This window comes from Carya illinoinensis, chromosome 6 (genome assembly GCF_018687715.1).
Source record: "Carya illinoinensis cultivar Pawnee chromosome 6, C.illinoinensisPawnee_v1, whole genome shotgun sequence".
Taxonomy (NCBI): domain Eukaryota; kingdom Viridiplantae; phylum Streptophyta; class Magnoliopsida; order Fagales; family Juglandaceae; genus Carya; species Carya illinoinensis.
Window position 1 is genome coordinate 5,689,586 of NC_056757.1, and position 70,548 is coordinate 5,760,133.

The following is a 70,548-nucleotide window of genomic DNA, read 5'->3' on the forward strand; positions in this document are numbered from 1 at the left end:
GTTGAACTAACCAAAATTTGAAATTGAAAATCAGCCTTGCTCAGTTTCTATCCCGGCGGCTTTGTTAGAAGATTTTACGAAATTTGAACTTCAGATAAAGACTAATAAAATAAATTTTATAAGTACATGCATTACTTTTGTTACATCATTCACATCCGGTTTGAGGTGACTATTTCTTATAATTATTTTATAATTTTATTGAATAATTAATTAATTAGTATAATTTTTTAGATTTTTAATTTATAAAACTACAATCCTTTTATATAAAATTGTAAAAAATTTATAAGTCAGTAGTAATCTTCCATTTAAACTATCGTGGCTATGTGCTTAGGTAATTACATCCCTAAATTTCTATCGTATCTAATTTACAATTAATCAATGCAATTATGAAACTCTAGGATTGGTTTTTTCAACAAAATTTAATTCATAAAATAAATTTAAAATTTATTTTTTAAATTAAATTAAATGAAGACGTATTATAGTAGAATAGCCGTACTATTTTTACCCTGCATACCAGACGTGGAGAACAAAGATGCCGTAATTGTGTCGCTCTTTACTACTTAGCAGCGGCATTCCTGGACTCTCAGGAGGCAGGAGGCTGAATGCTAATTTGTCTGTTGGGAGCGGCTACTTTGCCGCTGCATGGTACCGCTGGACGTACCGTCCAGTTATTTTTTTTAATTATTAAATAAAAAATAAATAAATTTTACCTAAACGATACACTTGGTCGATACGGGTAAGGCGGCACGGTAACATTTCCATTTGTTCTGTATTATTTATCTCTCCCACTTTCTCGCATTTATGGGGCTCCATGCATCGGGGGCCCATTTGTTTGAAATCTAAACCCAAAACTTTTGACGATAATGGATGGAAGAAATAATATTATGTTGTGGGCTTTTATATCTCTCTATCAAGCCATGCGGTTTGAATTTATTAGATGAACAATGCCATGTTGGATCACGATTTTTGGGCCAAACTTCACAACAAAGGACTCAAAAGGTTTCTTTCAAATATCCATGTGTTTTTATCGAGCACATGACAAGTACACCAGACTTACAGTCCATATCTTAATGGGCTCACGAGTGATTTTATTTCAACAAATCCATTGTCGGCCCAAATCATATTTGGACTCAGGATCCACGGGGCTCACAAGTCACATTTAGCCATTGGGCTTAACCCGAATAATTAAACGGGTCAAATACCATAAACCCAACATGGTTAGGGCACTAATAGTGAAACAGCTATAGTTGAATTTTGGCCTAAATTGCATAAATGATATCTACACTAAACTTGACAAATGAACAACATTTTTAACAAACACCAAACTCACTAGTCAAATTTGGCCAGCCCAAATTGCTGCCAAAATCATATTTTGACCATAAAATATTCATTCTTTTGTATTCATCTTGCACCAAAAATTTGTTTGGAGAGCAGACATTTATTTGACCTACCTCGGTGGTGTGGGCTTCAAACTAATTAGCTCTTTCTTCATCTTTTTCTTTTTTAAATACATAAAATGATTATGTATTTTCTCCAACCCTTTTGCACCCTTTTCTCCCATTCCCTCTATTCACAAGTAAAGACTTCTTTCGCGGTGATGGCAGTGTTCTTCTTTGCACTGAAGCTCTTGTGCTTCTATCTTACCCCCTTGGCTTTGGGATCCACACTCAAGTGGTGTTGCATGGTCCCTGGGTTGATTCTTGGCATGTCCTCATGGCTCTAGGCGAAGATGTCTCGGTGTTCCACAAGGTGCTGCTGCATAGTGGTCCTTATCTCGAGGGTCATCCTAGTGCCGATCTTGGTGGTGGCCTCTTGGCGGTTTAAGTTCAGCAAGACCAATTCTAGCGACTCGTTTGGTTCCACCTTCAGAGCGTGTGCTCGTCTCGCACTTCACCGTTTGTTAGGGCACATTCTGGTGGGGGTGGGAGGATGTCCTATACGTTCTCCCTTTCTTTCTTAGTGTTGCCTCCTGATCCAGTCACAAGAGCTTGTGCACTTGTTTTGCGCTATGTCTTCTTTCTGCTCGTTGGTGGCGCTATTGAACGTCTCCTTCTACTCCTCCCTTCATTGCTCCATTGCCTCCATGTTCACCGATGTTGCCTCCTCGTGTTCCTGGGCTATCTGAAAACGTGTCCTTGTTGGCATGCGAAGGACACGTGTAGTTTATGTAGATCCCATAGACAAAACCATTGTTAACATCGTGTTTCGCACATCTTTGGGCTGGACTCTCAGTAGCTCCAGTTCTTGATCTTGGGCCTATAAACAAAAAGAAAATATCTTGAGATGGGGGCCATGGTGGTTGTCAGGGAGTGTCTGATACCTAAGCTAGTATTGCCTTAAAGTGGAGTGTTAGTAGAAATTTCAGAGAGACTTCATAGTACCTGTAGATTGTCTTATATACCTAATTTTTAGGGGTTAGCTACCATTCCCCATGTCTGATGTATATGTCACCTCAACTGTGTTCTCAGTTAGATGACATAAATATAGCATGACCTTCTGTCCCATATGCCTAGTGGTTGGTGTGATACGTTAGATCCCTACTCTTTTCTTACATGAGTTGAGGGGTTGCTTGGTTGGCTAGAGCCCCTTGAGGAAAAAAATCCCTTCACACATACATTTGGATAACAAGATACAAGCTATACAAGAAGATTTTAAGAAAATATTTTAAAATCAGTGTTATATTTTTTAATTTTAAGTTTAATTTCTTATTAAAATTTATGACATAGCCCATACTTAAGCAATCAAAATAATAGTTTTTTTGTTACTCAGGACAACTGAAAAATGGTGGGACCTCTGAACCAAATGGTGGGACCTGATACAATCTGATTATTAACTGGATTAAATTTAAATCGAACCGAATTGATTAATTATTCTATGTTATAAACTATCTTGAATTGTATGACCATATTTATCTAGTCGTCAAATGCATAGTGCATAGTGCTAGCATAGTGAACTAGCATAGTCCCCTTTGTACGCCTATATATATCGTTGAATTCTTTAAGAAATATATAAGTTTGATATACAGATCAATAAGAGAATCTCTTCTATTTCTTCTCTATCTCTCTGCAAAAGCCATCTCTGATTCTAGCGAAACGACAGTCTAAATTTCATGGCCGACTCTGAGTCTGAGTTTCTATGCAGCGATGCATATGAACCCATATCTCTCTTTCTTTCTCTTTTTCGTATCTCTCTCATCTCTTTATTTTGTTGATTTACAACACGTTATCAGCACGATTCTCGTTGCAATCCATGATCACCGATCTGAAATCGGTCGCTACCAATCATACGCTCGTTTCTGCCTTTCCTCCGAAATTCATCACTCGCTTGCACGAACTCAATCTGTCTCTGAAGGAGACATCAACTGGTGTGAGCTTGTCCGGAGTATTGAACTTCATGGACAGGTCCGTGGGAGAGCAATATTCGGTGATGGGAAGTTGGATCTAAAAAAGCCAAGGCGCAGCTTACGTGTTTGAGACCCTGCTTCCGGTCCTGTGTTATGTTCGTCCTCGACTTGAGCTCAAAGTTTTTTCTGATCTAGTCAATCCAGTACGAGGGTTTATTTGCTTGTTTGTCCGAAATGTCCACCGCCTCCTTCTCTCTCCTCTTATGCGTCTCTTTCTTCACACGCTCCGTCGCACGCGTCATTAGACGCTTCAAGGAAACGATACCGCACTGGAACCGTATGCTCGGTGCCGACCATTTTTACCTCTCTGTGGATGGGAAACCGAGACCAGCAACGATCTTATGAGGAAGCATACACATGCCGTACATCGGAAATTGACGCCGACAAATTGAATGATTTGATCGTGACTGAACAATGCATCAAAGCCTGTGGGCTTGACTGGAAAACACTTGGCATCTCATCCAATTCTATCTTAGAGTCTCGCTTCACTGAAAAGCTTGGCTCACCTCAGTGTTACGAGAAGCTGCCCTAACGTTGTTGATCTATACTTCAATCTTGCTGTCGGTAAAGTGCCAGAACCAGAGTTGGAGAGAGAGAAAGGAAAGATTTATGGAATGGCACGGCATAGATAAGGGATCAAAGGAGAAAAGTCATAAAGAAGGACCAAGTGGTGAAATAAAATAAAATAAAAGGGTTTTGGAGCGGGATCAAAGGAGAAAAGTCATAAACAAGGACCAAGTGGTGAAATAAAATAAAATAAAAGGGTTTTGGAGCCTTTTCCAAAGTCTTATCATCTCCATGTGATTTGTCTCGTTCCTGGAGGTCAAAAATAGCTGAAAGCATTTTTGGAATCGATGTCACTGTTTCTAGCCTCAAAAACTACAGTAGCTATGGACATTTTTTTCTTGCCAAATCATATTATCACTTCCATAAAGGCCTCAAAACGGCTACCTACTTTATTTTATTTTTGTCTCTTATATTATTACATTTTGAAAAGTGCAGGTGTAAAAGAGAAGACGTACGTTGAAGGCATACTAAAGCAATATATTTCTACGCTCAAACAATTACACCTAAAAAGACGTAAAAGGTATCACCTCAGCATTTGGTTACGTCGGAGCATTTGAAGATCGAGATCACAGGTATCACGATGATAAGGTTAAATGATCTTCTACTTCAAATTTTTGAAGTTAGTAATCTTCAATTTCAAATAAGTTTTTAATATATTATTTATAATTGTTAAGGTGAATATTTATGATTATATTCATTATTATTATTTGATAAATTCTATGTTTATTTACATAGTTTAGATACAAGTTTTATTTATTCTTTTATACTTGTTATAAATTATTAATCTGAGAATGGAAATGGAGTATCCATGAAGGATCGCCCTAAATCAATAATAGCTTTTGAGTATCTCATAGTTTAAATGATTGATACTTGTACCAAAAGCTCATTATGATTTATGCACATGAAGTTGCATAATTGAAATTGTGGAAAGAATATATATTTGAATGATCGTCTCGAATGTGCTCTTGAAGTAGCAATATCGAGTATGCTCCTGAAGTAGCAATATGAAATGCAAACGTTCACAATATATTCTAAATTTATATCTGGTCTTTCAATGACTGGGCAAACTAATGTGCTTTTGATAAGAATCATTAATCACGTCTTACTAGATCTACATCATTCTCTGAAGTGAATGATAATGAATTTATATCATTCTATTCCCTGAAGTGAAAAGAATTATGCGTTTCATTCAAAAGAAACTAAGAGATTGAACGTGATAATGAATATCTTTTCGAGCCAGAAGCTCGTATTAGAAAAGCTATAAACTTTATCTTTGAGATGATATTATACAATTATTGAATCAAATATTATGATGCATCAAAAGGTGATATGATTCAAAATATTTGTATCTTTTCATGGTTATCTTGATCATCCAAAATTAATTAAGATAAGTCGAATGATTTTCATATGGACGTCCATAAAAGAACCAGAAGATTCTTTTACTATAAAGTCTTACCACCAGAAGTGGAAAGAAAAATTTGCTTGAAGCAAATAAGATGAAATTATTCAACATTATCTTGATTATCATATGTGAACCAGAAGTTCATATGATAATTAAATTATGGATGCAATAAGATAAAAATGTCTCATATTCGAGCTGTTAAAATCCCAGCGAGAATTGAAGTCCCTGAAGGATAATTAAGAAATTCAGCAGTCTAATGAATATAAGACATGTCTAAAGGCATGTGAGACTTATTGATACAAAAGATAGAGCATCTCAAAAAGAGAAAGACACAAATAATTGGTGCTCCTGAAGAGGCCATACCCACGAAACAAGCAATAAAGTCCATCCAGATTTTCTGTATAAAATTCTCCTATATAAACTCTTGAAGAGTACAAATCTCCTGAAGAGTGCCTCCTGAAGAGGTTTATCATGAAAATGTCTTCCCTTGAAGAGGGACAGGTACCTGAAAATAACGAGATCTCGTTACATTTCATGAATAATGGAGAAATTATGAATAGAAATAAAATCGTTGTCAACAACGTATTTTCATATGAGATGGCAATTGACATTACCAGAAGTAATGATGAAAGTGAATCAAGAATCGTCGAAAAATACGACGTAAAATATTGGCCAAATTTGAAAGAAACAATTCCTGCAGAATTGATTCACTAGTAAAATATGATGCATCGGGACTTATAGTCCAAACACCTAAAGAGGTGATGCTTGTTGAATGTCAGTGGGTATTTATAGAAAGGAAATAAAAATGTGATATATAAATCACGAGTCAGTTTCTCAATTCCTGCAGAATTGATATGCAGAATTGATATCACTAAGTAAAATGTGATAAATATTGACTTGAAGTCCAAATACCTAAAGAGGTGATTTTTGTTAAATATCAGTGGATATTTATATACATGATATAAAAAGCCTGAAACTTTTAATATGAAAATGTGATATAGAGATCACAAGTTAGTTTCTCGAAGAAACAATATTGATATGATTTTAAAGTGGTTGAGATTGAGATTTTTAGCTTGAAAGTTACCGAGAGTTTGGATATGCATGATTAACTGCATATTTATATGGATCATTGGATCATGATATATATATGAAAATCCCTGAAGGATAGAAAATGTCTGAAACTTCTAATATGAATACATCTGTAAATATGTATTCTATCAAGTTTCAAAGATCCTTATATGATCTAAAGCAATCCAAACGCAAATGAAAATAAGCTATTATTACAGTTTATATATATGATTTAAAAGTCATTGAGGCTCCAGAAGAGCTCATGAAAACTGCACATATTTGAAATATAAATCTGAAACCCTTGCGGCTTCAAGGGGAAGATGGATGATGTTATTAGTCATAAAATACCATCTTTTAATACAATTAGTATTTCAGATTCATATTATGGGTTTGATATGAAGTGTGCATTATTAAAGAAGAAATAAAAGGGAGCACACAGAATATCTACCAAAAGATAGAAACACAAATATGAATATTTGTGAAATATTATTTTATTATCTTGAAACAAGAATTACAGAAATTTAAGGCACTTTGCCTCATTCTTCAAATGCTCTTGTTCTTCAAGAATCTGCATGGCATTCCTATCTAAAGCAGTGGGCAATCGAAAAGAAGATTTAAGCAAGGATTTTAAATTCCTATTCTCTTGCTTTATTGATTCTATCTTCATGTTGGACTCCAGAAGAAGTCGCTGAAGTATAGCAATATTCTCGTGGAGATTGTCAACTCCACAAGTCCTGGATTGCAGTCGCTGAGAAAATGCGACAATGGATGATGAGTATCGGGTACCGAGACTCACAAGCTCATAGATAGCTTCATTATCTGACCTATGAGTCAGATCATTACATTGCATGATAGCACCTGTGGTAGAAGCAGGAACAGCTGATGAACGAGGTGCAGAGTACCTCATATATTGGCCATGAGAAGATCGCTGAGCCATTGCAGAGTAAAAATGCAGAAAGAGATTGCAGAGTAAAAATGCAGTATGATTACAGAAAAGTGAAGAAGATGAGATGTGAATGAAGATGAGCTGAATATCTCTTTTATAGAGAAAATTATGATACAACATCTCTCGTGAAGCAAGAGAAAAGAGACGAAATATAGCTTCATAGCTCTGCGGCGCCAGACAGCACGCCTGACAGCTGAGGCGCCTGACAGCACGCCTGACAGCTGCAGCACCTAATAGCACGCCTGACACCTACAGAGGAGTTGAAAATCTGCGGTGCTTGTCTGATCTCAAAAGGCTAGCCACCGTTTTTATTAAAAATGAGGTTAGCGGTTTAATGTTGATGAATTCTCCACTAACTGTGTTATTTACAAGAACTCCAGAAGAGTACAACTCCAGAAGAGTAGTGATCAGCAGAAAGATCCAGTTGTGATTATTTTATCAACATAGATCAAGTCCACAGTTAGTTGGATGTACAAATGCGAGTTATCTTTCAGATACACACAAGAAGATCATTGCAATTCATGAGAAGAAAGTTGAAATTGATATCAAGAAGGTACGGTCAAGTAAAAAAAAAAAAAAATCTGGCAGATTTATTCACTAAAGCATTACCAACTGCAACATTTAAGAAGATTATGTAGAACATTGGAATGCGGAGGTTTGAAGACCTGTTATCATGCACTTTTCAGGGGAAGTAATGTCTTGAAGACTTGTGCTGATTGTACTCTTTTTCCTTCGCTAAGGTTTTATCCCACTGGGTTTTCCTTTGCAAGGTTTTAATGAGGCAATCCTAAAGCACTCGGCGATACATATGAATAATGTACTCTTTTTCCTTCGCCATTGGTTTTTTCCCATAGGGTTTTTCCTTGGCAAGGTTTTAACGAGGCATATTCTTTAAATATGGTCATCCAAAGGGGAAGTGTTATAAACTATCTTGAATTGTATGACCATATTTATCTAGTCGTCAAATGCATAGTGCATAGTGCTAGCATAGTGAGCTAGCATAGTCCCCTTTGTACGCCTATATATATCGTTGAATTTTTTAAGAAATATATAAGTTTGATATACAGATCAATAAGAGAATCTCTTCTATTTCTTCTCTATCTCTCTGCAAAAGCCATCTCTGATTCTAGCGAAACGACAGTCTAAATTTCATGGCCGACTCTGAGTCTGAGTTTCTATGCAGCGATGCATATGAACCCATATCTCTCTTTCTTTCTCTTTTTCGTATCTCTCTCATCTCTTTATTTTGTTGATTTACAACATTCTAACTATATTTTTATTATTTGTCACGTTGGTCTCGTATTAAAAAATTGACACTCCTTACCTATCATCAACATCATACACCGTCGCTTCGAATGTTAAATCCTTCCGTTTTCCCATTTGCATTATTGGTTGAAGCTTTGGCTTCATTATTATTACTATTGAGTATGATTGCTGAATTATTTTTCCACTATTCTCATGCTTTATTATTGTCCTTACTATTTAACTTACCATGTGGATGCAAGCAGATTTCAACTCAAGCCTCAAGGTCTCCTTTTCCCCTTCAAATATATGTTTTTTCCAACTCCTATAATTGGTCTTCCATTCCATCAAAGTCCGTCTCTGTCTGCCACGACAAGCGATGAGTTCTATCGTGGGTTTGGTTTTCTTGGGAGAGAGATGCTTTTCAAAGGAAGGCCAGTTTTTCTTCCTTCTTTCTAATTTATTTTTATTTTTTTAAGGTGGATTCCGTAAAAGAGAAACGAAATTTATAATTATAAAATGTATAATTACATGTAATTTTTAAAAAATAAAAAAAATTAATTTTTTTAATAATAAATCATATTTTTTAAAAAAATGATTAGACTATATTTACATAATTCATGTAGCATTATTTTATATAAATATCTGTTTTTTATCTTTTTTATTTTTATTTTTATTCTTACATATGCCACGTCCCCCTAATTAGATGCCGCTCGAGCAGTGCCGCTTGTCTGAAGATTTGAATTTCATAATATCTATTCTATAAATAAAGAATAATATATTATAAAATCGTAGAGTGTATCATTTTTTAAAAAAATAGAAGATTTATTATTAAAATATTAATATTTTTAATATATCTTTTATTTTTATTTATCTTTTTAAAAATAATTACACGAGATTACTCACTTGCAACTATTATTTGATATAAAAGAGGTTATCTAAGGGCATCTACATTGGCTTGATCAAATAAGGTATTTGGCTAAATTTTACATAATTTAGGTCAAACATCCTTCACATTGGATTGAGCAAATTTAAAATAATTTAGATTTTTGTTACAATGGTTGGTTAAAGATAGAAGACCACTATTCATTCATCAAACATTAAAATATTAATTTTTTATTCCAATCAAATAAATTAAATTAATTAGAATATAATTAACATTTAACATTTAGAATATAATTATTATTAACATTTAATAATATTTTTTAATATTAATTGAATATAATATAATTATTATTAACATTTAACAATACTTTTTTAATATTAATTTAATTAGAATATAATTACTATTAGCATTTAATAATACTTTTTTGTAATATTAATATAATATAGTATAATAATAATAATTATTAATATTTAATAATACTTTTTTAATATTAATTTAATTAGAATATACTTATTATTAACATTTAATAATACTTTTTTAAATATTAATTTAATTAGAATATAATTACTATTAACATTTAATAATACTTTTTTAATATTAATTTAATTAGAATATAATTACTATTAAAATTTAATAATACTTTTTGTAATATTAATTTGATAGAATATAATTATTATTAACATTTACTAATACTTTTTCTAATATTAATTTAATTATAATATAATAATATTAATGTAATATAATATAATTATTATTACTGACATTTAATAATACTTTTTTTAATATTAATCTAATTAGAATATAATTATTATTAATATTTAATTAGTAGAATTACAAAATATGAGAAAATAAATTAAATAAAAAAATTTATTAATTTAATAATATTTTATTATTATATAGAAAATAAATGACTAATCTAATATAGAGATTAAATTTTAATAGAATAGGCAAATGTAAAAAAATATTAATATTAATCAAATTTAAATATAAATTTGACCAAATTAATATTAATATTTTAATATAGTGAATTTGACATTTTTTATTTTTAAATTCGCTGAGAGTAGGAGTGTCAAATCGTGTTAACGGGTCGTGTTCGTGTCGTGTCAAATCGTGTTAACGGGTCATATAGGTTAACCTTAATCCGACCCGTTAAGCTTATCGTGTCAAAATCTCAAATCCTAACACGACCCATTAATATAACGGGTCGTGTCGTGTCAACCCGTTTTGACCCATTAATAAGTATTACGAAATATTTTTTTTTTATAAGTAAACAAATAAATTAAGAAAATATTACGAAATAGATTAATACGACACAATACAACTCATTTTAAACTATTTATATAAATGGGTTGAATAGGTTTGAAATTAACATTTTTAATCTGATTAAATTTAGCATAATTTTATATAAATGTTAAAATTACAATATCTATAAAAATTATAAAACTAATTATAAGTCCAAAACTATAATCCAAATAATAAAAATATCGAAATTGAAATTCTAACAAATTTATTTTTAGATATAAGGGTATAATTGTAATTTTAACTTTCATTACGTGTCATAACGGGTTAACCCGTTATCAACCCGTTAAGTAATCGTATCTTAACGGATCAACCCATTTTGACCCGAACTCATTAAGACTAAACTCTAACCCGCTATTATTATATCGTATTCGTGTTGAGTTAACGGATTGTGTGATATATTAACACCCCTAGCTGAGAGTAGTGATTTGAGACACTGTTTTTGGTTTCCCGTTTGCCCCTGTTTGACTGAGTCAACTGATTTGAGTTTTTGTCTCTTTTGTTTATTTTTGATAAGAGTCTCTTTTGTTGATAGTACTTCGTTTCAGCTTTGTTAAAATTGTTTATTAATTTATATATTAATATTGATTATTTTATATTTAAAATTTAAATTAATATTATTTTTAATAAAATTTATTTTTTAATTAATAAAATTTAATTAGATAAATGATAATTATAATAATTTTTAGCTATAATAATGTTAAAATTAAAATTAAATTTGATAGTTACTGTATACATATCAAATACTCATTTTATTATTATTTTTATAACTCTCTATAGTAAAATATGATAAAATAAAATAAAATAATAATTAATAATTAAAAAATGATAAAATAAAATTAAATAAAAATTAAAAATTTAATAAATTTTAAATTATTAATTATACATTACTATATAATAAATAAATAAATAATCTAATGTGAAGATATGATATAAATAATTAAATTTAAATTTATTTTATTATTATATAATGAAAAAATAATTATTTTAATATACAAGTTTATATAAATAGAATAGTTAAAATTTAAATTTATTTAATATTCATAAAAAAGTGCGTATTCATAATCTAGAGAAATACTTTTTGCAGTCGGCAGATGCAGTCAGAGTATAGTCGGTTGTAAAAAAGTAAATTAATACGGGACTTACATGAAAAAAAAATTATTTTTATAACTTTTTTTATTCATATAAATCTCTCTGAATATAAAAATAAAATTTTATAATTTTTTTTATTTATTCCGTATAACCGACTGTACGTCAACTGCATTTACCGACTGTATATAGCAAAGCCCCATAATCTAATAGTGCTCGAGTGGGTGTAGTGATTTTTCCTATCGACTTCTATTTCGTTCCTGACCGAGTATTTGGTGGGGATAGATTATTTGGTTGTTTGAGGATCGGATCGGCTTCTCCTCTCCTCTGTTGGTTCTTTACATTCAGTGATTCTACATGAATAATACTAGATCCCCGCTCTTTTGGCCTCAGCTTTTTATTTTTTTATTTTTTTTTTCTTTTTCTTAGTGATTAAGAAAAATTTATTTAATATTATTGTAAATTTTTTTTTTTTAAATATTTAAAAGTATTATAAAAATGATATGAAAAAAAAAAAACAAAAAAAAAAAAATTTCTTTTAACCTAGCGGGAACTCAGCGGTGGCCGTAACAGCGTTCATTCTATATTGCAGTGATTTGACGTCTTATCTGTGGACGTAGAAACGTCCTTTTTATACAAGTGGGGTCGTTGATGGGAACATTGGAGGCGGAAGTTCTGTCATCTTTGGTCTTCAGTATCCACCAGAGGGGTTTTGGAGACGCCGCAGAAAAGCTTCCTGTCGCAGAGGTATATCTCTGGGTTGGTCTTCTCCGTTCTTGGTGCGGCTGCGGCCTGGGTATGGTTTTTTATTATTTTGTTTCTTTTCTCTTAGTTGGATGTGAACCTGAGGGAAGATTTGGGTTCTTTTTTACGTATCATTGTTTCTGGATTGAAAAACTGTGTGGATTTTTTTAAAATTTTATTTCGTTTTTTTCTTGTCTGTTTTTGTTCTGTATTTTTTTTTTTTTTTTGTTTGATGTGAATTTCGAATAAAATGATTGTTTTAAGTGGTATATTATCTCTCGTTTATCGTCTTGTTAAAGTGAGTCTTTGGTTGCCTAAAAACAAAAAATACAAAAAAGTATTTGGTTGCCGACCAAACAAGTCCTACACGACTATACTTTCTCTCCAGCGTCGCCCGCATCGCCCTATACAGAAAAATTTTTCCTTCACCGGGGGGAGGGGCATTGGTGCTTCGGCGCCATCCACCTCCCCTCCTTGCCGGCCACAACCTTTATTTTCATTTACTTTTGTATTTTTTTTTTTTTTAACTTTTTCCGGTAACATTGTTCAACTTTGCTGATCTACTTCTTTCCAGCGACCTAAGGCAAACACACACCCCTTTTTCAGCTTCTCCAGGTGCCGATCGTCAAGTTGGCAGAAGAAATCTGCCAATCTCTGCAGCGCGTTCATCTCACGCACGTCTTACGCTACGCGTGATCCTCACACTCCGCCGCGCCTCAGAAGGCTCTCTGCCACCATGCACGGCAGTTTCAGGCTCTACGGCATTGGATCTTCCAGATCCGAGTGGTCTCCTCCCTCCAGTTGTGGCGGGTGGCTCGCATGTGCCACCACCGCCAATAACTCCCCATCGTCGGCGATTTGTAACAATTTTCGGTTGTTATACTGTGTTTTCGCTTTTTCTAATTAGGATTGAGTGAAAGTGGATGTGATAGACTGCAGTCAATCCAAACTAACATGTTATGGCACAACCCATTTACTGTGGTGTCTAGTTATAGTTTAATAGTCTGTTCCTATTTTAAAATCGTCGCCAAGCGGTCTTACCTTGTGGGAATTGGATAATTGGATAAGAGCCAAATCCCACCAATCTTTTGGCTCCGAGCACCTTCTTTTTTTGTTTTTTTGTTTTTTTTTTTTTTTTCACTTTTGTGTTGTAATGGTTCGCTTTGGGAATGGACTTCCACCCTGTCTCTTGTAATTGATAATTTATCTATACATATCTTATTTGCTGAGGATAAAAAAAAAAAAAAGTACACCGAAGACTTAAAATAGAAAGCGAAAAAAGAAATGGAGATGATTTTTTTTTAAGGAAAAAGAAATGGTGATAATACTCATAACAATAACAAATAAATGAAAAGGTACCTTTAGGTTGATTTTTCCTCAAATGTTCTTATTTCCAACTTCTTCCAGTTTCTTCAGTATCTCCCCTGGAGTTCTATCTAATTCATCTGCCATTTTTCTCTGCAAATCCAGATGCAGTAGTGAGAACTGCTCACGTAGATCCCCGTCAATCACATCCTGGAAAGTAATAATTCAGCACTTCTCGCATTTTTTCGTAGTAAAAATAAGTCAAGGCTATAATTAATGGAACCAAAAAATCAAGTAAGCGAGCAAGATAGATCAGGAAAAAAAACACAATTCTCCAATTCATCACAGGACGTCTTTTAATAATGCATTGATAAGCGTCCATATCCATGAAAGGAACAAAAATATAGAAGACCACCACTTTGTGCTATGTACTTTTTTTGTAAGTGTCATTCGACTCATTCGAAAAGCCACTTTTCAGGTGAAATATTTTGATAAGTATCAACCTTCTATCGAACTATGATATGTTTGAACCTATTGGTCTTTTGCTTGTTACTTTGCAAATAGAACCTATTGGTATTACAGATTGAGTAATGCGTTTGTGGATCCATTAAAAACTATCACAATCTTGTAGGTATATATTGTTACTTTAAGATAAAACCTGTTCTGGGAGATTGTAAAAAAATGAAATGGAATGAGTTTCATGGAATAGGTATATAAGCCGTGTAAAATTCTGAATACCAATTTAAGAGGACGTAGATCTATGATACAGAATTTTTATGTAATGGAATGAGTTTCAATATTACTCAATCTGTAATAATAGAGCTTTGTTTCAGTTTCTATCTTAATATATACATATACATATATATACATAGATAATTACCCACAGATAGTCTCCCTTTTTGTCAAATCCGGGTGAAATGAGTACGTGAAGAATGACTCAAATCTATTTTGACTAACAAAATTTAGAACCAAAATTTCAAATCCTTAAACACCGAAAATCCATTTTATGCGTATGGACACAGATTTATTTATTTATTTCTTTTTTCCCTTGTCGCAAGAAACCCTTTTTCGTTATTTCCGTCTTTTTCATTTGTAACTTGAAAAAACTATCACAATCTTATAAGTATATATTGTAACTTAAAATCTGTTCCAGGATATTGTAAGAAGCGATGTGTGCCAGTTAGTTTAGTTGGCTTCTGCTATGTATCATCATCGTTCAAGACTGTCACTTCTCTAACTGTCTTTTTTTTTTAAATAAATATTAATCTTGAAACGTGAATACTTTTAACGTTGTTGGGATAAAAGTATATAATGCTGCCTAATATAATACCTGATCGATGTTGGTTGTGTATAGTATGTTGTTTGTTTCTATTATGCATATAAAGATTGTTGCATTGAGTGATATTTTCTTGATTTATTTTTTTTGGCTCTGTTATATGTGTGACAATGCAAGCATCAATTCTACATGTATCGTCAAAAATGCTATTTCCTTGGATCTGTTTTGATTTTTTAAACAACTTATGTCTGGGTTTAAAGATCAGCAATGGATTTTTCTGCCTCTTAGTTTGTGTATATCTGTTTTTCTTTTTTCTTTTTTTCCTGCTTTTGAACGCTGGAGATTGATAAAAGTTATCAAAGTAATTTAATGGATTCATTGAAGTGAGGATGAGAAGATGTTAATTAATTTATATTGTTATCATCCTTTCTTTGTATGTATATATTAATTTTCTAAATGTTTGTGTAAGATCATATCTATTAGTCCAAATTTTGTTTGGTGTATGTGTGGATGTTAGTGTGTAGAACTAAGTGGTTTTGTTGTTTTTTTATGAGTGTTCTGTAGATGCAAATGTGTAAAGGTAGATGTTTTTGTTAGATTATTTACTTGTAAATTGTCAATTGAAGAGGCTGTTTGAAATTCACAGGAACTATGTGGGGTTTGGATCTGAAAGTTGCTCTTGCATCCATAAAAAATTTTTCACGGATTTTTATTCCTTTTGTTGCAGTTCTTGTAAAATGAATTCCTTTCTTATTGTTTAGAGGTTGGTTGTATTTAAGTTTTTTTTTTTAATAAGTAATAAGAGATTTTATTCTTAAGAATAGGCATACGCCGAAGTACGCTGGACGTATACAAGTTGAATATCTCATTTGCTTCCTCCATAATCTAATATCGGTTGGTTTAATAATTTTGTTTTGGTATTTTCCTCATTTCAAGTGCTAATTTGAATCATTAATGTGCACCTGAAGCAAATTATCTAGGTTCAAATTTAACAGTGAATTATATATATATATATATATCTCCTAACTAATTCAAACAGATATGTTAATGATATGTTAATTTGTTTTTATTCTGGACTGTTTGTGTGATTTCATATACGCTGAGTTTTTGCCGTTTGGTGCATATATGGATAGAAATTTACAGAGCAACACGCTGATAATAAAAAATTGTATCTACATTTGTCTTAAGAATATCTTATTCCTGACTGAAGTTTGGAATCTATTATTGTTATCGAGCTCTTTCCCCTTTGAATATTTGCAGTTATACAGTTACTAAACAGTTCAATGTTAAGTTGCATCATCCTGTACTTAATAACTTCCATGCCTCAACTTTCTTTTAGAGTCCAATATTTTATTGGTATTTTCTTTATTCTGAAAAAGGGATCCATTTATTCCCAGTAACTCTCTTGGCTGGTTGGGAATTTCATTAAACTGTTGATACAATAAGTTGTTTATCGATTGTTGTTAAACACCTAATGACATTTGTGAATTTTTTAAAGAATTTTCTTTTGGACTAAATCTGTGTACATACTTTTCCAAGCTTTGCATTTGAAATGGTGTGAATTGAAGCCATGGTTTAGTTGTATGGATTTCGTAAATGCTTAAGTTAGATGTTTTTGTCTGATTTTTTGCAGAATAATTAAAGAGAAGTAAAATATGAACAAAATATGAGCACCGTCTTTTCATCAAAATCTACGGTATAACCTTCTAGGTGTTTACCAATATTGATATTCTTGTTACTGATGAAGTTTGACTTCATCTAAATAATTCTGTTTGTTTGTTTTTTATTTTTTTATTTTTCCCGTTTGTTATTATACGAGAAGTTGCAGCCTTAGAAAATTACAAATAGGGAATGAGAAAGAAAAAAAAAAAAGAAAAAGAAACAGAAAAACAGTTGAATCTTACGGGTAAGGCTGTTGTGTCTAAATTCAACAAGGTGACTTACTGCTGGGAGAAACTAAAAGACATGAATGGAAGTAAAATCTGGTGCTAGCCTCCAACTTGAGGTGAAATTGGTCGCGGTAGTTGCCATGACTATAAACAGATAAGAGTTTAGTTTGAGTTGTTTAGCAGTTCATGTCTTTGATACAGACGATTCTTGGTTGCTGTCATGGTGGACAAAAACAACTTCGTAGTGGCTTATTGTAAGATTTGGACGGGGTAGCTTCTATCTGAAGGCAACAAACGCAAAAGTATTCTACATTTAGAATTTCTTTTGTTTTGTGTCGATATAATGTTTTATATTCAATTAGATCATCGTCTACTTATTTTTGTGTATATTTTGCTGTGGCTGTAATTATCTTATTATCCAAAACTGTTCACTGATTGGAGGTTCCATTTTGTAAATTATCAGAGTTCATGAGAATATAAATTATTGGTTGAATTAATTCCAGGTTTGTCTCTGGCCCTCAATTTCTTTGCATTCATGTTTATTATATCCAGGAGCAGCAATCATGAATATATTCCCCACTTAGGATGTGATAATTGTAGATGTGTTGTTTTATATTTCCACAGACGTGTGATGGTTCTTGTTGGGAAATCAAAATTCGTTTTTTGCTAAAATTTATTATTATGTCTTTCTGGATAGTCATGTTTCTTTGACATTTTGTGAAGTATCATTTCCTTGACTATCAGATTGACTCTCTATGGATGATTTTTTGAATCTTCTGGATCATTAAATTAAGTATATGTAAAGACACAGAATTGGAAGTATTGATTTGGATATTACCTGGAGAAATTCAGTAGGCATTAGAATGGAATGTTGGAACTAAATGTTTAACTTCTGATGCAATTACTTTTTGAGTTTTAAGTTTCAATGTTTCTATAAGTGACATTGAATACATTTCACAAACTGAAAGAATTCTCTGATTTTTGCTTTGACGAATTATTGTGTCAATAAAATCAGTTCAATGATTACAAGTTTTATTTCATAGGTTATCGATCTAAAGTCAAGTAAACTTTTACTTTAGAAGTTTTATGCTTAAGAATCATGAACATTGACATGTAGTACTTCTTCCTACAAAATGAAAATTTATCTTCTCCTCAACTAGGCCGAAAACATGCCTTGCACGTTGCACTACTACTAGTCTTCTAACAAAGCGGCCAGGGATAGAAACAGAGCAAGGCTACTTTTCAAATTTTAATTACCTATGATAACAAGACCTCCATCGACGACGAAGATGGAGGAGTCGAATATGCATGCGCATTGGCCAGCTCTTTCATCTTCCCAGTGGTGTTTAATGCATGCATAGAGCTCAACGTGCTTGAGATCATTAACAAAGCAGGCCCAGGCGCCCAACTCTCGCCCCATGCCATCGTTGCTCAGCTTCCAATTTGCAATAATAATCCAGATCATGTGCCGGCTGTTTTGCTGGACCGCATGCTGTATTTGCTCGCTAGCTACAATATTCTCAGTTGCTCTGTGGAGACCCTCGAAGATGGAGTTAAGAGATGTTATGGTCTCACTTCTGCTGGGAGGTGCTTTGTGAGAAGCGAGGAGAGTGGATCCATGGCACCTTTGGTTCTCCACGCTTGTCACCAGACAATTATGGACATGCGGTATGTACGTACAGTAGTTATCATCTTTCTTTTTGAATTCTTTATTCACCTATGTTAAAACAGAAAATAGAAAACATAAAATCTGAGATGAACAAGTGGTGTGGAGAAACTCTTTTCTCCTTCTCATTTATGTTACATAGAACTGATATATATATACACTGTTACAAGAACTAAAATGCAAAAAGAAAACTTCCAAAATACATCTTTCGATTCTGCTACTGCATTGCAAATTGTAAATCTCAGCATGGTGTATGCAGTGCCTTGTGCATCGAGATCCTGACTTCTTTTTCTGTGCAGTCATGTGTTCCTTCAATTGATGTTTTGTGTTTCTGTGTCAACACTTTCTGCTTTTTGTTGCTTTCTTCTTTTTGTGCTTTGCAGCACACTTTATTTACTTTTTCAGCTACATGCTTTCCTTGAGTGTTGCAGGCTCTTGCAGGTCTGCTTTGGCTGCTGCATGTACTGCTCTGTGAGTTGCAGCCTTGATGTTTAGTGTCCTCATGTCCCACTTGCTTGTTCTTGATTTCTTTGTTTTTTGTTTCGTGATACTCCCCCTCAAGATGGGCATAGATATTTAAGATTCTCATCTTGGACAATAGGAACTGAAGAGTAGAAGATGTGAGAGCCTTAGTGAAAATGTCAGCTAATTGGAATTTTGAGGCTATGTGGACTGGAGTGATGATTCCAGCTAGGACCTTCTCTCGAACAAAGTGACAATCTAGCTCTATGTGCTTAGTTCTCTCATGGAAAATAGGATTCCTTGTAATGTGAATGGCTGCTTGATTGTCACAGAACAAGAGGGCAGATTGCTCATGCTTGATGTTGAAATCTCTTAGCAAACCAATGAGCCATATGATTTCACAACTTGTGGAGGCTAAAGCCCTATACTCTGCCTCAGCTGAGGACCTAGAAACAGTTGCTTGTTTCTTTGATTTCCAGCTTATCAATGAGTCTCCAATGAACACACAAAAACCTGTGACAGATCTCCTAGTTTCGGGACAAGCAGCCCAATCAGAGTCACTATATGCTTTTAAGTGCAAGGATGATTTTGAGGACAAGAAAATTCCCTGGCCAATGGAGCCTTTAAGATATCTGAGAACCCTATAGGCTGAGTGCATGTGAGTCTGTGAGGGCTTATCCATGAATTGGCTCAGAACATTCACTGCATAAGTGATGTCTGGCCTAGTGATTGTCAAATAAATGAGCCTTCCGATAAGCCTTCTATAGGCTGTAGGGTCTTGTAGAAGCTCACTCGAGTTGTGACTTAGCTTGTGATTCAATTCAATGGGTGTAGAGACTGCTTTTGTGCCAAGTAACCCTGCATCTTCCAAGACTTCAAGGGTGTATTTTCTTTGACAGATGTTGATTCCAGAGGATGATCTGGCAACTTCTAGGCCTAGGAAATATTTAAGAGGTCCAAGGTCTTTGATTCTGAATTTGCTGTGAAGGTGAGCTTTGATTGAGTCGATTTCATCTTGAGAGTTGCTTCCAACTATGATGTCATCAACATATACTAAGAGAGCAATAAATCCTTTTTGACTAACCTTAGTAAACAAAGAATAGTCAGACTTGGATTGATGAAAACCAATAGAGGTGAGGGAGTTAGAAAATTTGGAAAACCATTGTCTTGAAGCTTGTTTAAGTCCATAAAGAGACTTGTTCAGTTTGCATACAAGTTTCTCCCCCTCAATCTGCTCTCTTGGAGTGTGATAACCTGGTGGCATTTCCATATAAATTTCCTCATCAAGATCCCCATGTAAAAAGGCATTATGGACATCCATTTGAGATAAGGACCAGTTATGAATAGATGCCAATGCAAGGAAGACACGGACTGTAGTGAGTTTAGCCACTGGACTGAATGTTTCTTGGAAGTCAAACCCTTCTCTTTGTGTATATCCCTTGGCAACAAGCCTGGCTTTGTGTCTCTCGAGAGAGCCATCTGATTTAAGCTTGACTTTATAAACATACTTACAACCAATGGCAGTTTTATTGGGAGGAAGTGAAGTAACAGTCCAAGTGTTATTTTCCTCTAAGGCACTGAGTTCATCATGCATGGCATCTTGCCAATGTTTGAATTTTACAGCTTCACTGTAGGAATTAGGCTCAGAAGAGAGTGAGAGGGAAACTGAAAAAGATTGATGAGATGAAGAGAGATTTTTGTAGGTGAGATGATGACTAAGTGGGTGAAATGTGGAATGTGAGTAGGCTGCTTGTAGAGGCATAGTTTCTGCAACCTGACAGTGGTATTGATGGAGATAGGCAGGTTGGTGCCTATCTCTGGTGGATCTTCGAAGAGGCAAGGTGGTATGCATTTCATTAGGATGAGGTGAAGCAGGAGGTGTATCAGGGGAGGTGGCAGCTAAGGGTGATTCAAGATCAGGTGGCTCGGATGGTAGTTCAGGTGGAAGGGATATGTCAAACTGCAGAATAGGAGAATGTGAAAAAGAATCATCTGGTGGTGGTGGAGGTAAAACCAAATTCTGAGGGAAGGAAGCATGAAGGTCTGAAGAAGTTTGAGAAGAAGGAGTGGAAGTGGAGGAATGAAAAGGAAAGGTGGATTCATGGAACACTACATTTCTAGAAATGAAAGTGGTGTGATTTTCCATATCATAGAGTTTGTAGCCTTTGATGTGTGCAGGGTATCCTAAAAAAATGCATGGCTTAGCTCGAGGTTCAAACTTGGTTCTTTGGTGCTTAGAAGTGCTAGCATAGCTTAGGCAGCCAAAGACCCGAAGGTGGTCATAGGAAGGAGGTGATCCAAAGAGCTTTTCATAGGGAGTTTTATTTGAAAGGAGAGGAGTGGGGAGCCTATTGATGATATAGGCTGCAGTCAAGATGGCATCTCCCCAAAATGAAGTAGGAAGTCCAGCTTGAAAAAGGAGTGACCTGGCAACATTCAAGAGGTGTTGGTGTTTTCTCTCAACTACACCATTCTGTTGAGGGGTATACACGCATGACTTTTGGTGTATGATGCCATTTTCTTTATAAAAATCCCTCATGTCGAATTCAAGGCCATTATCAGTTCTGATTTTCTTGACCTTGCTATTGAACTGAGTTTGAATTAATTGGAAGAAGGATTGTAGAATAGGCCTTGTATCTGATTTTAGTTTCATTAAGAAAACCCATGTGATTCTTGAATAATCATCCACAATAGTTAAAAAATAATGAAAACCCTGAATCGATGCTTGGGAATATGGGCCCCATATATCACAATGGATTAAGTCAAAAGGGAAAGTACTAGTGGATACACTTGAAGGAAAAGGAAGGTGTTTCTGCTTAGCCAAAGGGCAGATCTTACAACAAGGCAAGTCTTTGGATTTTACATTAGGAACAAGAGAATGAATTAAATTCATTCTTTGTGAGGACAAGTGTCCTAATCTAAAATGCCATAAATCAAAATCCTGTTGCACAGCCTGAAGGGTTGTTATTGGCACAGCTGCTTGGTTGACTCGAGCTTGATTAAGGAAAGCTAAAGAAAGGTTGTTGTTGCTGTTATGGGAAGGAGGCAGCAGATGATAGAGGCCATTATGGACCTTAGCAAGTCCAATCATCATCCATGTAGAGAGGACCTGAATGAAGCAAAGGTTTTTTGAGAAAAACAGAGAAATATCTGGTTTTTGAGTGAGTTTACTGACTGAGATGAGATTGAATGTGAATGAAGGCACACAGAGGACACCAGTCAGAATCAAGAAGTCTGATAGCTTGACAGTCCCAATGTGTGTGACTTGGGCCTTTGTGCCATTTGGAAGTTGGACAAAGGTTTGTGTGCAAGGGGCAAGTTCATCAAGGTATGAAGTGGAGCACACCATGTGATCAGTGGCTCCTGTGTCCATGATCCATGGTGTCTCATAGTTGCCAATGTGTTCAGGAGGTGAGTTGTGTTTTAGAGTAAAAGGAGACGAGAGGCAGTGGTGGTTACCTGCAGGGTTTGAAAAAGAAATGGTCGATGAGCTTGGTTCAGAGGTTGCAGCAGGAGTAGGCAGTACAGGTTTGTCTTGTCCCAAGTTTAGTTGTGGAAATTGAGTATTGACAAGATGCATGAGATGTCGTGCCTGTTCCTGAGAGAGTTTCAACTGAGAAACACTTGGAGTAGATGCTTCATGAGGTGAACCAGCAGGCTGAGCAGTGACTTGATTTGCAGAATAAGGTGCAGTAGAAGTTCCTTTTGTTTTGGTAAATTTGAAGTTTGGTGGAAATCCCACCAATCTGTAGCATTTATCTTTCGTGTGCCCAACCTTACCACAGTGGTGACAAACCAGTTCTGACCTATCCTTTTTCTTTGGGAAGTTCTGGTAGGCAAGTAAGGCAGAAGGTTCTGAGGTAGGCAAGGCTGTGTTTCTTGCTTGCCTTTGCCTTTCCTCTTGCAAAATGAGTGAAAAAGTTTTATCTAATGAAGGCAAGGGACTTAGGAGAATGATTTGTCCCCTTACAGCATCATAGCTGTCATTCAATCCCATTAAAAATTTAAACACATAGTCTCCTTGTTGGACTTCACCAACATTTTTTAAGGCATCACAGGTGCATTTACCACAAGAACAGCATGGAAGAGGCCTATAGCTATGTAATTCTTCCCAAATGGCATTAAGCTGAGTGAAATAATCACTTACAGAGAGGTGTCCCTGCACAATGCCACTGAGCTTGTGTTGGAGGTGATAGATCCGAGCTTCATCAGGTTGTGCAAAGCGTTCCTTGAGCTTGTCCCAAACTTGCTTAGCTGAAGTCATGAAAAACACATTAGATGCAATGTCCTTTGAAACAGAATTTAGAATCCATGCAAGTAGTATGTTATTGCATCTTAGCCATGAAACATAGGAAGAATCTGTCAATTCAGGAGTAGTAATGGAGCCATCCAGAAATCCTGATTTGTTTTTTATGAAAATGGAGAGCATGAATGATCTGCTCCAAGAAATATAGTTTGAACCAGTTAATGGTGGTGAAACAATGACAGTATTGGCATTGTCACTGTGATGCAGGAAGAAGGGACTATTTGGGTCCTCGAGGGAAGGAGGAGAAGAAGAAGAAGAGGATGTCATGACTTATGAGTTGATGTTCTGTTTGCAAGCTTTAAGGAAACAAAACAGGATTGAAGTCCTGCTCTGATACCATGTTAAAACAGAAAATAGAAAACATAAAATCTGAGATGAACAAGTGGTGTGGAGAAACTCTTTTCTCCTTCTCATTTATGTTACATAGAACTGATATATATATACACTGTTACAAGAACTAAAATGCAAAAAGAAAACTTCCAAAATACATCTTTCTATTCTGCTACTGCATTGCAGATTGTAAATCTCAGCATGGTGTATGCAGTGCCTTGTGCATCGAGATCCTGACTTCTTTTTCTGTGCAGTCATGTGTTCCTTCAATTGATGTTTTGTGTTTCTGTGTCAACACTTTCTGCTTTTTGTTGCTTTCTTCTTTTTGTGCTTTGCAGCACACTTTATTTACTTTTTCAGCTACATGCTTTCCTTGAGTGTTGCAGGCTCTTGCAGGTCTGCTTTGGCTGCTGCATGTACTGCTCTGTGAGTTGCAGCCTTGATGTTTAGTGTCCTCATGTCCCACTTGCTTGTTCTTGATTTCTTTGCTTTTTGTTTCGTGATAACCTACTTGCACTAGTGATATTCATAGTATACAAGAAGGAAACACTGAGAACTGCACCGTCACTGAGTAATACCATATACTTTGATTAGGTTTCACTTGAAGGATGTAGTGCTTGAAGGTGGGTTCGCATTTGAGAAAGCTCATGGAATGTCGATCTACAAGTACAACGAAAAAGATCCTATATTTGGAGAGGCTTTCAATTTTGCCATGAGTCGATGCTCCATTCTTGTGGTCAAACAAATTCTCAAGAAATTCATGGGCTTTGAGGGCTTGTCAACGTTTGTAGATGTTGGTGGTGGAATAGGAGGGACCCTAAACTTGATCATTTCCAAGTACCCTTCCATTAAAGGCATTAACTTTGATATGCCTGAAGTATTACGCAATGCCCCATCTCTTAATGGTACGTATCATATTAAGACATAGAAACTTCTGTCTAATGAATAAACTTTGTTTAAAAACTGCACAAAAAGAAATTCACAAATTAACATTGTTTGATATAGTATGGCAGACTTTAAAGTTATTTTTTTACCATAAAAATATTTGACCCATCGTATCAAGTTTTATCAATTTGTAAATTTACTATTGTGGAATAACTTTACAGATCTAAGCAATTCTCTTATTTATATTTAGTCTAATAATTGAGTGGCGGTTTCACACAGGCATAGAACATGTGGGGGGAGATATGTTCAAAGAAGTACCAAAGGGGGATGCCATGTTGTTGAAGGTAAGCTTTTAAATCTAAACCATGCACCTTTGGATGAACTTGTGACTTTTCATAATTTTGTAACGTGTGTACATGCATTAATGATGACAGCTTGTTCTTCACAATTGGAACGATGAGCAATGCTTGAAAATACTGAAAAATTGCTACAAAGCCCTGCCGAAAACCGGAAAGGTAATTATCATCGAAGCAGTGTTGCCTGTAGCCCCAGAGTCAACCAACTTCTGCAAGGTGGCAACACAACTTGACAATCTAATCAGCTTGGAACTGGAAAGGAGAGAACAGAGCCTGAGTTCAGGGCCTTGGCAATTGCAGCTGGATTTTCAGACTTCGGAGTTGCATGCCGTGTTTGTGCCCATTCGGTCATGGAGCTCCACAAATAATAATAATAAAGTTCCTCTTACTTGCCGCCGCTTGAGTTGGTCCACCTGATTTAGTTTATGGTTTTTGGTCATCAATGTGTGTGAAATAATACATCTCGGAGAGGGAAATTACGAAAGTAAGTTAATTTGATTTGTGTTGTTGTGTAGGCTCCTACTTTTCTACGAATCTCAACTCTTTTTACTGAGAGGGAAATGCTATTTTGCCGCCCGGGCGGTACCGCTCAAGTGTACCGCTCGGGAAAAAAATATTTTTTTATTATTTTTTTATTTAGTGATTAAAAAAGTGATTTTAAGTTAATTGGTGTAATTTTTTTTTTTTTACTTAATGATTAAGAAAGTGATTAAAATTTGTGAAAAGAAAATTGAAAATTTTTTTTTTTTTACACTGGGCGGTAAGCCCAGCGGTAAAGGTGGGGCGGCAGAGTAGCCCCACCCTTATAATCTCTTTTATAATTAATTAACATAATTGTCATTTTATTGAAAACAAATTTAAGAGAAATATTTTAGTGATAATAAAAATATTTTATAAAAATAAATTTATAAATTGACGTGATTTGATGTGATGTGTTATATTGTAAAGTTACTTTTATGTAAAATAAATATATCATGTCATAAGAAGTCATTAATTCGTCACTTTATTTTTATAAAATCACTTTGTGACTATAGTATATCTCTAATTTTAGTTTTATACAACTACCTTCCATTTGATATGCAATCATAGTAAAATCAGGAGGTATTAAATCACTTTTGATAGACCAAAGATGTACCGAGTTTTTAGCGTTTGGATGTTAAGTTGAGTTGAGTTGAGATGAAAGTTAAAAATTAAATAAAATATTGTTAGAATATTATTTTTTAATATTATTGTTATTTTGAGATTTAAAAAAGTTGAACTGTTTATTATATTGTGTTGGAATTTGAAAAAGTTGCAATGATTAGATGAGATGAGTTGAGATGAGTTGGGATGAGTTTGGGATCCAAACTGGTATGGAAGTTAGACTCAACTGAGATCAATTCAGTCTAATTTTAAGCTAAATCTAACATCTAAATACTCAACTTTGAAATCACTAAACTCATCTCAACTCAAAACTTCTTTACACGTGGGACATACAACATTTTTTAAATCAACACCTCTTTATACGTAGGACTCACAACATTTTTTAACTTTTCATAAATATATCTAAACTTATCTTAACATCTAAATACATCTAAACTCATCTTATGTGGGTCTCACAAAACTCACTCTACTATTCCAGCTCATATCTATTCATAAAGAACTCAATTCATTTCAACTCAACTCAACATCCAAACGGGGCCGGGTCGTTTAAATCGACAGCGCTTCCAAAATTCTCATTGAAATTATTTCTTAATAAAGGAACCTTATGTCATACTTTGTATCGTGTTCATGGATCAAATAATGAACTTTTAGTTCACTGGCCAAGTGATGACACATTAATATCATAAAATGCCTCAAGATAATATTACGTTCAGCTTTCACCTATCAAATTGTGGTGGTTTTCCTGTGATGACTATGCACATTCTTTTGGCTAGCCACGACAAATGTGAAACTTAGATTAGTAGATAGGGTATTTATCTCTTTTCCTAATTTTTTAACAAAAATTTTAAAAGCAGTTATTTTTACGTATTTTTTATATATTTCGCTAACATAATTAATTGCATCACTTTTTTATTATAAAATAATTACTTTAGCCAATCATATAAGCAGAGTGTACGATAAATAAATAAAAGTAATTATATATAACAGAATTTTTTTTTAAATATTATAATTCTTTTACCATCTAGATGGTTTTCTTAGTACAATGTCAATTATTCATTAGATGTTCCATCCTACCTAACCTAAATCTGTATGCTAAGACCTAAAACAGAGTCACAGACAATACCTGGTATTAACTATGTCAACTTAAATGGTCATTTCCCTAAATATTGTTGCCATTATATGTTTGAAAGAACGCAATTTCTGATTAGTCATAGCAACTGCTGTGGAAGTCCAATGGACATTTAAAAATCAACAAAAAATTCATTGTGCCATCTTTAGGATACACCCGTCCTAGCTAGCTCCGAAGATCAGTAGCTTCGGATTGTACTTTTCCCCAAGCTGTTATTGAGAGAATTAATTATTGAAGGGTGTATTATTTTTATTTTTTTGCTAAGTTGGTTGTCATGAAACTCCCAATTAAGTGTCACCATTCATTGAGTAGGTGATTTGTCAGATATGCATGCATGTCTAGGCCGATTGATTTGTAATTGATAAAGCAAATCTCAAAGCCTTCGCCAGCTCCTCCTTCCTAAAGATTTTAGTTTTTGTGATTGATGTTTGTTTATCAGATAGTTGTATCATTTTAGATTTTGTAACCAAAACTCGTATATTAATTTGAAATTGTGTTGGAAAAATTGGCATTGGTACGTTGTAATATTTTGGTGATGATGTGTTATTTTGAACATGTAAACTTCTTGCTTGATTCAATTTGTACTTTGTCGAATCTTTGCAATTAAGTGTGGGAGTCGTGGGGTCTTTTGGCCTCCACGCCCTTTTGGCTGCACCACGAGTTTTTAACTCAGTTTTGATAGCTAAATATGGAAGTCGTGGGGTCCCTTTTAGATGCACTGTGAGTCTTTGATTCGACTTTGGTGGCTAAGTATGAGAGTCATGAAGTCTTTTGACCTCCACGCCCTTTTGACTACATCACGAGTCTTTGACTCGACTTTGGTGACTAAGTATGAGAGTCGTTGGGTCTTTTAACCTCTACGTCCTTTTGGTTGCACGACAAATCTTTGACTCGACTTTGATGGTTATGTATGAGAGTCGTGAGGTTTATTGCCTTCCACGCCCTTTTGGCTAGACCGTGAGTCTTTGATTCCACTTTGGTGGCTAAATATAGGAGTCGTGGGTAAACATATTAGACAACCACTTGCCTTTATTGATATGTATTTATTGAATATATAGGAAAAGAAACAAATAGAAATTAAGGGTAGAATTTCTTCAAGTGCTCATCATTCCAAGGGTGTAGCAACTCTTTTCCAGGGCTGTCTTTGAGGCGGTATGACCCCGGTAGGTGCTTGCCTATCACTATGTACAACCCTTCCCAATGCGGCCCAAACTTTCCTTCATCTTGCGTTGTTACTCCTTCATCTTGAGGACCAAGTCGCTAACTTTGAAGGATCTGGACTTGACCCACTTATTGAAATAGTGTCATGTTCGCCTTTTGTAGAGGACATTTTGGATCTTGAATTCTTCTGTTTTTTCTTCCAAAAGGTCAAGGTGCTCCTCTAGTGCTTCGTCGTTTTCTGTTTGATTAAAGAGGTTCGTTCAGTGTGTAGGATACCTATTTTCATAAGCGTGATTGCCTCGCTTCCAAAAGCCAACATGAATGGTGTCTCACTTGTTGGGTTCTTTATTGTTGTCTTGTATGCCCATAGTATTTCCGAGAGCTCTGCTATCTACTATTCTTTCTTTTCTGTTAACTTCTCCTTTAAGATCTCAACTAAAGACTTGTTTGTTGATGTTGAACCCAAGGTTTCAAGTTTCATGTGATTATAAATCTACACATGGATTTTGATGATAACAAATGAATTCAAAGAATAAAGGAGTTTCAAGCTCAAATTGTTCACACAATGGAATCAAGTACATCAAAGAACCAAATATGAGCAAGAAGGAAACAAGTTCACATTAAAGTCATAGAGTAAAGTTGTAAATCTCTTAAAATTCGAAATTAGGATTAATGCTCAAAATTAATATTTTATCATAAAGCATTAAAATACATTTTCCACATGTGCATGAATATTTTTGAAAATTAAATTTGAAAATTTTGAAAGATAATTGATTGTCATCTTTTGCATGTGCATGCCTTGATTAAAGGGTTAAACTTTGAAAATATTAAAGATGATTGATTGTCATCTTTCACATGTGCATGTTTTATTTGAATATTTTCAAAAGTAATTGATGTTTTTTTAGACTTATACAAAAGGTAGATGATTTTGTTTGAAAAATTTGAAAAGTAAAGTGTGCTCATTTTGTCATATACAAAAAGTAAAAGATTAGGTTTGAATTTTTTGAAAAGGAAAGTGTGCTCATTTTGTCATATGCCAAAAGTAAAAGATTAGATTTGATTTTTTTTAAAAAGTGAATGATGTTGTCTTTGACAATTGAAAAAAAAGAACCTTTTATTTGAATTTTTTGAAAAAGTGAATGATGTTATCTTTGACATGTGAATCTTTTTAAATTTGGATATGAAGTCTCATATGCATGTAAATAGATCATTTGAGAGCTTCACATTCATAACATCCAGAGCATACAACATTTATTCAAAGCTTTCATTCTCTCTTCTCTAAGCATTGAGCCTTAATCCTTATTCATTTTGAGAGATATAGTTTACGCTGTATTATTCTTATTTCACTCATTGAGGAGTGTTTTCTGATAACCTACCTACTATCAGCTTTTGTATCAGAAAAAGGGTGTGTATAACTCTTGTGCGTGTAGAAAGTATTCTATACGGGGAATAGTTGAATCACCACTTGTAAGGTGATTGCAAGTGTAGAGGGTGTTCTACACGGATCCTTTGTAGCGGTGTTGTTCAAAGGTGTAATAGGTTTCTATCTCCACCTGAAGGAGGTTGAATAGTGAATTTGGGAATCCTCAAGGGGTAACTTGAGGCGAGGACGTAGGCAGTGGGGCCGAACCTCGTTAACATACTGAGTTTGCTTCTCTCTTACCCTTACTCTTTATATTTATTGTTATTTCATATTTTGTTTATATTTTATATTATATATTTGATTTATAATTGTTATTTTTTTAATACAACTCAATTCACCCCTCCTCTTGTGTTAGTCATCTGGACAACAGTTGACTCCGCCTGCTATTGGCTTGTGGGTGTCCAAGTGATGAATACTTGGCTTGGATTCCTAGCTCCTTGCGCCATTCCTTATAATGCTTTGAGTCAAATTGTTTCATGTTGTCTGATATTATGTTGTGAGGGATCCCAAATTGACAAATTATGTTCTTCCACAAGAACTTGGTGAAGATATTCGCTGTTATGGTTGCAAGAGGTTTTGCCTCCGCCTCCACCTAATTTATGAAATAGTCCATAGTTACTATGATATGCTTCACTCCCCCCTTTCCTGGAGGGAAGGGGTTGACTAAATCAACTCCCTACTGGACAAATGGCCAAGGGTCCGTAATTGAGAATAGCTTCACAAGTGGGCCATGAGGGATAGAAGCGTAGATCTGGAACTTGATACACTTCTTTGCAAATTGCTTGGCATCCCTATGGGCATTGGGCTAGTAATAGCATGCCTGGAGTACTTTTCTTGCCAAAGCTTTTTCACTTGAATAGCTCCTGCAAACGCCATTGTGTATCTCCATTAGGATGTATTGCGCCTCTTCTAGCAAGATACACCTTAGCAGAGGGGCATTTTATAAAGGATTTCATCTACTTTGACAAATCAAACTGCACTTCTTTTGGTCTTCCTTGCTGCCTCTTTCTCTTCAAGAAGTTTGCCTGAGTCTAAATATTTAGAGATTATCTTCCATTCTGGCTCAACTAGAGCTAGTTGGTTCACCTTTATTTTGATTGCTAGAATTTTTATTACCCTTCTATATACCTCCCATGGGAGATTCACTTCTTCCATTGCGAAGGCAGCTTTAGCCATCCTATCTGTTATGGCATTATTTTCTTTGGGGATCTATTCCAGGTTGAAATAAGTTAGTTGATCTCAGATCTCCTATACTCAGTTCAAATCTTGTTTTAATTTCTCCCATTTCGTGGGGTAGGCTCCGATGGTTTACCATGATTTGGGAATCTGCCTTCACCTCGATCTTCACTGCATCCAGTGCTTTGGCAATTGAGAGTCCCACTATCAAGGCTTCATACTCAGTTTCATTATTAGTGGTTTTGAATGTGAGTATCGCCATATAATAGTGCTCATTGCCGCTTTTTTCAACAATGTAACTCGCTAATGTTGCTAGTGTGGTGTGGCTTGAATTTCAACTGGGAACTCAGTGAATTTGACAAAAAAGTTCGCCAAAACTTGTCTCTTAACTGCACTCCTGGGCATGTATTTAATATCTAACTCACTAGTTCCACTGACCATTCAACCAACCTGCCTATGGAGTCAGGCTTCTGCAATATTCTCCAAAGCGGGTGTTGAGTCAATACCTTCATGGGATGTGCTTGAAAGTACAGGTGTAATCTTCTGGCGGTCATTACTAAGGCGATGCTAACATATCCATTTTTGGGTATTTGGCTTTGGCTTCTCTCAGTACACGACTTACATGGTAAACTAGTGCTTGGGTGGTGCCCTCCTCTTTAACTAGTACTGCAGAAACAATGTGTGGAGATACCGCCAAGTATACGTACTGAGTATATCCATGATTAGGCTAATTTAATAACAGTGGTTTAGAGAGGTATTGCTTCAATTCTTAAAAAACCATATCACATTCTTTGTTTTATGGATGAATCTTCCTTCAAAAAACTATTGGATAACAAGATACATGATGCTATACAAGAAGATTTTAAGAAAATATTTTAAAATAAGTGTTATATTTTTTAATTTTAAGTTTAATTTCTTATTAAAATTTATGACATGGCCAATACTTGAGTAATCCAAATAATAGTTTTTTGGTTACTAGGACAACCTGTGAACCAACCGGTGCAACCTGATATAGTCCGATTATTAATCGAGTCAAATTTAAATCGAATTGAATTTATACTAACTGAATTATTTTAACTATATTATTATTATTATTTGTCACGTTGGTGTCATATCCAAAAATTGATATTCCTTAGTTGCTCCATCGTTTTCCCATTTGATGTGGAAAGTTATAATTATTGCATTAGAAGATAGGGTCATTTGCATTATCGGTTGAAGCTTTTGCTGCATTGTCATTACTATTGAATTATTGCTGCTGAATTATTTTTCCACTATTCTCATGCTTTATTATTGTCCTTAAATTGGTATTTCGACAAACCCCACCCCCCCCCCCCCCCCGGCGGGCGCGTGAGCGCGTGAACCTCTGACTCCCAGGAAACCACCCATTCAATGGCTGCCACTCAGACAACAGTAAATCAAAGAGGACCTTCTAGATAAAGATCTTTTTGTAAATATTTAATATTGAGGGGTTACATACTTGTGCAACTTTTTCATAATATTTTGCAATTTAACTAACCATTTGGAGGCAAGCAAGATTTCAACCCAACATCTCATTTTCCCTTTGAAAATCCTAAACGTGATTTTTTATTTTCTAACACCTGTTGTTGGTCTTCCATCCTATCCAAGTCGTCCTCTTTCTGCCACGACAAGCGATGGGTTCTATCGTGGGTGTCGTTTTCTTGGGAGAGATGCTTTTCAGAGCAAGGCCACTTTTTTTTTTTTTTTTCTACATATAAACACTCACGTACTAATTTATATATTAATATTAATTTATTTATATTTAAAATTTAAATTAATATTATTTTTAATTAAATTTACTTTTTAACCAATCACATTATATTAATATATAGATTAATGTACAATTATAATTATAATTATATTTTTCTTTTTCTTCTTCTTTCTGATTAGTTTTTTTCTTTTTTTAATTACAGATGCCACGTCCCCCCGATTAGATGCCGCTTGTGCAGTGGTGCTTGTCTGCAAAAGACCTGAATTTCATAATATCTTCTAACAAGGCGGCCAGGATAGAAACAGAGCAAGGCTACTTTTCAAAATTTGGTTAGTCCAACCTTTCATCTTCGGTACCATGAGAGACACCTCAAACCATCACTGGCGCGTTCCCTTCCCTTATAAATAAGTCTCAGTGCCACAGCAACTTCCTCAAAACGAAAAAAATGGCTTCCCCTGCAAACCAAGTTACCTATGATAACAAGCCCACCATTGACGAAGAAGATGGAGGAGTCGAATATGCAGGCACATTGGCCAGCTCTTTCATCTTCCCAATGGTGTTTAATGCATGCATAGAGCTCGACGTGCTTGAGATCATTAACAAAGCAGGCCCAGGTGCCCAACTCTCGCCCCATGCCATCGCTGCTCAACTTCCAATTCGCAATAATAGTCCAGATCATGCGCCAGCTGTTTTGCTGGACCGCATGCTGTATCTGCTTGCTAGCCACAATATTCTCAGTTGCTCTGTGGAGACCCTCGAAGATGGTGGAGGAGGAGTTCAGAGAAGTTACGGTCTCACTTCTGCTGGGAGGTGCTTTGTAAGAAGCGAGCAGAGTGGATCCATGGCACCCTTATCTCTCTTCGCTCGTCACCAGACCATTATGGACATGCGGTCCGTACGTACAGTAGTTATCATCTTTCTTTTTTAATTCTTTGTTCACCTACCTGCACTAGTGATATTTATAGTATGCAAGAAAGAAACACTGAGAACTGGACCGACACTGAATAATACCATATACTTTGATTAGGTTTCACTTGAAGGATACAGTGCTTGAAGGTGGGTTCGCATTTGAGAAAGCTCATGGAATGTCGATGTACAAGTACAACAACAAAGATCCTATATTTGGAGAGGCTTTCAATTTCGCCATGAGTCAATACTCCATCCTTGTGGTCAAACAAATTCTTAAGAAATACATGGGTTTTGAGGGCCTGTCGACGTTTGTAGATGTTGGTGGTGGAATAGGAGGGACCCTAAACTTGATCATCTCCAATTACCCTTCCATTAAAGGCATTAACTTTGATATGCCTGAAGTAGTACGCAATGCCCCATCTCTTAATGGTATGTATCATTTTAAGACATAGAAACTTCTGTCTAATGAATAAACTTTTGTCTAAGAACTACACAAATAAATTCATGAATTAATATTGTTTGACGTAGTAGGTTAGATTGTAAATTTCTTTTTTTACCATAGAGTATATCTGACTCATAGTATTAAATTACATCAATTTATAAATTTACTATTGTGAGATCACTTTACAGATCTAGCAGTTCTCTTATTTATATTTAGTCTGATAATTGAGTGGTGGTTCCACACAGGTATAGAACATGTCGGAGGAGATATGTTCAAAGAAGTCCCAAAGGGAGATGCCATATTGTTGAAGGTAAGCTTAATATAAATCTAAACCTTGGACGTCCCTTTGGATGAACTTGAGAGGAATTGTACAAAAATAAACAAGCAGAGCTTTTCATAATTTTGTAACGTGTGTGTACATCCATTAATGATGCAGCTTGTTCTTCACAATTGGGACAATGAGCAATGCTTGAAAATACTGAAAAATTGCTACAAAGCCCTGCCGGAAATCGGAAAGGTAATTATCATTGAACCAGTGTTGCCTGTAGCCCCAGAGTCAACCAACTTCTGCAAGATGGCAACACAAATTGAAAATATAGTGTTCAATCAGCTTGGAACTGGAAAGGAGAGAACAGAGCCTGAGTTCAGGGCCTTGGCAATTGCAGCTGGATTTTCAGACTTCCGAGTTGCATGCTGTGTTTGTGCCCATTCGGTCATGGAGCTCCACAAATAATAATAAAAAGAGTGGTACAGAGAAAAATGGATCTATAAAGATATCCTATAAACTGACCTGACACTTATCACTTTATTCGCTGCCGCTCGAGGTAGGGGTGAGCATCGGCCGGTCCGGCACTGTTTGGACCGGACCGGACCAGACCGAATTGAGTTCGGTCCGATCCGGTCTCATTTTTAAGGGACCGAAAAGATTCGGTCCGGTCCCGGTCCGGGAGTTTTTCACTCCGGACCGGACCGAATAGAAATAAAAAAAAATAAATATTATTTATATATATTATTTATATAATAGTATTAGCATATTACTAATATATATAATAGTATACTATATGTATATATATTAAATATATTACAATATAATTACATAAATATTAAAAAAAATGTCATTAAATATTAGCATATTATATAAATATATAGTTATCACTATTACTATTATTACATATAGTTATTAGTTATAGTATAGTTATTATTACATATATTTATTAGTTATAGTATTATTACTAATAGACTAATAGTATTAGCATATTACTAATATATATATAATACTATATGTATATATTAAATATATTACAATATAATTATATAAATATTAAAAAAAAATGTCATTAGATATAAAAAAAAAAAAAAAAAAAAAAAAAAAAGTCAACCTTGGACCGAATGGACCGACCGGACCGGTCCTGATGGAGTTCGGTCCGATCCAGTGTTGGAAAACCCTAGACTGAATAGGTCCGGTCCGATCCACAAAACCTCCCCAGACCGGACCGGACCGGACTCACCCCTAGCTCGAGGTGGTCCACCCCCTTTTTTTTCTATGGTTTTTGGTCATTAATGTGTTTGGAATATCTCGGAGAGGGAATTACCAAAGCAAGTTAATTTGATTCGTGTTGTCGTGTAGGCTCTCTCCTTTTATACGAATCTACAACTCTCTTTACTGAGATCGAGGACTCCAACCAATGTAGAGTAACAGAGTAATGATATGTACACAATATATTTCGTAATAATATTATAAGATGAGGGTATTTTTATAAAATAATATTATTTTTATAAGGTATTTTACAAAAATATCATTCATTTAAAATATAGTTGTGTAAAATATTGTGAAAAATGTTGTGTGTAAATCATTTTCCTAAAAGAAAAGTGTTTATCTAAATTTTAGTTGTCTTAATAATGGTATATTGATTTTTATAATCTATTTTATAATTAATTAATATAATTTTCATTTTAATGAAAATAATTTTAAAAAAAATACTTTAGTCATAAATAGATTTTATAAAAATAAATTTACAAACTGACGTAACTTGATGTGATGTATTATAGTTATAAGATACTTTTATATATAATAGATCTATGATCTAACGCATCATAAAAAGTGATATTAGTTTACAAATTTATTTTTATAAAATCTTTTTATGAGTGTAGCATATCTCTAATTTTAATTTATATAACTACTTTTTATTTGGTACGCAATCATGGTAAAATCAGGAGGTATGGGTTTGTCATTGGAGTGTTAAAAAAATTTACTTTTGATAGATCAAAGATGTCTCCTAGTCTTAGATGTGGGATATATTCATTTTCATTGGGTCGTTTACATCAACACGTGTGCCCCCAAAATTCTCACCGACATTATTTCTTGATAGAGGATCCTTATGTCATACTTTGTATCGTGTTCATGGATCGAATAATGACCTTTTAGTTTTTTTTTTTTGGGAGGTCTAATGACCTTTTAGTTGATTGGCCACGTGATTACACATTAATATCATAAAATGCCTCGAGGTAATATTATATTCAGCTTTCACCTATCAAATTGTGGTAGTTTTCCTGTGATGACTATGCACATCCTTTTGGCTAACCAGGACAAATGTGAAACTTAGATTAGTAGATAGGGTATTTACCTATTTTTTTTTTTTTAATAAAAATTTTATAAACAGTTACTTTCACATACTCTTTATATATTTTACTAACGTGATTGATTGTATCACTTTTTATTATTATAAAATATTTATTTTGATTAATTATATCAACGTAGTGCATAAAAAATATATAAAAATATGTGTATGTAACAGAATTCTTTTTTTAATATTATAATTCTTTTACCATCTAGATGGTTTTCTCAGTACAATCTCAATTATTCATTAGATGTTCCATCCAACCTAACCTAATTCTGTATGCTAAGACCTAAAAAAGAGTCACAGACAATACATGGTATTAATTATGTCAACAGAAATGGTCATTTCCCTAAATATTGTTGCCATTATATATTTGAAAGAATGCAATTTCTGATTAGTCATAGCAACTGCTGTGAAAGTCAAATGGAAATTTAAATATCAATAAAAAATTCATTGTGCCATCTTTAGGATACACCTATCCTAGGTAGCTCCAAAGATCAGTAGCTTTGGATTGTATTTTTCCAAAGCTGTGGTTGAGACAATTAAGTATTGAAGAGTGTATTATTTTTTTTCCTAAGTTGGTTGTCATGAAGCTCCTAATTAAGTGTCACCATCAAAGCAGGTGATTTGAGAGGTATGCATGCATGTCTAGGCCGATTTATTTGCTACAAACAGGAGTCCTTTTGGTTCTATCTTTCTATGAGTCATTAATTAGTTGATTGCTAACTGCATTTTATAAGGATTAATTATACATTATCCCTAATTTCTTGCACACACATAGAGTAATATTGTGAAATATTATGAATAATCTTGGACTATATATGCATATAAGTATAATTTTGGACTATATATAAATTTTTTTTCCTTTTTCTTTGGTTCTCTAGAGTTTGTAGTTTGTATAATTATTTCATTTGACTTGAATTATCAGATTTGTTTATATGTATTGTTGACGTTGTGTTTCATACGCCTATGGGTCGGGCTATCAAAAGTTTAGATCTTTGGTCTTGTAGGATTATAAATATAGAAAAGAGATTGGTAGAAGCTGGCCCTTGGGTGGCCTAGGGAGTCTCCAATGCCTAAGTCAATAAGATGCTTAGAAAGTATGCGGGAGCATAGAGAGAAGCAGAGAATTTAGAAAATATGATGAGTTTGTAGAGTGTCCCCCTATCCAATACCTGGAGGTGCCCTTTTATACCTCACCTTGAGGGCTAGGCAGCCATGCCTTGCTGCTCGGGGGAGGGGTGTCCTCTTAAAGTCCCTTTCACCATACCTATTTAATGCGGTGTGACCCTCTGATAAATGTATTTAATAGGTTGTACGTGATCTTCTGGTGAGCGCATTTAATACTACATGATCCTATGTTTCGTTTTAAGGTTCAGTCCGATCTAGAATGCCATGTTCTTCTTCCCTTTTCATTGGGGCAGAGCCTCTAGAACTTTTGGATCGGGAGGTAAAAACCTTCTAACAGTTACCTTGCTAATTGTTATCGAGTTAGGCCGATGGAAACTTCCCTTGCTTCCCTGTCCCGATATCACTACTTGTTGCTTTATACTTGGTTGACTGGGGTGAGAAGACATCATTGCCCCTTGATCCTTCCGCTCATAGAGTCTTAATCCTACATCTCGATTCGACAGGCCATATTCCACTTTTCCATTTCTAGGGCACAACCTCGAAGATTGGATCTCGGTACTTTGATGATGGCAATTCTGTTTCTTCGCACTGATGGCTATTAGTCGATTTCCTCATCTTCACGCAACGCCATGTGTACGTGGGATTTGAATCGTTTTATCTTTTATATCTGCTGTGAAAAGTTGGAGAGCCCACCATTGCTCCTCTTATATAAATCATATCTCCGTATTGCCGCTCCCCTTTCATCCCATTTGCCTTCCCTTTGTCTCGCTTAAATAGCTTAAATGACTTTGAGCTAATGAATTATTTTACTACCCGAGACTCATGTTGAGTAGATAAAATAAAATAATAAAAAAGCATACCATTATTATTATAATGTAAATATTTCTTAATGAATAATAATGGGTATAAGTTACATATAAATTCTTTGTAAAAAAGCGAGCCTCACTAATAAAGAATATATTTTTTTATACTTTTTTCAAAGTGGATCTACTTTTTTACAATAATTTATATGAGACTTATCTATTTAAAAATTATACAAATAATTTATCTTTCTTAATTTATAATCATAAAGTCTTTATGTAATAAAAAAAGTATTAAATAAATTTGTGTAGACTCAAAATATATTTATGCTTTTTTATGAATTTAAATAATATATGATACATCAGTATTAATTGTAATTGAGGCTTTAAAGGAATGACTTGCCCTTGATCTTTGTTGTCCCTTTCAAGAAAGGAGCAATGTTATGTACAGTCTCTATTTAAAAATTATAATATAAGCATAAATAATAAAAGAGAAATTCTATTTACAGTCTCCACTTGAGGATTATATATGCAAGCCCTTTATTAAAAGAGAAAAAATATTATTTTAAGAGGAATATTTTAGTAATTTTAAAAAATTATAAATATAAAATTACCTATAATTACATTGTAGTCCCTAAATATGAACTGTACGTAACATTACTCTTCAACAAATAACCTCTTCTTGTATGGCTTACATTATCTTCATTTCACACACATGTTACACAACAACACGAATCAAATTAACTACCTTTCGTAATTCCCTCGGATCTCCCATATGTATTATTTAATATCACACACGTTGATGACCAAAAAAGGCAACAAACAAAGGGAGTGCCACGTCAGTTTATAGGAGATATTTTTATGGATCCCTTCTTATTCGTAGAGGAACTTTTTAATTATTATTTGCGGAGCTCAATGACCAAATAGCCACAAACACAGCATGAAACTCGGAAGTCTGAAAATCCAGCTGCAGTTGCCAAGGCCCTGAACTCAGACTCTGTTCTCTCCTTTGCAGTTCCAATCAGATTGAACACTAAATTTTCACTTTGTATTGCAAACTTGCAGAAGTTGGTTGACTCTGGGGCTACAGGCAACACTGGATCGATGATAATTACCTTTCCGATGTCCGGCAGCGCTTTATAGCAATTTTTCAGTATTTTCAAGCATTGCTCATCGTTCCAATTGTGAAGAACAAGCTGTCAACATTAATGCATGTACACACACACGTTACAAAATTATGAAAAGTCTCAAGTTCATCCAAAGGTGCATGGTTTAGATTTAAAAGCTTACCTTCAACAACATGGCATCTCCCTTTGGGACTTCTTTGAACATATCTCCTCCAACATGTTCTATGCCTGTGTGGAACCGCCGCTCAATTATCAGACTATATAAAAATAAGAAAACTGATAGATCTGAAAACTAATTTAACAATAGTATATTCACAAATTGATGTAATCTATACGATGTGTTAAATATATTTTATTGTAAAAAAAAAAACTTTATTCTCTGACATATTGTATCAAATAATATTAATTTGTAAATTTATTTTTATGCAATTCTTAGACAAAAGTTTATTCATTAGACAAAGTTTATGTCTTAAAATGATATATACCATTAAGAGATGGGGCATTGCGTAATACTTCGGGCATATCAAAGTTAATGCCTTTAATGGAAGGGTACTTGGAGATGATCAAGTCTAGGGTCCCTCCTATTCCACCACCAACATCTACAAACGTCGACAAGCCCTCAAAACCCATGTATTTCTTGAGAATTTGTTTGACCACAAGGATGGAGTATTGACTCATGGAGAAATTGAAAGCCTCTCCAAATATAGGATCTTTCTCGTTGTACTTGTAGATTGACATTCCATGAGCTTTCTCAAATGCGTACCCACCTTCAAGCACTGCATCCTTCAAGTGAAACCTAATGATCAAAGTATATAGCATTCCTCAGTGTCGGTCCAGTTCTCAGTATTTCTTTCTTGCATACTATGAATATCACTAGTGCAAGTAGGTGAATAAAGAATTCAAAAGGAAAGAGATAACTACTGTACATACGTACCGCATGTCCATAATAGTCTGGTGACGAAGGAAGAGAGAAAAGGGAGCCATGGATCCTCTCTCCTCGCTTCTCACAAAGCACCTCCCAGCAGAAGTGAGACCGTAACGTCTCTGAACTCCTCCTCCACCATCTTCGAGGGTCTCCACAGAGCAACCGAGAATATTATAGCTAGCAAGCAGATACAGCATACGGTCCAGCAAAATAGCCGGCGCATGATCTGGATTATTATTGCCAATTGGAAGCTGAGCAGCGATGGCATGGGTTGAGAGTTGAGCGCCTGGACCTGCTTTGTTAATGATCTCAAGCACGTCTAGCTCAATGCATGCATTAAACACCATTGGGAAGATGAACGAGCTGACCAATGAGCCTGCATATTCGATTCCTCCATCTTCTTCGTCAATGGAGGGCTTGTTATCATGGGTAATTTGGTTTGCAGGGGAAGCCATTTTTTTGTTTTGAGGAAGTTGCTGTGGCATTGAGACTTATTTATAAGGGAAGGGAACATCCCAGTGATGGTTAGGAGTGGCTCATGCACGGCTGTCTCTCATGGTACCGAAGATGAAAGGTCTAGACGTTGGACTAACCAAATTTTGAAAAGTAGTCATGCTCTATTAACCACAATAAATACTGATTTTTTCTGTGAGGGATTTTGGTCAAAATAAGCAGATATCATGCACGTGAGAATAAAATTTTTTTCACCAATTTTCTTAATGACGCGTTGGTGGCATATAATTGATGTATGATGATATTTTATTCAATAATATAATTAGTCGGTGAGAAAAATATTCTTTTGCCACGACCACTACAACTGGTGCCTGGTGGCATATAATTCACGGACACGTTGGAAAAGAAAAAATATAATTGTAAGTATAATTGAGTATTAATTTGTGTATTAATGTAATGTAATTAGATAAAAAATAAATTTTATTAAAAATAATGTTAATTTAAATTTTAAATATGAATAAATCAGTATTGATATACAGATTAATACGCAACTGTATTTATATGTAATAAAACTCGTTGATAAATGGAGAAATTTTAGCAGAGTTGAAATCTTGCTTTGCGGTGGTTGAGTACTTCGTTTAATTTAAATAAACAATAAAAATTTGAGATGTCATCATTTCCCATTTTATTATTTTATGTAGTTTAAAATACAGAATTCAAATCCAGACATCCATATGATCGCTAGACATTGCCTTTCTTGTAATTTAAATAAAATAAAATTAAATAAAAATAGAAAAGAAACCTCGGAAGTCAAGAAGTCATAAACTAGAACAACCTCACAAAGATTCCAACAAAAATAAATATATAAATTGAGATGATTTCATATTTTACAAGTACAATAACAAGTTACACCAATTTATAATTTCTAATAATTATTTTTTATTATGTAGATGATATAGTTATTTAAAAAAAAAAAAAAAGATAAATACATCATATAATTAGTATACCATTTAACGTTGTCATGTATGATTTTTTACACGGACCAAATGAAAAGGGATTACACAATAGCCGACCCCAAGACCCCCTTCTCCAAAATCCCAATATATATATATATATATATATATAAAATGATATTGTTTACCCCCTTTATTGTTTACGGGGGAGTTCATCAAGATTTTATAAAATAAAGACCTTTTGTAAATATTTAATATTGTATCTATCTCTTTATATTATTATTTATTTATTTTTGAATGAAACACAATGAAATTGGAGAGGTCTTTTACAAGAATATAACATTACTCTTGTATCCATATTATTTCCTTTGTATAATGATGTATTATTGTAAAAAGTAATGTTAGGTACAATAGTATCGATTAGACAAATTCTATACAAATTATTTCTAAAAAAAAATGAATTTCATTAATAAAAAATAATTTTTTGCATTTGTTTAAGTAGGATTTACTTTTTTTATAAGAGTTTCTATTTAATACTTGTACAAATAATTTAACGAACTATACACATATAAATCTTGACACTTTGAAGAATGTGCCAACTTCCATGTGACGTGAGATCTTGCATTTTGAGCTGCCCGTGGTATTTATAACTCTCTGGAATTGCATTTGTGGAGCAATTAATTGAAACAGATTATTTATATATATATATATATATTTTAGAGAAAACACAAACAAAAACGTTAATCTTTCCTAAAACTCAAATAATCTCATTTTATTTTATTCAATTATTATATTTTTTTAAAATTTTGATATAAAATATAATAAATAATTTAATTTTTTAAAATTTTAATATAAAATTAATATTAAAAAATTATATTATAATAATATTTTATTTATTATTATTTAAAATATTTCATCTCACCCAAACTAAATAATTAAAAGAGATATTATAGACTGTCAGGTCAGTTTTATTGTATTAGTATTATTTTTTTATTTTCCATCTGACGATTGAATGTTGAAGAAAAGACAACTGACAAGTTGTTTTATTTTAGAAAAATAAATAATTATAAGACGGTGCTGGCGTGCCGCAGCGTCCACATCATATTTTCGTGTATTTGGTTAATACGAATCATACGATGACTTTTTCACTTTTTTATTAAGAAAAAATCTTCTTGTAAATATATTGTATACACTAATTTATATATCGATGTAAGATATATATTTAATAAAATGATATAAATTGAAAAAAAAAAATTTATAAGATAAAAGATTTTTTTCTTCTCTTAATTTTTTTTATATTTTTTATAAATAAAAAAATTATCGATACACAAAATGATACACAAAATTTACTTATACCTAACAAAATTTTTTTTAAATATATTTTTTAAATATATTTTTTTAACATCTTTAATCATTAAAAAAATTTAAAAAATATATATACAATTTCACTAATAATCACTTTATTAATCATTAAATAAAAAATAAATTAAAAAATAAAAATAAATAAGCGGTAAGTTTAAGGAATTCCATTAGCATTTTCCAAATACAGAACCAATACAGAAAATATATCATAATTAATATAGCAGAGTAATGATACATACAAGCTCCAACTCGCCAAGTTATGCGCAGACTCTTTATAAAAAAGTTGGTCCTACTAAAAAATATTAACTTTTTTTTATATTTTTTTAAGGTGTAGTCTACTTTTTCACATAAACTTTTATAGATTTTATCTATTTAAGACTTGTATAAATTATTTATCATATTGGAAAAATGTTAATTGGGTTTGTTGAATACTAACATTTTTCAGTAGTTTTTTTTTTTTTTTTTTGGCTTTTTCTATTAATAAGTTTTGAAAGAAATTGACGATTTTTGTTACATTTGTTTCCCCCTTTTCATTAGAAAGAATGTCTAGTTCTATGACCAGAGGAAAACACATGTATGCTACACTTCATAACATTTGAGAATAATGTATTCTTTCATTTTTACAACTTACAATCACCTATATGATATTATCATTTCATAAAAATATTTTATTTATATTTAAACAGATCAATCATATGTCACACAATGCCATGGCCAGTGATTCCTTGTTCTCTCTCATTTTATAATCAAACATTCATTAAAATAACTCAGAAATACAAGAGGAGAAAGTGGGATAACCCATACAAAAACCCCATTACAATGATTGCAATGCTAGGAGGGAAAGAGAGTAAATTACTAAAAATGGCAATGAACCATAAGTTCTGACCTATATTGTTCATTAGTTGAGCCATGAAGGAGACCGCTAAATAGCTAGAATACTTCCTTGTTTTTATCTCCATGGAAAGTAAACCACACTTTCCAATCCGACCTTTATTAACTTCAGTTATTTTCTTCGATTCTTAAAAGCTCTTGATAAAGGAAAAGTTGCAAAATGATTTGTATATATATATATCATTATTTAGAAGTTTAGTTAATTAATTAATTAATTAAAAGTGGGAATGACCTATATATCTTTGTTTCAAAATGAATAAATGAAACAATACTGTTGTTTGCATGCATGGATCAATCAAGATAACATGGACAAACAAAAAGTGAGGGAACTCTTGCAATCCTTATACGTGGAATCAGGATAACATCCATCAGGATAGCTCTTGCACTCCTTGTGTGGGGGAAGAAGTGAAATTGAACCAGCCTGCAATCAAAGCTGGTGGAGGCCTAAATTTGGAATATTGATACAGACCCAATGACATGACATAAAAAGACTAGACAAGACTATAACGGCAAGGTTACTCTTCTCCATAAGGCTAACACACAGCCAAAGCAATTCATTCATTTCACCTCAAATGAGGTTAATTAATTATATTTACCTTTTTTGCAGATGTGGAGAACCTGCCATTTAGTTATTCATGAACGTTGAGCAACCGATTTCGTAAAAATGCCAGGTTCAGTTTCATTTTTGAAGCAGTTGAGTGGAAGAGAGGCTTGGAAATCAACATCCAGCAGGTGGGGTGGGATAGGCAAGTATAGTGCTGGTGGGAGCAGTACGTGGTAATGACGGGTGTGAGGGAAGTTTGAAGCAAATGGAAGGGTTGAACATGTATGGAGGAGGTGATCATCAGAATGCAGATGGGGTCCTTGGTAATGAGGAAGAGAGCGATGGTGGTGGTGGATCAGAGCTCACGTACCAAGCATGCATTGATGTGGGGCACTCAACAACGTAGCCAACAAGGGTGATTTTCTCACTCTCCTTCACATCATTCCTGCAGCTGCTTCCGGTAAGGATTCTGAAAGGGCCTCTCATGAGTCCTGTTCTTGTTCTCCTTACCTGGCCCACTCTCTTGGCTCTCTTTGTAAGGCTTGCAGGCCTGAGGTACGTGTTTGTGTTTGTCCACTTTGAAAGGGTCGTGTTCAAGTGGGACTATTGTATGTATGCTTTCTTCATATCTTTTTGGATTCGAGTGAGAATATTGTATGTTCAAGTGAGAATTTGACTGTATTTTTTAGCTCTCCCACTTTCTCGCATTTAAGGGGCTCCATACATCGGGGGCCCATTTCTTGAAATCTAAACCCAAAACTTTTGACGATAATGGATAGAAGAAATAATATTATGTTGTGGGCTTCTTAATTTCTCTATCAAGCCATGCGGTTTGATTGTATTAGATGAACAATGCGATGTTGGATCATGATCTTTGGGCCAAACTTCACAACAAAGGACTCAAAAGGTTTTATCCATATATTTTTATGAGTTATTCTATACAACTTCCTACTATGCTGCAACTTCTGCACTCGAGCCAACTTGGAATTGTTTATTATTACTATTTTCTTAATGAAACGCTGGTTTTGGAGTTGAGTAGAACCAATTGAAATTAAAGGCTCAAGATACAATTCTCCCCCTCCCCGCGTTCCCTCCCTCCCTCCCTCCTTCCCCCTCCCCCGCCCCCCAACCCACCCACCCACCCAAGTTGGTCTCTCTGATTGAAATGCTTGGTTTCATTGCCCTCTCGTCCTCCAAACGCTGCCATCTAGTGCCGTCAACAAGGGTAAAAACCGACCTAAAGAAATTATAATCAAAGGGTCCAAAAACTTACAAACCCACCTCAGAAATCACCTCTAAAATCACATAGAAATTATAAGCAAAGGTTCAAAGAACTTACATGTACTGGGTCTCATAAGCGCCCCTTGAAAAGTAGAGAACTCAAAAGAATCAAGGTATTTTCTAATTGGGATGAGCAAGTTAGATGGTACAAGCATACTTTCAGTTATGCATTTGTAGGTCAACGCCTGGTGCTCTAGACCCATCCATTGAGATGGAGTGAATGGTCCTCAAACTCCAACTAAAAAACCATGCAGGCTTCAACTAAAAAACCATACAACATGCTTGAACCATCCAAGCTCCCATGGCTATAACCTGAAAACAGAAAACCAAAAATTGGAGACTCACACGGAAAGTAGTTCTTAGATGAGGAAGATGAAATCGTCATGAAGAGAAAGAGAGAGATTTTTCCTTAGAGATTCACAGGAAGAGAGAGGATGGGGATTTAGCCATTGAATCGTAATGTAAGTAAACCCGGTTTGCCACATCAGCTTTCGTGCGGTGTGCATTTGGAAAACCGAGGGTTGGATAGATTTATTCTATTTTTATTGAGCACATGACACGTACACCTGCCTCACAGTCTATATCTAAATGGGCTTACGAGCGATTTTATTTCAACAAATCCATAGCCGGCCCAAATCATATTTGGACTCAGGATCCACGGGCATTTAGCCATATGGGTTTAACTTGAAGAATAATTAAACGGATCAAACACTATGAGCATTCCGTCACGCCCTTATTGTCGTGTCGTGCATCTCTAGCCACTGACCAGTTGTTGCGGTCGTTGTCGTCACGTACCCATAGCTCTTAGTCACAGTGGGGTGGGTGAGAGAGAGGTCTGTGGTCGCCATGAGAGGATGCTCTTAGTCGGCTTAAATATTTTGGAGCAATTGTATGGGTTTTGGTGTTCGAAGGACTGGGTTTAGAAACTCGAAACCCACCTTAACAATGGCTTCCTCCAAACAATCCACAATCGAGAAAATGACCAACGCAACCAAACCCATGAAATCACCTAAGGACTATTTTTGCTTTTGTTTTCCTTGATTTGCTTTCTATTCTTCTCTTCATCTTTATGCTCTGATTTTGTATTCTCACCGCTTCATTCTTGTTTAAAATTTGTTCGCTTGATTTTTTAAAAAATAAAAACATTCAAAAGGGAAAACTAAAAAAAATATTCATATATGTTAAATCATTCATACTGTTGGATAAACAAGATAAGGCTATACAAGAAGATTTTAAGAAAATATTTTAAAATAAGTTCTATAATTTTTCATTTTAAGATTAATTTCTTATTAAAATTTATACTAGGTCAATCAGGTGACATAACAGAGAATTGAGTAATCTAAATAATAGTTTTTTAGTTATTCTGGACAACCTGTGAACCAACGGTGCAATTTGATACAATCCGAAAATTAATTGGGTCAAACTCAGGTATTGATTCGAACTCCATTATTCTAACTATATTATTATTTGTCATGTTCATGTCAGATTCAAAAATTGACAGTCCTTACCTATCATCAAGATCATACACCTTGTGATGTATTATAACTACCTAAGTTATAATTATTAATGCATTAGTACCGCTGGAGTTGCAACTGTGTTAAGTGTAAGAATTTAGGGTCATTTGCATTATTGGTTGAAGGTTTGACTGCAATGCTATATATATACTGAAGTAGCTAGTAATTACGGTCATGCGATGCAGGTTGTTCCTTCCTTTTTCTCATGATTGAGCGCTGCTGGCAGTTGAAATTATAATTAGAATTGAATTATGACTGCTGAATTATTTGCCCACTTTTATTCTCACCTGCTGTATTGTCTCATGATGTTCCCCTTTAATTAGGGTTTGAAGTCCTTGTAGGCCTTGATCTTAACATCCTCGTGGTACCCACTATTAATTATTGTCCTTTATAACTTGGTATTTGGGTTTTTAGATTTTGACTCCCGAAGTGAATCTCTGACTCCCAGAACCACCTATTCACTGGCTGCCACTCATTTGAAAGATTAGGTTTTAGATAAAAAAAATAAAAATATTATTTTATAATATTATTTATATTTTAAAATTTTAAAAAAAAATTAAATTATTTATTATTATATTTTATGTAAAAATTTAATAAAATTGTAATAATGAGATAAAATGAAATAAAATGAGATATTTTACGAATCTTATTATTATTAGACAGTGAGTTGAGTTGAGTTGAGATGAAAGTTGAATAAAATATTATTAAAATATTATTTTTTAATATTATTATTATTTTGTGATTTGAAAAAATTAAATTGTTTATTATATTTTGTATTAGAAGTTAAAAAATTTATAATAATTAAATAAGATGAATCGAAATGAGTTGAGATAAGTTTGGTAACCAAACGCAACTTCTAAATTAAAGAGACCCTTCTAAATAATATAAGGGATATTAAATGGGTTGTTCCTATATATATTAATAACCTTGCTATTATGATGAAGAGAGAAGGTGAGTGCCACGAAGATATGCACATTCAAAACGCTCCGTTTTATTCTCCATGCATACAAGGTGGTATACGTGCACAAAGGGTATACAAAATCCTCTGTATTTAACTTCTTCTTTTTCAATTCAATATTATTTGAGATGTCATCATTTCACATTTTATTATTTTATGTAGTTTGAAATTTCTTGTCTGAATTTGTCACAACTATGAGAGTTGACTTTTGAAAATGAGAATTCAAATCCATATGGTTCCTAGACATTGCCCTTTTTGTATTTTTTTTTTTTTTTTAAAAGCTTTGGTGTGTCAAGAAGTTATAAACTAAAACCGTTAAGGAGAAATTTTATAAAAATAAATTTATAAATTTGGAAGACTTTATAAAATATGTTATGTCTACTTTATAATTAAATAAATTTTACAATTTAATATATAACAATAAGTCATGCCAATTTGTAAATTTTAATTATAAATTTTTATTATTTAAATGATATAATTATAGAAAAAGATAAATACATCATATGTTGTCATGTATGATTCTTTACACGGGTCACCCACACGGACCAAAGAAAAGGGATACACAATAGCACCTTAAAGGATGATATTGTTTACACATTTTCTTATTAGTAATATTACATACAGTCGTGGAGTGTATAAATACTATACAGTCGCTTTGAAAAAGAGTGGATCTACTATTAAAAAATTAATTTTTTTTATGTAGATCTCATATTTATTCATTTTTTAACAAAATGATTATGCGGCATTTACACACTCATGACTGCAACTATTATTTTTATTTTCTTATTTCAGGGAGTTCATGTAAACATCAAGATTTTATAAAATAAACACCTTTGGTAAATATTTAATATTTTGAGGGCTACATAGTTGGTCTATGAATTTTAAAAGTGATTTTTTAACTCTCCAATCACAAACCAATACCTCTTGATTTTACTATAATTGTGTATCAAAAGGTCATATAAAATTAAAATTAAAAAAGTGCTACAGTCACAAAAAAATCTTACAAAAATAAATTCACAAATTAATATAGTTTCATATGATACGTTAAGTCTATTTTATATAAAAAATAACTTTACAATATAATATACCAGATCAAGTTACGTCAGTTTATAAATTTACTTTTATAAGATCTGTTTGTAAAGCATTTCTCTTGCAATCGTTTTCAATAAAATGAAAATTATATTAATTGATTATAAAAGAGATTATAAAAATCAGTTGTAAGTATAAGATAACTAAAATTTAGATAAACACTTTTCTTTTTCTCTATGTTAGGTTGGTTATTAATTAGCCTATGACTTTGAGCTAATATAATATTATTTACTATCCGAGACTCATGTTGAGTAGATAATATAAAATAATAAAAAAGCATACCATTATTATTACAATGTATATATTTTTTAATTTATAATCATAAAGCTGTCTCTATGTAATAAATAAAAAAAGCGTTAAATAAATTTGTGTGTAGACTCAGAATATATTTATGCTTTTTTTATTAATTTAAATAATATATCAATCATTATTGTAATTGAGGTTTTAAAGGTATATATGACCTGTCCTTGATCTTTATTTGCCCTTTCAAAAAATAACCTCTTCATGCATGCCTTACATTATTTTCGTTTCAGACACATGTTACACAACAACACGAATCAAATTAACTGACTTTGGTAATTCCCTCTCCGAGATGTACCATTTCACACACATTGAAGACCAAAAACCATTAAAAAAAAAAAAACACTATTTATTATTATTTGTGGAGCTCCATGACCAAATAGGCACAAACACAGCATGCAATTCGGAAGTCTGAAAATCCAGCTGCAGTTGCCAATTCCCTGAACTCAGGCTCTGTTCTCTCCTTTCCAGCTCCAAGCAAATTGAACACTATATGGTCACTTTGTGTTGCAAACTTGCAGAAGTTGGTTGCCTCTGGGGCTACAGGCAACACTGGATCGATGATAATTACCTTTCCGGTTTCCGGTAGGGCCTTGTAGCAATTTTGCAGTATTTTCAGGCATTGCTCATCGTCCCAATTGTGAAGAACAAGCTGCCATCATTAATGCATGTACACACACGTTACAAAATTATGAAAAGCACTGCTTGTTTATTAATGTTGTACAATTCCTCTCGAGTTCATCCAAAGCTACGTTCATGGTTTAGATTTAAACTCTTACCTTCAACAATATGGCATCTCCCTTTGGGACTTCTTTGAACATATCTCCTCCGACATGTTCTATGCCTGTGTGGAATCGCCATTCAATTGTCAAATTAAAATAAATAAGAAAATTGCTAGATTTGTAAAGTGATCTCATAATAATAAATTTATAAATTAACATAATTAGATACGATATGTCAAATATACTTTATGGTAAAATAAAAAATTTACAATCTGATGTACCATTTAAATAATGTTAATTCGTAAATTTATTTGTATGCAGTTATTAGACAAAAGTATAAGTTTCTATGTCTTAAAATGATACATACCATTAAGATATGGCGCATTGCGTAATACTTCAGGGACATCAAAGTTAATGCCTTTTATGGAAGGGTACTTGGAGATGATCAAGTTTAGGGTCCCTCCTATTCCACCACCAACATCTACAAACGTTGACAAGCCCTCAAAACCCATGTATTTCTTGAGAATTTGTTTGACCACAAGGATGGAGTATTGACTCATGGAGAAATTGAAAGCCTCTCCAAATATAGGATCTTTCTCGTTGTACTTGTAGACTGACATTCCATGAGCTTTCTCAAATGCGTACCCACCTTCAAGCACTGCATCCTTCAAGTGAAACCTAATCAAAGTTTATAGTATTACTCAGTGTCGATCCAGTTCTCAGTGTTTCTTTCTTGCATACTATGCATATCACCAGTGCAGGTAAGTGAAAAAAGATTTCGAAAAGAAAGATGATGACTACTGTACGTACGTACCGCATGTCCGTAATAGTCTGGTGACGAGTGAGGAGAGAAAAGGGAGCCATGGATCCTCTCACCTCGCTTCTTACAAAGCAGCTCCCAGCAGAAGTGAGACCGTAACGTCTCTGAACTCTTCCTCCATCTTCGAGGGTCTCCACAGAGCAACTGAGTATATTGTAGCTAGCAAGCAGATACAACATGCGGTCCAACAAAACAGCAGGCGCATGGTCTGGATTATTATTTCGAATTGGAAGCTGAGCAGCGATGGCGTGGGGCGAGAGTTGGGCGCCTGGGCCTGCTTTGTTAATGATCTCAAGCACGTCGAGCTCTATGCATGTATTAAACGCCATTTGGAAGATGAAAGAGCTGACCAATGCGCCTGCATATTCGACTCCTCCATCTTCTTCGTCAAAGGAGGGCTTGTTATCATAGCTAATTTGGTTTGCAGGGGAACCCATGTTTTTGTTTGGAGGAAGTTGCTGTGGAACTGAGACTTATTTATAAGGGAAGGGAACGTCCTAGTGATGGTTTGGGGTGGCTCATGCATGGCTGTCTCTCATTGTACCGAAGATGAAAGGTCTAAGAAGACGTTTGACTAACCGAATTTTTTAAAGCAGCCTTGCTCTGTTTCTATCCTTGGCCAGATATTATGAAATTCAGGTATTCTGCAGGCAAGCGCCACTGCACAAACGGCATGTAAATATTTTATTAAACCCACGTTAGAACCCCGTGCTTGTCGTGGCAGAAAGAAAAGGACTTGGATGGGATCGAAGACCAATAACAGGAGTTAGAAAAAAAATAATGTTTAGGATTTTCAATCGGAAAAGGAGAAATTTTAGCACCTTGAGTGAATTGAAATCTCCTTTGCATCCAAAAGGACGAAATTGGTTTGCGGTCAAGGAGGGCTGAGTTAGTTTGAAATCCCTGATTTTAAAATGTTAAAATCTTGTCTCAACGTGTTATTCACAAAGTTAAATTTAATACATTATATCTACTTTATAATAAAATTAATTTTTTAATTAAACGTACAATAATAAGTCAAGCCAATTTATAGGTTTGAATAATTATTTTTTATTATTTAGATGATATAATTATATACATCATATAATTACTATAACATTTGATGTTGCCATGTATGATTTTTTACACCTGGACACCCACGGACCAAGTGAAAAGGCATACACAATAGCCAACGGTCAGATCCACGTCTCTAAAGTAAGATTATGGATTCGATCCTCCCCCAACAAATTAAAAAAATAAAAAGGAATACACAATAACATCGGTAAGGATGATATTGTTTACCCATTTTCTTATTTACAGGGTGTTCATCAACATTTTATAAATAAAAGATCTTTTGTAAATATTTAATATAATGTCTATCTTTTTATATTATTATTATTATTATTTTTCTAGATACAATTTAATGAACTATACTTGGTACTTATAGTCTGGTTTGATTACATAGTTGATGGAGTATTTTGAATAGTAATAAATATAATATTATTATAATATTATTTTTGTTAAAATTAAAAAAAAATTAAATATTTTATTATATTTTATATAAAAATTTAAAAAATTATAATAATTAATCCGGACCTAAATCTCGAGTCTTGACATGTGAAGGACCTTTCTGTGCCGGCTTCCATGTGATGTGAGACCTTACATTTTGAGCGGCCCATGGCATTTATAACTCTAGGAATTGCATTTGTGGTGCAATTAATTGAATCAGAATATATATATATTTCTTTTTAGAGGAGAAAAAAATAATAGAAAAAATTTAATTATAAGTATAACTGTATACTAATATATATATTAATCTAATGTGATTAGTCAAAAAATATATTTTATTAAAAATAATATTAATTTAAATTTTAAATATAAAAAAATTACAATTAATATACAGATTAATATATAATTTTATTTCTTCATAGTAAAACTCAAAATAAAAACGTTAAATTAGAGGCTGTCAGGTTAGTTTTTATTGTGTTGGGGTATTATTTATTTATTTTCCGTCTGACTACGTGAATAGCTGAAGCAAAGACAACTGAGAAGTTGTTTTATTAGAGAAAAATAATTATATTTGTACTGTCCTTCTCAATCTCAACTGGCTAATTTAGGGATGTAAATTTTAACCGATAAATCGGAAAACCGGACCGGACCGGACCGGTTGTGCCGGTTTTGAACCGGTCCGGTCCGGAACCGGTTTCATAAAATGAAAAACCGGCCGGAACCAGTCCGATTTCGGTTCCGGCCATTTTTAGACCGGACCGGCCCGGACCGGACCGGTACTATTTAATATGTGTATATTTTTTTATTTATTTAATGTTATATGTTATATATTTTATATTATATATAATTTTTTATATATAATATATAATAATATAAATTATAATTATATATAAGATAGTGTTATTTTAATTTATAAAATAAAATTTTAATCTCAAACATGAAAATTTAATTGATCATATGCTTTAAATATATAATATTATAAATATATATTATTTATTAATAACATTTTATCATAGATTCATAAGAAGTAAGAACCTAAAAAGAAAGAAAATCACTCAAATATTATTACTAAATTTTAATGGCCTAATACATTTAAAACTCTTTATATTTTTTTTTATAAGTACATAAGACATTAGTAGATAAATATAAATTATATATATTAGCATATAATTTATATAAAGCCATACCAAAGCTATACTAATAGCATAAATTTTTTATATAGCACTTTTTTTTTTTTGCATAGCAGTCTTTTTATATAGTAGTTTTTTTTTTTTTAAGTAGAATTTTTTGACATAGCAGTTTTTTTTTTATAAACAGATTTTTTTTATAATAAATATATATTTTATTAAAACCGGACCGGAAACCGGAATACCGGTTTAGGAGGGTAATCGGTGCGTAATCGGTTTTGAAAAATGTAAAACCAGTACCTACCGGTTCGGTCCTAGATTTTGTCTAAAACCGGACCGAACCGGACCGGTTACACTCCTACTGGCTATGAGATATCACCAACCGAACCAACACAGAAAATATATAGGTAGAGTGACTAAAAACTAATAAATTTTTTTTTTTTTATAGTGGGGTCTACATTTTTATCTATTTAAAATTTATACAAACCATTTATCATATTGATAAAATGTCAATTGAGTTTGTTGAATGCTAACATATTTCAGCAGTTTTTTTTTTTTTTATTTAATAAGTTCTGAAAAGAAAATTGATGATTTTCGTTATTTTTGTTTCCCTCTTTTCATTATAAAAAATGTATAGTTCTATGATAAGAGGAAAACACATGTATGCTACACTTCATAACATTTAATAATGGATCGTTCTATATACAGTCCGCAATAGGGGTCTGTATTGCAGTCCCAATATGGGAAATGGCAATAATATCCCCACATTTACTGGTAAATTGACAGTTTTACCCTTAAAGTCACTACAACCTAAATCTGAAAATAGAATTTCAAAGCTCCTACGCTGTTTTCCCTCTCCCCTCTCCAACCACTGGACCCGAACGAACGAAATTGCTACACCATCGAAGACCACCTGAAAATGGAATCTCTTCCACCATCGACGGTATTACATCATATTTTCTACTGTTTTACTTGTAATAATTTTTCATTATTGTAATGTATTTTACAGAAAAATGTGGTGAAATCTCTCTTATATTGCTTTGTACATTCATAGAAAGACAACATTTGCACGCCGTTTTCCCTCTCCAGCCACTAGACCCGAGTGGTGTATCTACTTGAAAAGAATTTTCAGTGCCTGAAATCTGTAAGTATGTGTTATGGTAGCATGAGAATGGGTAGATTATTGGCCATGAATGAGACACACAACATTTATTTGTAGATAACAAAATGCTTGAAACCTATTTTTTATTCTTGAGAGGTGCATGGTGCACGGAGACTTTTCAATGTGTGGTCTTGCATCTAGTGTTTGGAAAGTTATACTGATTTTAGACTTAAGAGGCTAGTGCTGGTGATTGACTTAAGCAAATGTGAATGAAGTGTGTTTAAATAGGTAGATTTCAAAGGGTATGTTGACTTCTGATTTCAGTTTTTGTACATTGCAATACTTGAACTAAACATGCCTCCCTCGTGATTGGGTTATCTCCATGGCCATGGCCTTTTGTCCCTAATTAAATTTTTGATGTTTGTTGCTTCCCTTGCAATCTCGAGATTGAAAATGACTTGATCAATATTATTAAATTTAGAATATTTTTTTGGTTGCATGGCATCTGGGTTCCTCATCAGATTATTTTTTATTTTTTATAACAAAGGGATTGCCCTAGGATTCAATACCAATCAGAGGAATGGGAAGGGATACCGAAACGATTTCCTTATTTACCTTCTCTGTGCAAACCCGAAAGTGACGTAGCAGGTGGCGGCGGCGACGGGCCAAATTTGCGAACCGAAACGGAGCTAATGAACGATGGCTTAACCAGGTGATGGGGAAGCTGGTAGCTGAGGAAGGAAATCCAATCTCCAGTGAGCAAACCAAAACCCAAAATCTCAGCTAACGGACTGTGGCTTCCAGGTGATGGGCAGCGGCGACGGCTCTGGACCTCTGAATGGGGAGGGATACGTTCGGTTTCCTCATGGGGCTGGGGAGGGATTCATTCGGTTTCGGTTTCATCAAGGGGCTGGCCATGGTCCCGTTCATTTATATTAAATGAAACGCACCGTTTCATTTAAGGCTTGCACTGCAGTCCTGCGTTGAGGACTGCAAGTAGAATAATTCTTTAATAATAGGAAGGCGCCATCAACCAGAAGGATGAGATTATACTTGCAAATGACGAGCTGACGCACATGAGTTATAGAAAACTAAACAATACAATTGCATGCAAGGAATCATGTTATGTTTTTCCTAAAAAGGATTCGTCCCAGCCCGATCTCTTCTCACCCACCACCCCTCCTTTCTCCCAGCTCTGTTGGCTTGCTCACCCTGCCCTCTCTCTCTGAAAAAATCTATCATTCACAATGTAATATTGCATCTCCAAAAATTTACAATAGCCATAAAAAATTAATAACAAAAAATTTACTATTTTCTGAAAAAAAATCTATCATTCACAATATTTTGAAATTAATAATAGAAAATTTACAACTAAAAATCCAATATTGCACCTCCAAAATTCATCCTCTGTAGCATCCTTCTGGAGATCATCTTCCTAAATTTTCCCACAGGTAACAACAAGAATACATGTGTTTTGAAGCACCTTGAGGATGAACCATCATTCACATTGCAAGTATTCTCTTTTTGAGAGAGTAGAACCACCAATTCTCTTTTGCCAAAAGTCTCACAAGCTTTTTACAAAATAGTTGAAATCCAAAATCATGACACCTACATGCAAAACTTCAAAAAAAAAAAAAAAACCAGTGCAACTTAGAGCAAAAAAACCACAACCCAGCTTAATATGTAGAATAAACAAATAAAAACTTATAGGAACTTGCTAAAATTGAGTGGGTTCCAGATTGAGTTGAGGGAGGGAGATGGGTTCGTTCCAAATCATTGTCCAAGGAATCTCTCGACAAAGATGGGGAAAAAAAGAGAAAGGGAAAATGATAGGAGAGAAAGAGGAAAGAGAAGAAATAGAAGATGAGAGGAGAGCTGGGTTGTGGAGAGGAGATAAGAAAAGAGACAAAGGAAAAAGGGTAGAGGAGATGGGACAAAGGGCGAAAGGGAAAATGGAATGGAAGAAAGAGAAGAAAGAGAATAAATGGTAGATGAGAGGAGCTGTGTTGTGGAGAGGAGAGGAGAGCAGAGAAGAGACAGAGGGAAAGGGAAAGAGGAAATGGGACGAATGGAGAATTGGAAAATTCACTCGACTCGCACAACCATAACACACATTAGTCCCATTTGTGTCAAAATTTTATTGGCTGGTGTAAGGGTTGGGAGGGGGGGACATTGAGCTGTTTGAAGCTTTTCTCTTAATAATAATGTATTATTTCATTTTACAACTTACAATTACCAATATGATAGTATCATTTCATAAAAAATTAATATTTTTTATTTACATTTAAATAGAATCATATGTCACACAATGCCATGGTTAGTGATTCCTTGTTCTCTCTCTTTTTATAACCAAACATTCATTAAAATAATTGAGAGATACAAGAGGGGAAAGTGGGATTACCCCATACAAAAATCATATTACAATGATTGCAATGCTAGGAGGAAAAGAGAATAAATTACAAAAAATGGCAATCAACCATAAGTTCTGACCTATGTTCCTTAGTTGAGCCAAGAAGGAGGCTGCTGAAGCCAATTTGCCTTAATCCAACAAGGTAAAAGACACCATGCAAATGGATAGCCAGAAGGGAGAGACTTGGGCCAGTCGAGCATCAGACAGTCTTTTATACCAGCAAATCACCATCGGCCACGTATGACTTTAAGCAACGTTGAGTATACACCTTCATACAGCAGATCACAATATAATTTTTAGTCTTGTGCATGTCTTTCTTTCTCTCTCCTGCTCCACCTATCCCCATCAGTCTCTTCCTCCCACCCCCATCATCCCTTCAAAGCCCCTGTCGGCCTCCATCTATTGAAGAATATTTTTAGCTCTTTGAGGTTAGAAACTCAGCCTATAATTTAATCAGATAAACTAAATTTTGACTTGGCAATATCAATCTCCAAATCACATGTCTTCAAATCACACAGCTTCAATTATCATCATATGACAATATCGGCCACCATATTCCTTTTGAAATATGGCAATATCGAGCTCCAAATCACATATCTTCAATCACACAGTTTCAATTATCATCATATTCCAAAAAGAAAAAAGAAAAAATCTTAACAAGGTACGAGGCTATGAGCTCATCCAACACTGATTCGATCTATATGGACTGTAACATGCCGATTGCTAAAACAACCTACATTGCTATATAAGCATTTCTGACGCTCGGGTTCCCGAAGACCAGAGATGGGTCTACGGTCACGTCCTCTCCTCTCTCGCCAAACTCCTCCTTGTAGTACAGAATCAGGTGTTGCCTCATGTACAAGGCTTCGACTTTAGTAAGGACCCCATGAGGAAGGTCAGATCAAAGAGGAGGCTGAAGTGGGTCTTCTTCTTCATCTCACATGATACATCTGAGTTTCCAAAAGCCAATCTTGTTCTCACTCACTCATTTATCTATAATAACTCGAGTTTGGAAACGCAGAATGGGTTTCGAGAAATGTTCACTTCGAGATTTGAGGAAAATGTGGAGAGAGGTGGTTCACAGCAATTCTGAGTGGTGATTCACCATTGACGCTAACGGAATGAAGATTCTGAAGAGGAAGGGGAAGAGCAGAGAATTAGGGAGAGGAGAATCTAGAAGTTGAAGGGGACGGGGAAGAGCAGAGAATCGGGGAGAAGAGAGGAGAGGAAAGGAATAAAATGTGATTCTGTGAGGTAGGATCTATTAAAAGACAAATACATCTCACAGATGTTGCGATTCTATTGGCCGGTGTGAAAATAGGGATTACACGTGACCGGTCCTAAGCTTTTCTCTAGCTAGAATACTTCCTTGCTTTTATCTCCATATATGGAAAGCAAACCACACTTTCCAATCCGACCTTCATTAACTTCCATTATTTTCTTCTATTCTTAAAAACTCTTGATAAAGGAAAAATCTCAAAAAGATTTGTATGTATATATATATATCATTATTTAAAAGTTTAGTTAATTAATTAATAAATTATATGGGGGCATTACCTATATATCTTTGTTTCAAAATGAATAAATGAAACAATTCTGTTGTTTGCATGCATGGATCAATCAAGATAACATGCACAAACAAAAAGTGAGGGAACTCTTGCACTCCTTGTGTAGGGGTAAGAAGTGCATGATTGATCAATTTTGGCACCGTTTGGAATTTGAACTAAAGTAAAATCAATTTAATTTTAAGTTGAGTTTAACATTTAAACACACAACTCTCAAATCACTAAACACATTTCAACTCTAAACCTTTTTACACATGAAATTCATAAGCTTTCTCAACTCAACACTTCTTTATACGCAGGATCCACAATATTGTTTAACTTCCTATAAATGTATTAAATTCATTTTAACATTTAAACACATCTAAATTTATATTAAATGGATCCAATAAAATTTATTCTATCATTTTAATTTATTACTATTCATTAAAGAAAATTAACTCATCTCAACTTTCAAAACCATTAAATTATAACCGGTCTGCATTCAATGCTGGTGGAGGCCTAAACTTGGAATATTGATACAAACACAATGACAAGGCATAAAAAGACTAGACAAGACTGTAAAGGCAAGGTTACCCTTCTCCATGAGGCTAACACGCAGCCAAAGCAATTCATTCATTTCACCTTAAATGAAATGAAAGATGATGGTACACATAAACAGTAAGCAATGTTGCAATAGTAATGGAATTCGAAAGATCAAGATGCAGGACCACTGTATATCATGCACAACTTGTGCCAAGAAATAACACTTCAATATGATTCTGATTCCCTAAATCATTGTTGATTGGATGTACATAGTGAAACTTCGATGCAAAAGATGTTATGTGGGAAATTGCTTGCACATGCAGATTGGACACATGTCTAATGAGATCTAGGGACTTTTGAAAAGGGAGGGAAATTTTCCTCATTTGCCATTTTGCACTGCCATTTAGATATATATTACCATAAATGAGGTTAACTAATTAAATTTACCTTTTTTATTAATAAAAAAGAAAGGTGTGTTTATTGTTAGAAATTTAGAATTCCCTTTACAGATGTGGAGAACCTGAAAATTGGACAAAAGAATCTGAAACTGAAAGGATGCAAGAGATCGTACAAAGAATCTTCACTACCAAAAAGTCGACCATAGTTGAGGTGGTGCAGGGCGAGTTGCCCACCAAAACTGACAGGGCGATGATCCCCGCTAGCTGGACCATTTTTTTTAAAAATTTGTTGAGCAACATTGGGGCTGGTTGGAGCCAAGCCGTGTCTATCCCCATGAAGATGAACGTATCCCAAAACAAGATGTCCGCCTAACTGCCGTTATCAATGAAGATTCTTCTGGTAGTGAAATGGGTGATCTGCATGAACCACCAATGCGTTGTCGTGCGAGTAGAATACCCCTTCCTCATTAGCTTCCCCAAAGGAAATTACATGAGTGGACTCAGTTCAGGGGTGCTTTGCAATATGAAGCTGAGTAAACTCTCGGTATCGGGCCTCTCTGGTGTGAGCTTTTCTCTCTGATGAAGTTGCCTCTCCACTGACAAAACCTCTCGCAATGGTACAAATCTTCCTTGTAGGGGGAATCGTCTAGTACACCTGTTGAGATGGTGGGGGCAGTTCGCACTCCATGTCTCTTCTTCTTGAGCTCTCCTGCCTCCTATGTTGGTGTTCCTGAGCGGGACTCCTTTCCCTGAAGCGTCCCCTCCATCTGCTAGGAAGGTGGATACGGAGGTGGGTGGTAGCTTGTTGGAGGTGATCGGCACTCCCTAGTATTGTGGGAAGTGGTTCGATGGTGGGTGCAGTGGCGACGTTCCGCCAAGGTGTGCTGCTTCTCCTCCTTTACGATGGCGAACGTCGAACTATCGAACCTGTGCCGCATGCCTCCCACAGCGGGCTCCTCCTTTCTTGACTCCCGCTGTTTGCGTTACATGGACCATATATGAGTTTTGTGGGTGTTAAGCCTAGAAAACCACAGAACACTTGAGAGTAGCCAAGTCTTTCACAGGCATCACAGAAGTCTAGTAATTTTTCATACTTGATGGCTATCCAAATTTTGGGGTTATCTAGCCTTGGCATAAAAAATCCTTGTTGTAATGGCTTAGTGACATCTATTTCAACTTTAATTATGATAAATTTTTTGAAGTCTAACCCGTAGAGAGGATCTTCTTTCAACTTGATCAAATTTTCAAGTGCATTCCTGATTTCAATGGCTTTTTCTAGAGAAATATAGTGTAAAGATAAACCATGGATTTGCACATAGAAAGATGCATGATTTAAGTTGATTTCTTGAAGGGTGGCCCTAGTCGGCCAAGGTTTCAGAACTAAAAGGTGCCCTTTGAAATTCCATGGGGCCTAGTTGAGGACTCTAAGTTTGTCTTGGATAGATCTAAATGTGAAAATGAAATTGTTTCTCTCCATGTCTTCAATAAGAAAGTTTTGAATGAAGTTCCATGATGCTTTGATACAAGAGTGGATTGCAAACTTGTTTAAATGCCTATATGCTACTAGCCTTCCAATCAGAATTTTGTTTGAAATGCTTTGAGCTAATTCTGGTGCAGGATGCAAATTGAGGTCGTGCCATGACAGTGCTGCAATTTGGAAAATGAGGGAATCCATATTCATCAGGGCTTTTGCTATAGCAGAGATGGTAGGAGCTCAAAGATGAAATTTAAGCTTGTGATCTGGGTTTTAGCTTTGTGACTTAGAGCAAAAATTAGCAACAATAAGTGTAAAAGGGTGTAAACTACCTCCTAATTAGAGAAGCTCTGACTTCTCACTAGCCGGTTGTAATATCATAAACCGTTAGTTATTTTGCGTATTTGGTTAATACGATAACTTTTTCACTTTTGATTAATGATTCAATATTCTTACTCCACATTGATTTGCCATTCTATTCTTTATAATAATAAAATAATATTATTTTTTAGATATATTTTTTATTTCATAGTCACCAACTCTCCTCAACAAACTCCATTGATTATTTTTATTTTTATTTTCACAACTCTTCCCACAAGACTACTATCATTTAAATCCTATCATTATTGTTCACAATCCATGAATACAACAGCCCAGAAAATATCATTCACAATTTAAAAACTACTATCATTCACAATACAACAGCACAAAAAATATGATAACAGAAACTCGAAAGAGAAGAAATTGATAAGAATTCATTTGACTTTTTTTGTTTTTAAGCAAGTTTCGCATTTTGTAGATAAACTAAAAGATTATACGATAAAAAATTTAGTGGGATGGCCCTACAGTCATCCCAAAACCAATAGATATATTACCAAAAAAAAAAAAAAAAGATCTAAAGCCAAGTAAATGGCTCCCACCCGAGTCCCACTAGGAAATGCCGCTTGAAACAATTTTCGTATAGTCTGATAAAATAGACTATACTACTGCAACTAAAAGCTACATAAGTGAGGGGGTGTGCTGCATCTTGTTGGAGCCAAGAAGACATTTGACTTGTTACAATACTTGAAAGATAGATATACTATAGCAAATATTTAGGATAACTTTTATTTGACTAATTCAATGTAGATGAAATTTAAGGGGTATTAGTTAAATTATAACTTCCACTAACATTTGGCATGCCAGTGCTCTTACTGCTGGGAGTACACCATTAGCATAAATGTGGCGATTTTTTTATTATCATTTTTTTAACATCTTTAATCATTAAGAAAATTTAAAAAAAAAATACACAATTTCACTAATAATCACTTTATTAATCATTAAGTAAAAAATAAATTAAAAAAATTAAAATACATAAGCGGTAAGTTTGAAGGGTTCTGCTAGCATTTTCCAAGCACAGAACCAACACAGAAAATATATCATAATTAATATAGCGGAGTAATGATAGAGACAAGCTCCAGCTCGTCAAGTTATGCGCATACTCTTTGTAAAAAAGTGGGTCCTACTAAAAATTATTAATTTTTTTATATTTTTTTAAGGTGAGGTCTACATTTTCACATAGACTTCTATAGATTTTGTCTATTTAAGACTTGTATAAATTATTTATCATATTGGTAAAATGTTAATTGGGTTTGTTGAATACTAACATTTTTCAGTAGTTTTTTTTTTTTTTTCTATTAATAAGTTTTGAAAGAAATTGATGATTTTTGTTATATTTGTTTCCCTCTTTTCATTACAAAGAATGTCTAGTTCTATGACCAGAGGGAAACACATGTATGCTACACTTCATAACATTTAAGAATAATGTATTCTTTCATTTTTACAACTTACAATCACCTATATGATATTATCATTTCATAAAAATATTTTATTTACATTTAAACAGAATCATATGTCACACAATGCGATGGCCAGTGATTCCTTGTTCTCTCTCTTTTTATAATCAAACATTCATTAAAATAACTCAGAAATACAAGAGGAGAAAGTGGGATAACCCATACAAAAACCCCATTACAATGATTGCAATGCTAGGAGGGAAAGAGAGTAAATTACAAAAATTGGCAATGAACCATAAGTTTGACCTATGTTGTTCCTTAGTTGAGCCAAGAAGGAGACCGCTGAATAGCTAGAATACTTCCTTGTTTTTATCTCCATGGAAAGTAAACCACACTTTCCAATCCGACCTTTATTAACTTCAATTATTTTCTTCGATTCTTAAAAGCTCTTGATAAAGGAAAAATTACAAAATGATTTATATATATATATCATTATTTAGAAGTTTAGTTAATTAATTAATTAATTAAAGATGGGCATGACCTATATATATTTGTTTCAAAATGAATAAATAAAACAATACTGTTGTTTTCATGCATGGATCAATCAAGATAACATGGACAAACAAAAAGTGAGGGAAGTCTTTGCAATCCTTATGTGGAATCAGGATAACATCAATCAGGACAGCTCTTGCACTCCTTGTGTGGGGGAAGAAGTGCATGATAGATCAATTTGAAGAAATTGAACCAGCCTGCAATCAAAGCTGGTGGAGGCCTAAACTTGGAATATTGATACAGACCCAATGACATGACATAAAAAGACTTGACAAGACTATAAAGGCAAGGCTACTCTTCTCCATAAGGCTAACACACAGCCAAAGCAATTCATTCATTTCACCTCAAATGAGGTTAATTAATTAAATTTACCTTTTTTACAGATGTGGAGAACCTGCCATTTAGTTATTCACGAACGTTGAGCAACCGATTTCGTAAAAATTCCAGGTTCAGTTTCATTTTTGAAGCAGTTGAGTGGAAGAGAGGCTTGGAAATCAACATCCAGCAGGTGGCCGGGTGGGACAGGCAAGTATAGTGCTGGTGGGAGCAGTACGTGGTAATGACGGATGGGAGGGAAGTTTGAAGCAAATGGAAGGGTTGAACATGTATGGAGGAGGTGATCATCAGAATGCAGAAGGGTCCTCGGTAATGAGGAAGAGAGCGATGGTGGTGGTGGATCAGAGCTCACGTTCCAAGCATGCATTGATGTGGGCACTCAACTACGTAGCCAACAAGGGTGATTTTCTCACTCTCCTTCACATCATTCCTGCAGCTGCTTCCAGTAAGGATTCTGAAAGGGCCTCTCATGAGTCCTCTTCTTGTTCTCCTTACCTGGCCAACTCTCTTGGCTGAGGTCCGTGTTCGTGTTTGTCCACTTTGAAAGGGTCATGTTCAAGTGAGACTATTGTATGTGTGCTTTCCTCATATCTTTTTGGATTCGAGTGAGAATATTGTATGTTCAAATGTGAATTTGTCTGTATTTTTTTTTTAGCTCTCTCACTTTCTAGCATTTAAGGGGCTCCATACATTGGGGGCCCATTTCTTGAAATCTAAACCCAAAACTTTTGACGATAATGGATAGAAGAAATAATATTATGTTGTGGGCTTCTTAATTTCTCTATCAAGCCATGCAGTTTGATTGTATTAGATGAACAATGCGATGTTGGATCATGATCTTTGGGCCAAACTTCACAACAAAGGACTCAAAAGGTTTTATCCATGTATTTTTATCGAGCACATGACATGTACACCTGTCTCACAGTCCATATCTAAATGGGCTTACGAGCGATTTTATTTCAACAAATCCATGGCCAGCCCAAATCATATTTGGACTCAGGATCCACGGGCATTTAGCCATATGGGTTTAACCTGAATAATTAAACGGATCAAACACTATGAGCATTCCTGCCCTTACCGTCGTGCCGTGCATCTATGGTCATTGTCCGATTGTTGCAGTCGGATTCGTCAAGTACCCGTAACACTGAGTCGCAGTGGGATGGATGAGAGAGAGGTCTGTGGTTGTCGTGAAACGATGCTCTTAGTCGGCTTAAATATTTTGGATCGATTGTATGGCTTTTCGTGTTCGAAGGACTGGGTTCAGAAACTCGAAACCCACCTTAACAATGGCTTCCTCCAAACAATCCACAGCCGAGAAAATGACCAACGCAACCAAACCCATGAAATCACCTAAGGACTATTTTTGCTTTTGTTTTCCTTGATTTGCTTTATGTTCTTCTCTTCACTGCTTCATTCTCGCTCAAAATTTGTTTGCTTGATTTTTTGCTTAATAAAAGAATAGTGGATATAAAAGAGAGCGTACGTTTCAAGACATGGCTACGTTGGATTGAATTCTTGTTTTAAGCGTTTTTTCCCCTTTTTTTAGATTCTTGATTTGCGTTAATGAGTGCAAGTGTTGAGCATAATCATGAGTTTAGCTGAGCTAGATCATAGAGTTGTTCTGTTTAATCTGCAAAGACGCAGTTGCTTAAGCTTTTGTGAGTTTGCCTTCTTCGTTCTTCCTATTGTACGAGACATGGTTAAAGCTTAAAAAGCTAGAAGTAGAGCAATGAGAAATCTTTCTCTACAATTAGAGATTCAAGTATAGAAATGAAGCAAAATATTTCTACAAAGGAGAAAGAATGGCTAGTAATTGATGGGGAGAAACCAGAATACGGGTGATTCGGTGGGGAGAAGACGATGGTGGGTGAAGAGAACGATAAAGATTGTGGGTTTCGAAGTTGAGTGAAGATATGAAGATAGGAAACCAAAGAGATGGTTTGTCATTCAAATTAGAACGACGTCGTCTAAATTTAATGTCACGTAGGAGCCAAGGTCTCAGCGGGGACATAGGCTGGTTGTCCCTAGAGTTTTTGTTTAAAAATAAAAACATTCAAAAGGGAAAATATATATATATTTATATATTCATATATGTTAAATCATGCATACTATTGGATAAACAAGATAAGGCTATACAAGAAGATTTTAAGAAAATATTTTTAAATAAGTGTTATATTTTTTAATTTTAAGATTAATTTTTTATTAAAATTTATAGTAGGTCAATCAGATGACATATCGGAGAATTGAGTAATCTAAATAATAGTTTTTTAGTTATTCAGGACAACCCGTGAAGCAACGGTGCAATTTGATACAATCCGATTATTAATTGGGTCAAATTCAAGTCAAACCGAATTGATTCCAACTCAATTATTCTAACTATAATATTATTTGTCATGTTCAAGTCAGATTCAAAAATTGACAGTACTTACCTGTCATCAAGATCATACACCCTGTGATGTTAAATTCTTAGTCACTCCATCATTTTCCCATTTGATGTGGTTACATTATAACTAACAAAGTTATAATTATTGCATTCCTACCGTTGGAATTGCAACTGTGTTAAGTGTAAGAAGTTAGGGCCATTTGCATTATTGGTTGAAGGTTTGACTGCATTGCTATATAACTGAAGTAGGCTAGTAATTACGGTCATGCAGGTTGTTCTTGCTTTTTCTCATGATTATGTGAATTGAGAGCTGCTGGCACTGGCAGTTGAAATTATTATTAGAATTGAATTATGGCTGCTGAATTATTTGCCCACTTTTATTCTCACCTGCTGTATTATCTCATGATGTTCCCCTTTAATTAGGGTTTGAAATCCTTGTAGGCCTTGATCTCAACATCCTCGTGGTACCCACTATTAATTATTGTCCTTTATAACTTGGTATTTGGGTTTTTAGATTTTGACTCCCGAAGTGAATGATTCCCAGAACCACCTATTCAATGGCTGCCACTCATTTGAGTGATGGGGTTTTAGATAAAAAATAAAAATTAAATAAAATATTATTTTATAATATTATTTATATTTAAAAATTTAAAAAAGTTAAATTAGAATTTAAAAAAATTAAATTATTTATTATTATATTTTATGTGAAAATTTAATAAAGTTGTAATAATGAGATGAGATATTTTACGAATCTTATTATTATTAGACAGTGAGTTGAATTGAGATAAAAGTTGAATAAAATATTATTAGAATATTATTTTTTAATATTATTATTATTTTATGATTTAAAAAAATTAAATTATTTATTATATTTTGTATTAGAAATTAGAAAATTTATAATAATTAAATAAATAAATCGAAATAAGTTTAGATAAATTTTGTAACTAAATTAAAGAGACTCTTCTAAATAATATAAGGGATATTAAATGGGTTGTTCCTATATATATTAATAACCTTGCTATTATGACGAAGAGAGAAGGTGAGTGCTAGGAAGATACGCACATTCAAAACGCTCCGTTTTATTCTCCATGCATGCAAGGTGGTATACGTGTATACAAAATCCTCTGTATTTAACTTCTTCTTTTTCAATTCAATATTATTTGAGATGTCATCATTTCACATTTTATTATTTTATGTAGTTTGAAATTTCTTGTCTGAATTTGTCACAACTATGAGAGTTGACTTTTGAAAATGAGAATTCAAATCCATTTGGATTCCATATGGTTCCTAGACATTGCCCTTTTTGTAATTTTTTTTTTTTTAAAAAAAGCTTTGGTGTGTCAAGAAGTTATAAACTAAAACCGTTAAGGAGAAATTTTATAAAAATAAATTTATAAATTTGGAAGACTTTATAAAATATGTTATGTCTACTTTATAATTAAATAAATTTTACAATTTAATATATAACAATAAGTCATGCCAATTTGTAAATTTTAATTATAAATTTTTATTATTTAAATGATATAATTATAGAAAAAGATAAATACATCATATGTTGTCATGTATGATTCTTTACACGGGTCACCCACACGGACCAAAGAAAAGGGATACACAATAGCACCTTAAAGGATGATATTGTTTACACATTTTCTTATTAATAATATTACATACAGTCGTAGAGTGTATAAATACTATACAGTCGCTTTGAAAAAGAGTGGATCTACTATTAAAAAATTAATTTTTTTATGTAGATCTCATATTTATTCATTTTTTTACAAAATGATTATGCGGCATTTACACACTCATGACTGCAACTATTATTTTTATTTTCTTATTTCAAGGAGTTCATGTAAACATCAAGATTTTATAAAATAAACACCTTTGGTAAATATTTAATATTTTGAGGGCTACATAGTTGGTCTATGAATTTTAAAAGTGATTTTTTAACTCTCCAATCACAAACCAATACCTCTTGATTTTACTATAATTGTGTATCAAAAGGTCATATAAAATTAAAATTAGAAAACTGCTACTAGTTACAAAAAAATTTTACAAAAATAAATTCACAAACTAATATAGTTTTATATGATACGTTAAGTCTATTTTATATAAAAAATAACTTTACAATATAATATATCAGATTAAGTTACATCAGTTTATAAATTTATTTTTATGAGATCTCTTTGTGAATCATTTCTCTTGCAATCGTTTTCAATAAAATGAAAATTATATTAATTGATTATAAAAGAGATTATAAAAATCAGTTGTAAGTATAAGATAACTAAAATTTAGATAAACACTTTTCTTTTTCTCTACGTTAGGTTGGTTATTAATTAGCCAATGACTTTGAGCTAATATAATATTATTTACTATCCGAGACTCATGTTGAGTAGATAATATAAAATAATAAAAAAGCATTCCATTATTATTACAATGTATATATTTTTTAATTTATAATCATAAAGCTGTCTCTATGTAATAAATAAAAAAAGCGTTAAATAAATTTGTGTGTAGACTCAGAATATATTTATGCTTTTTTTATTAATTTAAATAATATATCAATCATTATTGTAATTGAGGTTTTAAAGGTATGACCTGTCCTTGATCTTTATTTGCCCTTTCAAAAAATAACCTCTTCATGCATGCCTTACATTATTTTCGTTTCAGACACATGTTACACAACAACACGAATCAAATTAACTGACTTTGGTAATTCCCTCTCCGAGATGTACCATTTCACACACATTGAAGACCAAAAACCATTAAAAAAAAAAAAACACTATTTATTATTATTTGTGGAGCTCCATGACCAAATAGGCACAAACACAGCATGCAATTCGGAAGTCTGAAAATCCAGCTGCAGTTGCCAATGCCCTGAACTCAGGCTCTGTTCTCTCCTTTCCAGCTCCAAGCAAATTGAACACTATATGGTCACTTTGTGTTGCAAACTTGCAGAAGTTGGTTGCCTCTGGGGCTACAGGCAACACTGGATCGATGATAATTACCTTTCCGGTTTCCGGTAGGGCTTTGTAGCAATTTTGCAGTATTTTCAGGCATTGCTCATCGTCCCAATTGTGAAGAACAAGCTGTCATCATTAATGCATGTACACACACGTTACAAAATTATGAAAAGCACAGCTTGTTTATTAATGTTGTACAATTCCTCTCGAGTTCATCCAAAGCTACGTTCATGGTTTAGATTTAAACTCTTACCTTCAACAATATGGCATCTCCCTTTGGGACTTCTTTGAACATATCTCCTCCGACATGTTCTATGCCTGTGTGGAATCGCCATTCAATTGTCAAATTAAAATAAATAAGAAAATTGCTAGATTTGTAAAGTGATCTCATAATAATAAATTTATAAATTAACATAATTAGATACGATATGTCAAATATACTTTATGGTAAAATAAAAAGTTTACAATCTGAAGTACTATTTAAATAATGTTAATTCGTAAATTTATTTTTACGCAATTCTTAGACAAAAGTGGAAGTTTCCGTCTTAAAATGATACATACCATTAAGATATGGGGCATTGCGTAATACTTCAGGGACATCAAAGTTAATGCCTTTAATGGAAGGGTACTTGGAGATGATCAAGTTGAGGGTCCCTCCTATTCCACCACCAACATCTACAAACGTTGACAAGCCCTCAAAACCCATGTATTTCTTGAGAATTTGGTTGACCACAA

At 34.0% G+C, this 70,548-nt stretch overlaps 6 protein-coding genes across 7 annotated transcripts in view; 3 read left to right on the forward strand and 3 right to left on the reverse strand.

The window, feature by feature from the left end:
* Nucleotides 1-12,440: 12,440 nt before the first annotated feature.
* LOC122313361 lies at nt 12,441-13,864 on the forward strand. 2 transcript variants are annotated; one of them, XM_043128291.1, is made up of 2 exons: nt 12,441-12,649; nt 13,221-13,864. In XM_043128291.1, exons 1-2 carry the CDS (start codon nt 12,554-12,556, stop codon nt 13,551-13,553), a joined length of 429 nt encoding a protein of 142 aa, XP_042984225.1. In that variant the 5' UTR covers nt 12,441-12,553; the 3' UTR covers nt 13,554-13,864. The 2 variants fall into 2 exon arrangements, with proteins under 2 accessions (XP_042984225.1, XP_042984224.1); XM_043128290.1 differs by having other exon boundaries at nt 12,444-12,698; nt 13,253-13,864.
* Nucleotides 13,865-24,012: 10,148 nt separating this feature from the next.
* LOC122312578 (caffeic acid 3-O-methyltransferase-like) lies at nt 24,013-25,538 on the forward strand. Its single transcript, XM_043127222.1, has 5 exons — nt 24,013-24,100; nt 24,219-24,306; nt 24,475-24,785; nt 25,045-25,109; nt 25,200-25,538. The coding sequence occupies exons 1-5, from the start codon at nt 24,013-24,015 to the stop codon at nt 25,536-25,538; spliced, it is 891 nt and encodes a 296-aa protein (XP_042983156.1).
* A 7,687-nt stretch (nt 25,539-33,225) lies between these two features.
* On the forward strand, nt 33,226-35,900 carry LOC122313359 (caffeic acid 3-O-methyltransferase-like). Its single transcript, XM_043128288.1, has 5 exons — nt 33,226-33,773; nt 33,910-34,220; nt 34,479-34,543; nt 34,670-35,057; nt 35,754-35,900. The coding sequence occupies exons 1-4, from the start codon at nt 33,328-33,330 to the stop codon at nt 34,964-34,966; spliced, it is 1,119 nt and encodes a 372-aa protein (XP_042984222.1). The 5' UTR covers nt 33,226-33,327; the 3' UTR covers nt 34,967-35,057; nt 35,754-35,900.
* Nucleotides 35,901-39,423: 3,523 nt separating this feature from the next.
* Nucleotides 39,424-41,348, reverse strand: LOC122313358 (caffeic acid 3-O-methyltransferase-like). Its single transcript, XM_043128287.1, has 4 exons — nt 40,844-41,348; nt 40,395-40,705; nt 40,073-40,137; nt 39,424-39,978 (listed from the first exon to the last, which is right to left on the reverse strand). The coding sequence occupies exons 1-4, from the start codon at nt 41,317-41,319 to the stop codon at nt 39,682-39,684; spliced, it is 1,149 nt and encodes a 382-aa protein (XP_042984221.1). The 5' UTR covers nt 41,320-41,348; the 3' UTR covers nt 39,424-39,681.
* Nucleotides 41,349-50,254: 8,906 nt separating this feature from the next.
* On the reverse strand, nt 50,255-52,390 carry LOC122313360 (caffeic acid 3-O-methyltransferase-like). The gene is made up of 4 exons (XM_043128289.1): nt 51,716-52,390; nt 51,269-51,579; nt 50,959-51,023; nt 50,255-50,831 (listed from the first exon to the last, which is right to left on the reverse strand). The coding sequence occupies exons 1-4, from the start codon at nt 52,156-52,158 to the stop codon at nt 50,535-50,537; spliced, it is 1,116 nt and encodes a 371-aa protein (XP_042984223.1). The 5' UTR covers nt 52,159-52,390; the 3' UTR covers nt 50,255-50,534.
* Nucleotides 52,391-69,427: 17,037 nt separating this feature from the next.
* The window catches only part of LOC122313249 (caffeic acid 3-O-methyltransferase-like), a 2,064-nt gene continuing 943 nt past the window's right edge, over nt 69,428-70,548 (reverse strand). The window contains exons 2-4 of the mRNA XM_043128081.1: nt 70,375-70,548; nt 70,067-70,131; nt 69,428-69,939 (exon numbers count right to left, since the gene is read on the reverse strand). The exon at nt 70,375-70,548 is cut by the window's right edge and continues 137 nt beyond it. Of these exons, the coding sequence (XP_042984015.1) occupies nt 69,643-69,939; nt 70,067-70,131; nt 70,375-70,548 (536 nt within the window). The 3' untranslated portion in view covers nt 69,428-69,642. The remainder of the gene's footprint in view (nt 69,940-70,066; nt 70,132-70,374) is intronic.

Coding starts and splice junctions, on each gene's coding strand:
- LOC122313358 (XM_043128287.1), bottom strand. CDS start 41,319: ATGCCACAGCAACTTCCTCAAAACAAAAAAATGGCTTCCCCTGCAAAC. Junction 40,138..40,394: donor CAATGCCCCATCTCTTAATG/GTATATATCATT, acceptor GGTTCCACACAG/GCATAGAACATGTTGGAGGA. Junction 39,979..40,072: donor GAGATGCCATGTTGTTGAAG/GTAAGCTTTTAA, acceptor TAATGTTGACAG/CTTGTTCTTCACAATTGGAA.
- LOC122313361 (XM_043128290.1), top strand. CDS start 12,554: ATGGGAACATTGGAGGCGGAAGTTCTGTCATCTTTGGTCTTCAGTATC. Junction 12,699..13,252: donor TTGGTGCGGCTGCGGCCTGG/GTATGGTTTTTT, acceptor CCCCTTTTTCAG/CTTCTCCAGGTGCCGATCGT.
- LOC122313359 (XM_043128288.1), top strand. CDS start 33,328: ATGGCTTCCCCTGCAAACCAAGTTACCTATGATAACAAGCCCACCATT. Junction 33,774..33,909: donor CAGACCATTATGGACATGCG/GTCCGTACGTAC, acceptor TACTTTGATTAG/GTTTCACTTGAAGGATACAG. Junction 34,544..34,669: donor GAGATGCCATATTGTTGAAG/GTAAGCTTAATA, acceptor TTAATGATGCAG/CTTGTTCTTCACAATTGGGA.
- LOC122313360 (XM_043128289.1), bottom strand. CDS start 52,158: ATGGGTTCCCCTGCAAACCAAATTAGCTATGATAACAAGCCCTCCTTT. Junction 51,580..51,715: donor CAGACTATTACGGACATGCG/GTACGTACGTAC, acceptor AACTTTGATTAG/GTTTCACTTGAAGGATGCAG. Junction 50,832..50,958: donor GAGATGCCATATTGTTGAAG/GTAAGAGTTTAA, acceptor TAATGATGGCAG/CTTGTTCTTCACAATTGGGA.
- LOC122312578 (XM_043127222.1), top strand. CDS start 24,013: ATGCAAAAAGAAAACTTCCAAAATACATCTTTCTATTCTGCTACTGCA. Junction 24,307..24,474: donor GCTGCTGCATGTACTGCTCT/GTGAGTTGCAGC, acceptor TACTTTGATTAG/GTTTCACTTGAAGGATGTAG. Junction 25,110..25,199: donor GGGATGCCATGTTGTTGAAG/GTAAGCTTTTAA, acceptor TAATGATGACAG/CTTGTTCTTCACAATTGGAA.